Genomic DNA, 72,089 nt, shown 5'->3' on the forward strand with positions numbered 1-72,089 from the left:
TATACTAGAGGGGGTAAGGACCTATACAGAACCAGAAGAACTAAATGTTTTTAAGAGCTTCTACCAATATCTGTACACGGAAGAAAAGCTGCCAGATACAGGTAGCTGTGAACTTTTAGATTTGGGTCCACATCTTGGTAGCCAGGATATAGAGATATTGGAGAAAGATTTTGAAAAGGGGGAGGTCGCTGAAGCATTACAAGATTAACTTTTTGGGAAGGCTGCTGGACCCGATAGCATCCCGTTAGAAGTGTACAAATGTATTCAGAATGAGATTATCACGATACTTCTGGACTTATTTAAAGATATAATGAGCTCTGGGGTAATTCCAGATTCATGGAAGGAAACCAATATTATAGTTTTTCATAAAAAAGGGAAGCCCCCAGAAAGTCCTGCATCATATCGTCCAATATCCCTTATTAATACTGACACCAAGATCTATGCTAAGGTTGTAGCCAAAAGGCTGGGAAGGATCATAGGCGGTCAGGTCTCCCCGTGGCAGCATGGGTTTATCCCAGGTCGAGGGACTACTGAGCATATCAGGCGGGCTATTACACTATTTTATGTGCAGGCTGCCACTGGGGGACGGATGGCCATGATCCTTCTCGATGCAGAAAAGGCCTTTGACCGTGTCACATGGAAGTACCTATGGGGGATATTGGAATATAGAGGCTTTGGACCTAAAATAATAAGATCTATTAAGGCCATGTACTCTGAGCCGACAACCAGAATCCAATTAATGGGCGCTAGTTCGGAAAAAATATCTATCTCTAGGGGGACATGTCAGGGCTGCCCTTGTTCACCAATTCTTTTTGCTCTATATATAGACCCACTAATTCAAAGACTGCTAGGTTGTGAAAATATTAGACCAATAGTTAGTAATGGATTTGAGACCAAGCTTCTGGCCTATGCCGATGATCTGGCAATAATAACCCCCGAACCAGGCAGGGCTATGAGTAGTATTTGGGAGATCGCTAGCGAATTTGGACGTTGCTCTGGCTATATGCTAAATGAAAGCAAGACCCAGATAGTCTGCACTAGTAATATCATAATGAATGATGAAAGGTGCACGGAATCAGCAGTATATCTGGGGGTTAGATTGAGCCCTGTACCCGAAGCAATTATAAAAGACAACTTTGCCCCATTATTAACAACTATTACGGCGGATCTAAAAAGAATAGATGCTTTACACCTGACTATAATAGGGAGAGCCAACGTATTGAAGATGACTATGCTCCCCAAAATTTTATATCTCTTTCGCTCCATTCCCTATATGATGGATGAAGGTTTAATGAAATTAATAGAGGCAACATTTATGAATTTTATATGGCAGTATGGTAAAATAAGACGATCCATGAAATATCTTTCCCAGCCTCAGGCGAAGGGCGGGCTGGTTATGCCTAGTATTAGATTTTATCAATGGGCTTGTTTGATTAGTCAAATGGCAATATTATTTGAGCCTGCCAAAAATCAGATAGATAACTCATATGATAATCAGGTTCTTCCATCTATATTTGAACTAATGTTGGGTAGGGAAGCCAAAGGGCTTCTGTTGCGGAGAACGGATAGAAGATGTTTAAAAAAAATGAGATATAAATTAATGGATAGCGCCTGGAAGGTCTGGAAGCTGCTCCAAAGAACAATTGGAGTCCCTAAAATAAACTATTATACCCCCCTCTGGAACTCAAGCCTATTTCCTCAATTTAGTTATGATAGAATGGGGAGAATGTGGGAACAGCAAGGAGTTATAAGAATAGGAGATATCTGGGAAGGGGGGCAAATGCTAGGCTTTGGCACTATCCAACCGAAATTTGGTATACAAGATAATCAAAGCTTTAAATATATACAAATACGTAATACTTTAATGGGTATCAGACCTCGGATCTCTCCAGGTGGTATAATTAATATGCTTGACTATCTATTAGGCGGGGGGATAAAAATAAAATCGGTATATAATACCCTTTTATTAAGTCTACAAGATGATATAGAAAAAATTGAAGCTTCCTGGATGTTGAAACTAGGCGACCCAGATGTCGATGTGGATAAAGCATTGCAAATCAGAGGAAAATTTTTCGATCCACAAATTTAAAGTCACAACATTATAAAACCTTATTTAATTTATATTATACATCGGCCAAATTATACGAGTGGAATAAGAGGGATGACGATAAATGCCCAAGGTGTCTGGAGGGGCCTGCTAATCTGATACATATGTTTTATCAATGCAATAAACCAAGTACAATTTGCGAAGCGATTGAAAAGTTTTGGGAAGGGCTGCTAGGCAGAAAGGTCAACCTATCCCCTACCCTAATGATAATAGGTATTGACAGCAACTTAGGTATGAAGATGGAGGAGGAAGCCTTTGTGTTTCCATGTCTGGCTGTTCTGCGTATAATGCTAGCAGGAAGCTGGAAAGATGCCCTGGCCCCCACGTTTCAGCTTTGGTTGTCTAGACTCCTGGGGATACATAAAATAGAATCTGCTTTATATATGCGGAGAGGAAGGAAGATGAGGGAGCTGGGGCTGGAAGTATGGGCTCTCCTTAAGGCATGGAGGAATTCCCAGCGGTAAGGCAGAGTTGTATTTAGATTTTAAATATTTCAAATATTTATTAATGAAATGTTTCCTAAATCTGTGTATTCTCGTATTATGTATAGAACTGGATTAGGGAAAACCTGATTTTTGTACTGTGTATTATCTATGATTAATATTGTAAGAACCTATTTATGTTAGACTTTCTATTATATAATGTATTTATTGCTATCGTACCAGGTATTTAATAAAAAACTCAAAATATAAAAAAAAAAAGAAGCTCCCATTCCCCAAGATTAGAGCACAAGTTGCAATTTAAAATGTAAAATTCCCATATCATTAAATGTTTAGAGTAAATGGAAAACACACGTGCACACTGAAGTTTCTGCTGTATTTTTGAAATGTACTCATTGCTGAATGTTTTTGATGAGGAAAAAGCTGCGGATTCTCCTGTCTCCTCGATGCGAGAATGGATTAGTGTTGAAAGCAACCAATTTGTAAAGCAGAACACAGTAAACTCCTGCCTCACAAACCATCTGTCTTGGGCTACCACTCTGTTATTACCACTCACAGTGTAAGACTGGTCTTTCGAACGAGCAGTCTGATGTTGTTAGGTGGGCAAGCTAGAAAGGCCCAGTGTGTGGGCTATCTTCATTTTTAGCCCTTTTACGGTTCATAGAACCCAAAAAAGTGGCCCACACACTGCCCATTTTAAGCTGGGCAATCTTACAGTGTTAAACTGGATGAAAGGCCAGTTCAACACCGCAGTCTGGTGGGTTTTTGTGACATCCCACTCTGGTGTTTCCACTTGTACTATTGGACTGGCATTTCAAGCAGTCTGGCAATGAAAGGGCCAATGTGTGTGTTTTTCTAAGCCCTGTAAAGGCCCACTGGACAAAAACAAATGGCATGGGGGCTTGGCCGGGCAATAGGGCCAAACGGACGCGATTCTTCTCGGCTCCCAGCCCACGCTTGACTCTCGAGAACACAGGCACCTACAGGCATCGCCAAATCGGTGGCCAGGCCCATCAAAATGTGGCGGAATCTTCAGAGACTTACTGGGAGATAAGATTCTCAGGGAGGCGTCAGCTACTGATCCGTCTTGCAGCCGGGAGGCGTGGGAAGCGCAGCTCCACAACATGGCGCCACTGAGGCTCTAAGAAGCGGAACCTGGTGATCTCAGGTCAGCCAGTTGGGGCGTATAGTTCAACCATGGACCACCCTCATCCCCGCCGGAGACCCCGCGGCAGAGGCACACGGTCGGAAGCGGTCTCCTCCAAAAGCGCACCGGGCGTACCTCCGGCACCACACAACACACTGGAGGGGATCCCGTCTATATCGGGTGAGTGGAAGCAATACTACAGCCCTCAGATACGGTCACTGAGCACCAAGATTTAGCCCGGCTCTGCCTAGCGAGCTCTGAATACGGTGTCACCGGCAAGCGGCCCACAGACACCACCCGTGATTCTGCCTGACTTTAAGATGGCGGCCCTTGAGATACAGAGGCCCGTACTGGGTAAATAGAGACCTACCTTGTGCTACGTTAGCAAGCCCCTTCACCCCGAACCGGGTAGGCGGGAAGGCACAAAGGACCTGCTGCATCCATGCAGAGTTGTGGGAGGCGGTGATCAAGCACCAAAGTAGTCCTTCTTCAACAGGAATGAGAGCTTGAGAGGCAGGTTACAGAGCCTCCCAGGACTAAGGCACCACCAGCTCTGAGAGTCAGTGCCAGCCCTGAGAGTCAGTACCAGCCCTGTCTCATTCCGATGCCCGTCTAAGGGGAGGTGAGGAGGTACCTACCAGCATAGGCTGCTTTGCTTACCACATACCCAGAGAGGGCCACGGTGCCTGCACCTATGCCGCCGAAAAAGACGCCAAATAAAGTTTCCAACTTCTTCCCACCCGCAGAGAAAAGGCAGACGTCAGAGCATACCAATCACACAGAAACCATGGCTCTCACGAACGAGGAACTGCTAGCATCCCTAAAGGACTTTAAAACAAAGCTGCGTGCAGAACTCAGTCAGGCTACTAAGACCTCCATCGACCACCTTAAAACAGACCTGAACGGCCGACTGGCCATGATCCAGCAAGATGTCGATTCAGTGGGTGTAAGGGTGGTAGATATGGAAACGCAAACCCAGGAACTGGAGAAGAGAGTCGCGGACACCCAGGACAAGCTACGTGAGCTGTAAGATCAACTATATCAAGCCCAAAAGAAATCCGAAGATTTGGAAAACAGGGCTCGAAGAGACAACATACGAATTCGAGATCTGGAAGAGGGTGCAGAAGGAACGGATCTCGAAGCTTTCCTTGAGGGCCTCTTCGCAGAGATCGCAAGCCCACAGAAGGTTAGAATCAAGCTACGACTGGGCACACCGGGTTAGGGGACCACTGACTGGAGAGCAGAGACGGACGAGAGAAGTTTCACACCTTCAAGGTGAAAGAGCAGATTTTGCAAGCAGCCAGAGGGAAGAATGACATCTCCTTCCAAGAATACATATGCAGCATTGTAGGAAAGAGGGTTTCTGTTGCAGTAACCCCCCCACTTTTTGCCAGACTACTGATGCACTTTTTCTTGGTATGCCCTGGGTCTCTGCCAATCAGGTTCCCAGGGTATGTGTTCTTTCCCCAAAACTAACCCAAATGTCATCTCTGGCCACAGGTCAGACCCTGGTAAATTGTACCACAAGTACCCAGGGCACTGTGACCAGGGAAGACACCGAAGGGCTGCAGCACTTATTGTTTCACCCTTAGAGGCCCTGTACCTTTACACACACACACACACACTGCCTTTGCAGCCTTTGCAGGCTGTGTGTTTTGGTGCAGAACAAAGTAAAGAGTCGACATGGCACACATCCCTGTGTGCCATGCCTACAACCCACCGCCCTGGCATAGATCAGTCACCCCTCTAGCTGGGTGCCAGATGCCAGTGGTGAGGGTACAGATGCATGAGCTCTCTACCCCTACAGTGTCTAAGTCCATTCTTAGCAAAAGACACACAATTGATGGACGGAATGCAGAACAAATCAAACCATTCACCCCCAGTCAAGAGATCTGGGTTAAATTCATCATTCTTTTGCTCACCATGCCACCCCAGTTTAGACCTGGCCATATGCAAATCAGTCTTGACCCTGTGCCTCATGGGAACAGTCCAGCCCGAACTGCCAAGCCAGGTCCTCCCTGGACCAGAAACAAGCATCCTAGGACCGGTTTCGAGGTTTCACCCCTCTTCAGCTAGGATAGCTTGATTCCAGTGGCACAGTGAGCCCAGGACCCACGTCTGGGCATACCTGGCGCACTTAGGGCGAGAAAGCAAAAGACACACAATTGATGGACGGAATGCAGAACAAATCAAACTATTCACCCCCAGTCAAGAGATCTGGGTTAAAAGGGTACTCAACACCTGAAAGGACCATATTGAAAGAGCACTCAAGACTTGAAGGAATGGAAGGGAGCGAACAAAAACCCCCGTCACCAGAAACAGCCCCGGCCAGGCAAAGGGCCACACCCCTCTGAAGAGGCGACTGCATTGCAAATGAAAGGCATGACAAACGAAGAGCGGTACACAACCACAGAATGGATGCGCATGAAAGACATTCTGTAACCACAGGGCGTAACTGGGAAGCACAACAAGACTAGAACAATATGTGTCATGGTGAGTGACCAAAAGTGAGTAACAACAGAGCGCGTGCGCCACACTCCCCCCAATGACCCACGAAGAGGAACATAGGCAAATAGGACCTCAACCCAAGTGACTGCAGCATAAACAAGGGGGCCCAAGGCAATGGAGGGGAAAGAAGAGGGCGAAGGGAGGGTGGAAGGAACACGGGATCTCCACACCAGAAAACCTGGGTGGAAGAGCAGTGAAAACATAAAACCAATCCACCCAAAACAAGAAAGGGTGGATAGCCAATGCGCTAGAACAGGTATCCAGGCTAAAGAGAGGTTGAAACCCCGAAACCGGTCCTAGGATGCTTGTTTCCAGTCCAGGGAGGACCTGGCTTGGCAGTTCGGGCTGGACTGTTCCCATGAGGCGCAGGGTCAAGACTGATTTGCATATGGCTGGGTTCAAACTGGTATGGCATGGTGAGCAAAAAAACAATGGATTCAGGCCTAGATCTCTGTACTGGGGTGAATGTATGACATTGTTCTGCATTCTGTCCGTCAACTGTTGTTTTTGCATTTGTCACCCCGAGTGGGACGGGTATGCCCAGATGTGAGTCCCGTGCTCTCCATGCCACTGGAATCAAGCTATCCTGGCTGAAGAGGGGTGAAACCCCGAAACCGGTCCTAGGATGCTTGTTTCCAGGCCAGGGAGGACCTAGCTTGGCATTTTTATAAACAACCGCAATGGACCGCACTCCGCTAGCTCCTCCTCCGGGTCGCCCCAAGGGAAGCTGGTACATGAAGTTCTTGAGTGGTTCATCCCAGTGGGTGCAAGTAAGTACTTGTTGAACTGATGATCTTTGATGGAGTTCTTGAGTGGTTCACCCCAGTGGGTGCAAGTAAGTACTTGTTGAACTGATGATCTCTAGACCCGATACATGTCCCGGGTTTTAAAATATCGCCCGAGACATGGCTCGGGTTTCGGGATAACTTCCCTCCTCAGTAGAGAAAATAGTTAGGGGTGGAAGAGAGGGCCGCCAAGCAACCGTCAAGGGCCTCAGTGCCCGCACAGGCACGCAGGTGCGTCGTCCAGGAGCTCGTCAGCTCAAAGCTCGAGGGAGCCATTTTTATAAACAACCGCAATGGACCGCACTCCGCTAGCTCCTCCTCCGGGTCGCACCAAGGGAAGCTGGTACATGAAGTTCTTGAGTGGTTCACCCCAGTGGGTGCAAGTAAGTACTTGTTGAACTGATGATCTCTGATGGAGTTCTTGAGTGGTTCACCCCAGTGGGTGCAAGTAAGTACTTGTTGAACTGATGATCTCTAGACCCGATGCATGTCCCGGGTTTTAAAATATCGCCCGAGACATGGCTCGGGTTTCGGGATAACTTCCCTCCTCAGTAGAGAAAATAGTTAGGGGTGGAAGAGAGGGCCGCCAAGCAACCGTAAAGGGCCTCAGTGCCCGCACAGGCACGCAGGTGCGTCGTCCAGGAGCTCGTCAGCTCAAAGCTCGAGGGAGCCATTTTTATAAACAACCGCAATGGACCGCACTCCACTAGCTCCTCCTCCGGGTCGCCCCAAGGGAAGCTGGTACATGAAGTTCTTGAGTGGTTCATCCCAGTGGGTGCAAGTAAGTACTTGTTGAACTGATGATCTTTGATGGAGTTCTTGAGTGGTTCACCCCAGTGGGTGCAAGTAAGTACTTGTTGAACTGATGATCTCTAGACCCGATACATGTCCCGGGTTTTAAAATATCGCCCGAGACATGGCTCGGGTTTCGGGATAACTTCCCTCCTCAGTAGAGAAAATAGTTAGGGGTGGAAGAGAGGGCCGCCAAGCAACCGTCAAGGGCCTCAGTGCCCGCACAGGCACGCAGGTGCGTCGTCCAGGAGCTCGTCAGCTCAAAGCTCGAGGGAGCCATTTTTATAAACAACCGCAATGGACCGCACTCCGCTAGCTCCTCCTCCGGGTCGCACCAAGGGAAGCTGGTACATGAAGTTCTTGAGTGGTTCACCCCAGTGGGTGCAAGTAAGTACTTTTTGAACTGATGATCTCTGATGGAGTTCTTGAGTGGTTCACCCCAGTGGGTGCAAGTAAGTACTTGTTGAACTGATGATCTCTAGACCCGATGCATGTCCCGGGTTTTAAAATATCGCCCGAGACATGGCTCGGGTTTCGGGATAACTTCCCTCCTCAGTAGAGAAAATAGTTAGGGGTGGAAGAGAGGGCCGCCAAGCAACCGTAAAGGGCCTCAGTGCCCGCACAGGCACGCAGGTGCGTCGTCCAGGAGCTCGTCAGCTCAAAGCTCGAGGGAGCCATTTTTATAAACAACCGCAATGGACCGCACTCCACTAGCTCCTCCTCCGGGTCGCCCCAAGGGAAGCTGGTACATGAAGTTCTTGAGTGGTTCACCCCAGTAGGTGCAAGTAAGTACTTGTTGAACTGATGATCTCTGATGGAGTTCTTGAGTGGTTCACCCCAGTGGGTGCAAGTAAGTACTTGTTGAACTGATGATCTCTAGACCCGATACATGTCCCGGGTTTTAAAATATCGCCCGAGACATGGCTCGGGTTTCGGGATAACTTCCCTCCTCGGTAGAGAAAATAGTTAGGGGTGGAAGAGAGGGCCGCCAAGCAACCGTCAAGGGCCTCAGTGCCCGCACAGGCACGCAGGTGCGTCGTCCAGGAGCTTGTCCGCTCAAAGCTCGAGGGAGCCATTTTTATAAACAACCGCAATGGACCGCACTCCACTAGCTCCTCCTCCGGGTCGCCCCAAGGGAAGCTGGTACATGAAGTTCTTGAGTGGGTCACCCCAGTAGGTGCAAGTAAGTACTTGTTGAACTGATGATCTCTGATGGAGTTCTTGAGTGGTTCACCCCAGTGGGTGCAAGTAAGTACTTGTTGAACTGATGATCTCTAGACCCGATACATGTCCCGGGTTTTAAAATATCGCCCGAGACATGGCTCGGGTTTCGGGATAACTTCCCTCCTCAGTAGAGAAAATAGTTAGGGGTGGAAGAGAGGGCCGCCAAGCAACCTTCAAGGGCCTCAGTGCCCGCACAGGCACGCAGGTGCGTCGTCCAGGAGCTCGTCAGCTCAAAGCTCGAGGGAGCCATTTTATAAACAACCGCAATGGACCGCACTCCGCTAGCTCCTCCTCCGGGTCGCCCCAAGGGAAGCTGGTACATGAAGTTCTTGAGTGGTTCACCCCAGTGGGTGCAAGTAAGTACTTGTTGAACTGATGATCTCTGATGGAGTTCTTGAGTGATCCAGGGATGGCTAACGCGACACTTACTTTCACCTAAAACTTTGGCACAGGCGTATTCGCCGACGCTACTTCATGGACCACAATGCCTTGGGGTAACACGCTGGTAGGACGAGCAGGGTGCGGCCAATCGGACTTTAGGACCTGGCTTGGCAGTTCGGGCTGGACTGTTCCCATGAGGCACAGGGTCAAGACTGATTTGCATATGGCTGGGTTCAAACTGGTATGGCGAGCAAAAAACGATGGATTTAGGCCCAGATCTCTGTACTGGGGTGAATGTATGACATTGTTCTGCATTCTGTCCATCAACTGTTGTTTTTGCATAAGTCCATTCTTAGGCATTGTAAGTGTAGTGCTGCCATTAAGAGTATATGGTGCTCGGAGCTTGTCATTACGAACTCCACAGCACCATAATGGCTACACTAAAAACTGAAAAGTTTGGTATCAAACTTGTCATCCCATTAAACCCACACTGATACCAGTGTGGGATTTAATGAAAAATGCACACAGAGGGCATCTCAGAGATGCCCCCTGAAAAACGACTAGCCTCTGGTGGGTTCCCTGACTGGTACACACCAGCCTGCCACCACGAGACATGTTTCTGGACCCCTAGGGTGGGAGCCTAAGCGCCCAGAAACAAAGCCTTTCCTGAGCGGGGGTGTTCACACCTCCCCCAGGCCAGGAAGAGCCATTTGTGGCAGGGGAGCTTCAAAGGCCTGGCAGCCTTTGTAATGCGACCCCCAGCCTCTACTGCTATCAGGAGCAGGCCTCCTTCCTGTCTCCCCTCCCTTTCGGCGGCAAGACAGGCGGGGCAAACTAGCCAGCCCAGGAGCTTTGCCCACCTCTGCCAACTCCACCCCTCATGTGGGGGAAGCGAGGTGAAGCCCACTCTCCAGTGCTCGTCATCTTGCAGATAGCAGGCACTCCCAAATCGGGACTAGGGATTGTGATCACTCTCCCACGTGGGGTGAGCACACCAAGGGTGTAGTCACCCTAAGGTCAGTAGACCATTGGCTACTGACCTCAAGACCCCTAAAACACCCTCTAAATACAGTATTTAGGAGGCTGCCCTGAACCAAGAAGGCAGATCCAGCCTACCTACAAGAAGAAAAGAAGAAGGACGAAGAGCTGTGCAGAGCTAACAAGAGGATGACGCCCACTGACTTTGCCCCAGCCCTACAGGCCTGTCTCCCCTCGAACCTGCTCCTGCGAAATCCCAGGCGTGTCCAGCAGCCAGCAACCTCACAAACCCCGGAGGACCTACCTGCCTTCACTTCCCAGATTGTTTCTCCCGTGAACACCGGACGTGTTTAAACTGTAGCTTCTGGTGCCATTGAGAGACCGCGAATCAAGCCCACTCTGCACCCGCCAAACCCGCCCCGAGTTCAAGTGGAAAAACACCACGAGGAGGTCCCCCCGTTGATCCTGACCCGAGATACAGCAACCCCTGGCCTGCCTCAAGCCTCCACACGACGATTGCAGCCTCAATCCAGAGGACACCCCTACCGCGACCAGAGCGGGTAAGAAAATCCGACGTCACAAGGCACCCCTGCCCCCGATGCCCCACAGCCTTGTGTGCCCAAACCAATGGTGCCTAATCAACCCCCAACATCCCAACTTACCCCTCGAAGTGGTGGTCGCACCCAGAAGATCCTCATTCCCGAGCCTGCAGTGTTTCTTTGTCCCAGAGGTTCTCCTTTGGAAACATCAGGGCGCTGACCTCAAAACAGCACCCGGCCACCCTGATGCTGCTGAGGGTGCACCTTTGGTGCTACTTTGGTCCCCAACTTGCCCTGAGCTTAACCCTAGGAGCTTTGCTCCCACAACCCAGTGGCCTGGTTTTCTTGGTGTGCCCTGAGTCCCTCCTAATCAGGTTCCCAGGGTCTGTATTCTTTCACCAAAACTAACCCAATTGGCATCTCTGGCTACAGGTCAGCCCCTGGTAAATGGTACCACAGGTACCCAGGGTACTGTGACCAGTGAAGACCCCTAAGGCTGCAGCACTTATTGTGCCACCCTTAGAGGCCCTGTACATTTACACACGCACACACTACCCTTTGCAGGCTGCGTGTTTTGGTGCAGAACAAAGTAAAGAGTCGACATGGCACACGTACCTGTGTGCCATGCCTACAACCCACTGCCCTGGCATAGATCACCCCTCTAGCTGGGTGCCCTATGCCAGTAGTGAGGGTACAGGTGCATGAGCTCTGTACCCCTACAGTGTCTAAGTCCATTCTTAGGCATTGCAAGTGCAGTGCTGCCATTAAATGTATATGATGCTGGGAGCTTGTCATTTCGAACTCCACAGCAACATAATGGCTACACTGAAAACTGAGAAGTTTGGTATCAAACTTCTCAGCCCATTAAACCCACACTGATGCCAGTGTGGGATTTAATGAAAAATGCACATAGAGGGCATCTCAGAGATGCCCCCTGAAAAACAACCAGCCTCTGGTGGGTTCCCTGACTGGCACACACCAGCCTGCCACCACGAGACATGTTTCTGGACCCCTAGGGTGGGAGCCTACGCTCCCTGAGCCCAGAAATAAAGCCTTTCTTCAGCGGAGGTGTTCACACCTCCTCAGGCCAGGAAGAGCCATCTGTGGCAGGGGAGCTTCAAAGGCCTGGCAGCCTTTGTAATGCGACCCCCAGCCTCTCCTGCTATCAGGAGAAGTCCTCCTTCCCTTCTCCCCTCCCTTTCGGCGGCATGACGGGCGGAAAAAACTAGCCAGCCCAGGAGGTGTGCCCACCTCTGCCAACTCCACCCCTCAGGTGGGGGAGGCGAGGTGAAACCCACTCTCCAGTGCTTGCCATTTTGCAGATGGCAGGCACTCCCCAATCAGGACTAGGGATTGTGCTCACTCCCCCACGTGGGGTGAGCACACCAAGGGTGTAGTCACCCTAAGGTCAGTAGCCCATTGGCTGCTGATCTCAAGACCCCTAAAACGCCCCCTAAATACAGTATTTAGGGGGCAGCCCTGAACCAAGAAGGCAGATCCAGCCTACCTACAAGAAGAAAAGAAGAAGGACGAAGAGCTGTGCAGAGCTAACAAGAGGACGACACCCACTGACTTTGTCCCAGCCCTACAGGCCTGTCTCCCCTCGAACCTGCTCCTGCGATATCCCGGCGTGTCCAGCAGCCAGCAACCTCACAAACCCCGGAGGACCTGCCTGCCTTCACTTCCCAGACTGTTTCTCCCATGAACACCGGACGTGTTTAAACTGCAGCTTCTATTGACAGTGAGAGACCACGAATCAAGCCCACTCTGCACCCACCGAACCCAGCCCGAACTCCAGTGGAAAAACACCACGAGGAGGTCCCCCCGGTGATCCTGACCAGAGATCCGGCAACCCCTGACCTGCCTCAAGCCTCCAGACGAAGCTTGCAGCCTCAATCCAGAGGACCCCCTCTACCGCGGCCAGAGCGGGTAAGAAAATCCGACGTTACATGGCACCCCTGCACCCGACGCCCCATGGCCAAACTAATGGTGCCTAATCAACCCCGACATCTCAACTTACCCCTAGAAGTGGTACTCGCACCCAGAAGATCCTCATCCCCAAGCATGCAGTGTTTCTTTTTCCCGGAGGTTCTCTATTGGAAACAACAGGGCTCCTGACCTCGAAACAACAGGGCTCCTGACCTCAAAACAGCACCCTGCACCCAGCTGCCCTGGTGCCGCTGAGGGTGCACCTTTGGTGCTACTTTAGTCCCCAACTTGCCCTGACCTTAACCCTAGGAGCTTTGCTCCCACAGCCCAATGGCCTGCTTGCCAGCAGCCACCAACTGGAGGCCCCCTATCCCCCGCTGGATAACATTGGGCCTCAACACTCTGCACCTGGCCGCCCTAGTGCTGCTGAGGGTGCAACAACAGTGCATCCCTGACCCTGGGGCCCCCTGAGTCTAACCCCAGAACCTTAACTCCCACAGTTGTTTACTTACATGCAAACCGATAAGCTGTTTTTCCTCCAGAGGATAACATTGACAATTTTCCCTCCTAAAAAAACTGCCAATTGTGGAGTTTTGAAAACTAAAGATATTCTTTAAAAAACGTATAAATAACCAAAACATGTTTTCTCACCTGTTTGCAAGACATGTCCCAGTGCTGAACCTAAGTATCCAGCACTGAGGTACAAAAAAGTAACATAAAAGTAACTGACCGGCAATTAGTTGAAAAAGCCTATTCATTTCAATGTGCTGTATTTGCTAAGTGTTGCATACTACTGCTCCCCTGTAAATCAAACAAAGTACAATTTCTATTGCATTTTGAAACTGTCCTATATCCAGTAACTTATTACTGAAAAATATGAAATGCTTACCTGTACCAGGCCTGCTTGGTTTTAAAAATAAACATCAGTATATTTTTATACAAACACAATTGGCCTAGAGTTCAGTTCTTGAGTGTGTGAATTAATTTCCTGTCTGAGGGTGTACATCAAATGCTTAACACTGTACTCTGATAATGCCTTACTGCTCGACCAAGCTACCACTTTAGAGAGTAAGGTTCTATCTAACTTTAACCTCTGCCTACCTTTGGGGACTCTTGGACTCTATACACACTGTACCTCACTTTGGTGCAGTATATATAGAGCCAGTTTCTTAAAATGGTGGATCAGCGGTGGGAAACACAACTTGCATTTGTTGGACTACTTGGTTATCACCTGATCACACAGCAGAATTCTTAAATTGCCTTTAGAATTCTGATTTTTTTCTGCCATTTTTCCAAACTCCTAAAAGTCTTGTTAGGGCCTTGCTTAAGACCCTTAATAATTTTAGAAAATAAACAGTCACTTTAGCTAAGGGTAGAGGGGTTAGAAATTTTTGTTAGAATGTCTCAAAAGAACCCAGCTACTGGTGAAAATAACCCTGACAGGCAGGACATGGCTGAGGAGCTCGACCTCACCCCTTATCTTCACTTGTCTTTTAAGGAGATAAGGTTCTTATGTAAACTTAAAAATATACCCATGGGCAGCATGCAACCAAACAAGGGCTCCAGGATCTCCTGGCTGAGTATGCAAAGGACCACCCATCTGAGAATGGTGATGACCAATCAGATGAGGAAAGGGATGAGGATGATAGGGCTGGCAACCCACCTCCAAGAATCCCTAGGGAGGAAAGGGTCCCCATACCCTTAACTCCAAGAATCAACCCCTGGGGACCTGGAGGCCACACGGGTGGGTCAGGTTCCAGTGAGGGCATTGAGGACAGCCTCAATGAGGAGGACAGCCTTTTAGCAAGGCTGGCCAAAAGATTGGATCTAGAGTCCAGACTCCTGGCTCTAGAAAAAGAAAGAAAGGAGATGGGTTTAGCACCCATCAATGGTGGCAGCAATCTAAATAATAAGGATAGAGAGGAATCTTATGATTCTAAAATCCCCAAAAAGGGATTGTCCCTAAAGATGAGGAGGGTGATGATATCACCAAGTGGTTCAAAGCTTTTGAGAGGGCTTGTGAAGCCAGAAGGGTGAAAAAGACTTTCTGGGGGACACTCCTTTGGGAAATGTTCTCTGTTAACTGCAGAGACAGACTCCTGACCCTTTCCGGGGAAGATGCTGGGTCCTATGACCTCATGAAGAGCACTCTGATTGATGGATTTGGACTCACAACTGAGGAGTACAGAATTATATTCAGGGGGGCTCACAAAACACAAAAACAATCCTGGATTGATTTTGTGGACTACTCAGTAAAAATACTAGGTGGCTGGTTAACTGGAAACAATGTGCATGACTTTAATGGAATTTACAACCTGCTTATGAAGGAACACATATTGAGTAACTGCATTGATGAAAAGTTGCATCAGTACCTGGTAGACCTAGGTCCACTTTCTCCCCAAGAATTGGGAAGGAAGGCAGACCTCTGGGTCAAAACAAGGGTAACTAGGACGTCCACTGAGGGTGACCAAATGAAAGGAGTTACAAAGCCTCCCCAGAGGAAAGACAGTGAACCCCTTAAAGATAAAATGAAGGAGTCCCAGGTAGCCCCCCAAAAACCTGTCCAGGAGGGTGGGCCCAAAGACACCTCACAAACTAAAACAGGGTACAAAGGTAAGAATTGGGATCCCAACAGAGTATGGTGTCACAACTGTCAAAAGGCAGGACACCACACCAAGGACCCTAGCTGTCCTAAAAAAATCCCCTAGTACAGCTCCAGGGGTGACTAGTGTAGCTTCAGGGGTTGCCAGTGTAGCTTTGGAGGAGGAGTCCTCAGATGAGGAAGTCCTCCTTGCCTTCAACTGGAAAATGGGCCCAATAGATGAGCTGGAAATTCCAGAGGGGAGTAGACACTTCCACCACCTGCATGCCAGGCTGGACACCCAGAAAATTGAGCCTGCAGAAACAACCTTTGATTTGTGGGCCCTCCGGAGGGAGTTGAAGTACTTGACATGGTGCAATTTCTGGATGTGGCTCCACTCCGTCCTCCCCTGAGACAAGTTTTCCTCTAGCTTTGTCATCAAGAGGGCCCATCCTGCGCTGGGCACCTCAAAGAACTGTGATAGCACGATTCATGAACTTTCGAGATAGGGACATGATTCTCACAGAGGCCCGCAAGCTGGGCTTAGTGCACCACAAACTAGATAAGTACAAAGATGCACCTTTGATAAAGTTAAGGCACGACTACTTGGTCTCCAGCTGAAGTAAATGCTCATGTTCCCAGCTAAATTAAAAGTCCTGTATCAAGGAAAATCCTTCTTCCTTACCCCAGAGGAGGCATGGTCCTGGTTGGAGTAGCACCCCAGTTCCAGTGGAAGTCGCACAGAGCAACAGGGTCTTCGTCAGTACACAATGGAAGGCGCCAGACCCAAAATCAAGAATTCATGGGAAAAGGGGAATGGGTCGATCAAAAATGGCCCTCGGAACTCCATGGAGAGGACAGGGCTCCCAGGGAAACAGCAGTCCTTGTCAGACTCCGAGGATGACCATTGAGGTCACAGTCCTCAGGCCAACAGTACAGACCCTCACTTAGATCTCTCAAGAGAGGACAGGAAACAGAGCAGAAGACCCTCACCCACTGGTAGCAGCCATCAATGTCCAGGAAGGGGACCCCCTTAGCAGCTGTCATGACCACACACCTTCAGACACTTTCATGAACTGCACCTTGGCATCTTCTTCTGGGCCAGTTTGTAGCTAAGTAGCGGCGATTGGGTTTTCTTTTTCAATCCTTTCAATAGCTTCTCTTTCTTCCTTTTTCTAGGTTACTGTTGTCAGGGGCAGTTGTGCCAAGTGTTGTGTGGTTGGGGTGGGGGGAGAGTGTTCTGTGGGAGGGAGGGTGGGCTACAGGCCTCTCAATATCCCCTGTTGAGTAGTTTTCATGTACAGTGTTGAGGGGTGTCACTCACAGAGGTTCTTGTGAGGTAGGGTGAGGAAAAACTGTGTGCTGTTGGGTGTGTCACTTGTTTGTTATGGTGCAGGGAAGTTGTAACTTTCTTACTAACAAGAGTCTCCAGGTGCCCCACAGGACACCCTGGATGGAGCACTGCACAACTATAGATATAGACTACCCCCTCTGTCCTAGCTGGAACCCAGATATTGTCCCATCTGTCCATTCTAGGGTAGCTTGTCCAATTCCTTTTTCTTTCGATACAATGAGCACCTCAACAGTAGATGAAGAGTAGCTAACCTGCACAGGTTATATGAGGCCAGTGACACGGCGGGTAGACTGCTTGCCTGACTGGGAAGAAAGGAGCTGGACGCCTGATGGTTATATCGTGTTGTAAACTCCAGCGGGAAGATTGTGGAGTCTGGGGGCCGAATTGTGAATGCCTTCACCTGTTAATATATAGATTTGTATAGGGCCAGGCAGTTTCAATCGCCTCCTCAGATAACGGTGCATCTCACCTCAATTATAACCCCTTTCTTAGATAATGAGGCACGAGAAGCGTTATACGCTGAGTTCTCCTTAGAGGAGGTCCAAAAGGCTGTCACTACATTTCAATCTAATAATACCCTGCACCATTATGGAATTCCCCAGGCGTTCTATAAGAAATATCTTGATCTCCGGGGCCCCATCTGTTGACCATATTTCAGGAAGCAAACCAGTTAGAGGCTCCCCCTCCCGACATTATGCGGGCAACCATTGTGGTAATACCTAAAGACGGAAAACCCAGAGAACTCTGTGGCTCCCTGTTCCCGATTTCCCTATTGAATATTGAAATCAAAATCTCGGCCATGATCCTAGCCACACGTCTTGTGCAATATCCATAGAGACCAATCCGGTTTCATGGCAGGGAGATCCACCAGATATAACCTAAGGCGCACGCACAACTGGCTAAATGCCCTAAAAGACCACCCGGATCCACGCGTGTCAGTATTGTTAGACACGGAGAAGGCTTTTGACGCTGTGCAATGGGCTTGCTAGAGTGCAAATTAGAGGGGTTGAGGATTTGACCCCCATTATAGGAAGTAGATCTGACCGCTGTATCGAGACCCGGTGGCCTCTGTTACAGTGAATGGTGTGACGTCCACCCCCTTTTCAATAAAGAGGGGAACGAGGCAGGGATGTCCCCTCTCCCCCCTCCTATTTGCTCTCACCATAAAATTGCTTACATGTAAAATTTGAGATCCCCACCGAAGCACTCTGCCGTATATGGTGTCTTAATGCCTGGTTCCTCCAGAACAAAGGCTGCAAAAAGTCCCTTGGTGAAGAACTTAAGCAATACTTCCAATATAACGAAGGTACAGTGGGATCACCGGGCACATTGTGGGCAGCTGGTAAAACCACCATCAGAGGCTTTGCTAAATGTTGCATCAAAGCGATGCACCAATCCAATGAAGAGTGTCTTTCTCACCTAGAAGCTCAGGCACTCCATCTGGAACGCACAGTAGGTGGACAATGGTGACGTGGAGTCTCACCAGCTCGAGCTCAATTGCGAAGAAATTTGCCATGTCTCCTTAGAATCGGTCAAGCAAATGTGAAGGTCTTCCATGGCCCATGTCTATGGGTGGGGGGGACAAAAATGGTAAGCTTCTGTATTGGCTGGCATCCCGCCTTCTAGCTAATCGGACAATTCCCAAGATCGTTGATACTAACAGACACCGGAGGCAATAGCCCAAACTTTCGTGGAGTATTGCAAGGGCCTCTACTCCAACGTCCAAGCTCCAAAGGCAGGAGACATCACTGCCTTCTTGTGAGACAGCCCCCACCGGCGACTGTCGGAGGCTGACACCCAGGCCCTTGATCAACCTATCACAAGAGAGGAAATAGACTAAGCCATACTAGCAATAGCTCCTGGTAAAACACCGGGACCAGACGGTCACCCAGCAGAATGTTACAAGGAAATTCGAGAGACCCTGGCACCGCACCTGCAAACCCTATACGAGGAGGCAGTAGAACGAAGAGGTTTCCCGTGAGACAGCAATATGGCTGCGATCGTAGTCATACCCAAGCTAATCCACTGTCTACCTCGTGCTCAGATTACAGACCGAGCTCCCTTATTAACACCGAAGTTAAAATCTACACCACGATTATCGCCACCTGTCTCAAACTGTATTGGCTGCCCTGATACACCCCGACCAATGTGGATTCATGTCCCGGTGTAGCACGAGGCATTGCCTTAGGAGGCTACATGTGGCACTAGCCCACCAGCATCTCCTGTCGCCGTACCTAGCACTCCTTTTGATAGACTTCGATAAAGACTTTGATACAGTGGACTGGTGTTACCTGGATGGGGTGCTGTTCCAGGCAGGTATCGGCCAATATTTCAGAGGGTTGATACGAGAGCTATACTCAAATTCATCAGCCTGGGTATTGATCAATGGGACCCTCTCGCAAGTTTTCCTGATCCTGCAGGGGGATGAGCCAGGGATGTCCCTTGTCCCCCCTGCTTTTTGCTTTAGCAATTGAACCCTTGGGCTGCCTTATCAGGTGTGATGCTCAGATCCGGGGCTGGCACTGGAGTGCTTCTCACGATGAGCACATCGCACTGTATGCGTACGACATCCTCATGTTTATGGAGAATCCGGCTCGTACCGGCCCCGGTGTCTCAGGCTCCTACAACTGTTTGGAGAGGCATCAGGTTTAAGACTTAACCCGGCCAAAACGATCTTAGTTCCCCTTCACAGCTCCAGGTATTGTATTGATTGGCAATCCAGCATCCCCATCAGACACCTAAGCTTCCGTTATCTGGGTAGCGATCCACCCAGAGTTGACCTAGTCCCTCAATTTGACCCCTTTAGTAAAGAAGACCGAGATTATCTACGAAAGTGGCAGAAGCTGCCACTAAATCCGATGGAGAAAACTGCCCAGTATAAAATGATGATACTCCTGAGCTTCCTGTAAGTACTGCAGAACCTCCCGCTTTACCTCCCGCGCCAGTGGTTTCGATCTGTAGATAAACGAATGACATCATTCCTGTGGGGGCAGTCTAGATCACGGGTAGCACTGACCCGCTGTCAGAGGGTTCCCTATGATGGTGGAATAGGTATGAGAAACCTTTTTCTCTACTATATCACAACGTGGATTCTGATCATCAATGAGTGGTTTACCGGGGGTGGTCGGACCGGGCCTACCAACTAGAACTAGACTAGCTAGGGTTTCCCCGGATTCAACCAATGCTTTACCAGTCACTCGCCTATCAATGGGACACCAAACTTACACTCCAGACACCATTATGGCGAGGTACATGGGTTGGAGATGTGGCGGCCCTGGGGGGTTTCAAAAATGGGAACTCATTGGCATCTCCCAGCTTGGAGATGTGTGGACGGTAGGGAATATCCGTACCTTTCAAGACCTACAGAGTATCTACTCCCTCAACCATACGCAATTTTATAAGTCCTTGCAGCTTCAACATGCCCTTACTCCTCTCATCCCTGAAGGCACCACATTACCAGAATTCAGCACCCTAGAGGCCAAGCTTCTCATGGGAGCCCTGGGGAAGGGAGGAGTCTCTCAGATTTACAGATCCCTAGTGAATAATTCGCCCACAAACTCTAGACCAATTGTGGTCCCAGTGGAAAGGATGTCTGCGTCCCCTGGAGGATGAGGACTGGCAGGATGCTCTTATGGCCCCTCGAACAATTACCATCTTAGCGAGACAGCGATTAATCCAGTTCTACTTCCTTCACTGTTCATATCTCACTCCTAATAGGCGTCACTGGGCAGAGTACCTACAGAGCCCCAGCTACCCATGATGCACAGACACACCCGCAGACTTCTATCATATGAAATTGTCTTGCACGGTCATAGCGAAGTACTGGAAGAGAGTAGTTGAGGAGCTGACTCAGGTACTGGGTTGGGAGGTTCCCCTTACACCCGAACCTTGATCTTGGGGGTGATACAGAGCACGGGAAGCACGAGAGTGAACAAGGTCTTCTTGGGGACGGCTAATATGGTGGTAAAAGAGACATTGTAGCTAAATGGAAAAACTCCCTTCTGCCAACGATCTCTCAGTGGCGCAAAGGACTGGACTGGTGTGCCGCTGAAGAGCAGCCGGTGTATGAAGCCCTGGGATGCCCAATTGGGCCTGTTGGGTTAAGAGGCAAAGGAGATGGGCTTTGATTTGATATAGGGACTGCTTTGAATATGTGTACTGTAAGGGATGAGTTACATGGAAATGATGTCATGATTTCATGTGTCGTCTGATTTGCATCTTGTTAAAGCCCAATAAAATTGAATATAAAAAAAAAAAATTCAAGATTAAGGGATCTGTGGCTTTCGCATTTCAGCTGATACTTACCTTGAGGAAAAAATGTCACTGTATGCAGACCATGTCCTGCTATATGTGACTAACCCTACTCTTTCCCTCCTCGAGATATTTTGTGCACTGGAGGAATAAGGAGGAAACTCGGGATACTGTCTTAATTGGGAACATTCTATAATCATCTCCCTCAAAAGAACACCTCTCTTCCCCCCCTACATCATCGTTTGACACACACGACCCTGGGATTAAAATACTTGGGGATTTTTTTGATGTTACACCTGGAGGAATGTGCTAAGCGTAATCTAAATAGGGTCATAAGCGCCTGTCGCACAGAGATGGAATGATTGCAGTACCTCCCCCTTACATTACTTGGGAGGGCTGCTATGTTTACAATGATATCACTTCCCAAACTGCTCTATGTCCTCCAACAAATGTACTACCCCATTCCTCCAGAGACCTTCTCCATAATAGAGGGCGGCTTAAGAACCTTGCTGTGGGAGGGTAAACATCCCATAATAGCCCTGTCAACCCTCCAGCGCAATCAATATAATGGTGGTATTGCACTGCCCGACATACAACCGTATTATTGGGCATCCTATCTTATTAACATTAATGACTGGATATACTCCCCTCAAGACCATTCTACTTTCCGATTAGTAAGATCTCAATGGGGGACGAAGTCTTGTCTTTGCTACCTATATGGGGGCTGTGGGGCAGTTTGGCTCCTTCCTGTCACTCCGGTAGCCATTGAAGCATGAGTGAAGGCAACAAAAGCTATTGGATGGTATCAGAAACCCACCAGAATGACGCCACTGTGGGAGGGCAGATGGTTGCCTGAATTGAGTAAACTGAATAGCTTTTGGGCTTGGGACCTCCAAGGTGGGTGTTGATATGTATATGGCAGCGAAAAATGCAACATATGTGAATAGGGGGTGTTCCCGAAAATTCAGGAAAATCTGGGGTAAATGGATATCATATTACTTGCTGGACATTCCACTGGAAGACGATACAGGATCATGAGAAGGGGACAGAGGAATGCTACTAGAATGATGTTCAATGGTATGAGACTCTGTGGTGCGATGTGCTCTAACATCCACATATTAATAGTGGGGCTCTGTAAGATGTTAGGAAGGTGGGTGGCGGGTAGAGGGGATGAGAGTTGTACTGAATTTTTCTTTGGCTGGGTCCATAATGAGTATTGTTACGCAACTGTGGTTTATCATGAAAAACTAATAAAAATGTTTTGTTTTTTTTAAACATAGCAGAAGTTTGTCTTGCCACCTTCTCTGTCTTTTTTTCATCTGAGTCTGTAGAGTACAGAGAGGCTGAGGCTACTAAATGGAAGTGTCTGTCTTGGGGTGCCCTTAAGGGATACTGCAAGTGGAGATTGGCTCTGGGTTGCTTGGGAGCTAGAAGGCCAAGCAGGAAAGGACCAGGCTGATGGCCAGGGACAGTGAGCTGCTTCTGAGGAACAGCATCTCCTTGGATACAGACAGGTTCAATCCACACTTTGCTGGTCCTAGTTTACTCTGCAGGTAGCCTCAAATCTAAGCTAATTAAATACTGCTCTTTGAGCACTCCAACAAAACCATTTTTTCTAGCTGAAACAAGGGTTACATATACTTTCCAAATACAGTTTCAAACCTTAAAGCAGATTCCACTGTCTCATAAACACACTCTGCTTAATCTCCGAATGTATAGTTTGCCTTATTAATTTTTAAAGACTCAAAAGGGGAGGCTGAAGGGTTGCCCCTGCACGCCTACACACATTACAATGAAAACTAGGACAGGTTTTCAAACACTCACAAATAGAACAAGCATTGGCATAGAAAATAGGTCTCGCTTTTGGGACCTTATAAGTGTTTAGCCATGCAACAGTTGATGCTGTTGCACCAAGGATATTGTGCTGCATAACTAAATACTTATAAGGTCCCAAAAGCGAGACCTATTGGCTATGCCAATGCTTGTTAGTTTTTAAATTGCAGTCGTTATTAAAACTGTAAGAGCAGCATGTAAACAAACAATAAGTATAGGCACAATGTAACTAACAAAACATGAAGGGGCCTGTGCTTTTAAAATGTTAGTAATCCGACTGATTGCTTGCATTATATGGGTACATAGGAGTCTGCAGCAGCTAAAGGATGGCTCTACTTGACCGGAAGGTTCCCTCCCACAATTCCGTTCAGCATCCGGTTGGTAAGTCAGGGCAGGCCATGTAGAGTGACCCATTAGGGGTGTAGCTATAATTAGTGCAGCATATGCAGTGGGAACTACACACAATTCTCCAATTATGACCGTGTTTTGCTGCCCTGTAAGAGGCCAGCGTGTCTGTTTTCCTTGTTTGCAGTAGGGCTCATGCCACCCTTGCATGCCACAGCGGCACAGCCGTAAGGGCGATGTTACAAGATGTGTGTTGATCGATTGCTCAGTCTGTGTCATGCAGGGGCGCAACTAGGTCTTAATTTCGGGGGGGGCTAACATGGCAAATGAAGGGGCGTGGCTAATGTTAATCAATAGGGGCGGGGCTAAAATGGCAGATAATCAGGATCGGATAATGCTCAGGTCAAGCATCCCAAAACCCATACCCACCCTGAACCCTAAAATTGCCCCCCTGACACCCCAAAACCCACACCTACCCAGAACCCTAAAAAGTTCCCTCTTGCACCATAAATCCTATACCTGCCCTGAACCCTAAAATTATCCCCCTGACTCCTCAAAACTCATACCCACCCTGAACCCTAAAATTACCCCTGGCACCCCAAAACCCATACCCACGCTGAACCTTAATATTACCCCTGGCACCCCAAAACCCATACCCACCCTGAACCCTAAAATTACCCCTGGCACCCCAAAACCCATACCCACCCTGAATCCTAAAATTACCCCTGGCACCCCAATCTGTAACCCACCCTGAACCCTAAAATTACTCCCTGGCACCCTAAAACCCACACCCACCCTGAACCCTAAAGTTACCCACTAGCACTCCAAAAAATGAACACTACAAACTTACACTACATTTGCATATACGGTGGGGACTGTCCTCTTTGACGTTTCCATGTATGTAAGTCAAGAACAACATTCACTTATGCAGGCAGTAAGTAATGCTGTGCTGAAAAATGCATTAAAGTCACTGGAACTTACATAAAAAAAACTGCTGCCTGCTCTTCTGATGCTATTCTGTGGAGTCGGGCTGATCAGCAGCACTGTGCCCTGGCATCCAGCCCCTCCCGAAGGTCTTACAGTGTAGGTAGATGTGGGTCAAATGTCTCCTGGTTTCTCCTTGCCTGGGCCTCCTCTGCTTCTTCCTTGGTGCCCTTGGATGCAAAAAGAGAAAGATCCATGGCCCTGTTCACCATTTATCTGGTGAGCAGCGCTGTGGATGTGAATTCCATACAAGTGCACAGACAGCAGGGGCAAAGGGATGGCAGTGCAGGTGACGCTTTTCCTTTGTAAATTAATAACGGCCGCACTGCGCCCATTCCAGGAACCGTACCATACTTGTGCATCTGCATTACTAAAAACACAGCCAACAATCGTCGTATGTGGTGGTAATTGTTGACCGCAGTTTATTACTTATAACATAGTCACACTTGTACAATTCCCCCGGACATCCCCTTGGAGGCCGGGGTCATAAATCATGTCACACATTATTGCCAATGCGATATCGCGCATTGTCAGCTGGACATCATAAATCATGGGCCATAAATCATTATCCATCATAAATCATTCTGTTGGCCCTTCCTTTGTTGCCATAAATCACTCTGCCTGATCACCATAAATCAGCAGCCATAAATCATGGGTCATAAATCATCGGTATGTCATAAATCATTCTGTCACCTGCCATCAGAATTTCGTGGTCATAAATCATTCTGCGTGTGCATCATAAATCATCAGCCATAACTCATGGGTCATACATCATTGGTATGTCATAAATCATTCTGTCACAATCTGTCCTCATTCCGCTGTCATAAATCATTCTGCATGAGCCTCATAAATCATCAGCCATAAATCATCGGCTGGCCATAAATCACTGGTTTGTCTTGTTTGCTCATTTGCAACTCCTAGGGTCGTAAATCACCCTGACAGCTCGTAGATTGTTCTTTGTTGTTAACCACGCCCCTTTGCGTGTGGGGGGTAGCCTTTTTCCCGGAGTTAGGCCCCAACTCGCTACCTTGTTAGTCTCTTTTGTGCCCCACCTTCTGGTGGGGGCTGTGCTGCGAGCGCCGTCTCCGTTTGCTACCCCGATTTTGTTAGGCGCACTCACCCTGCCGTGCGGCATCCCAAAGTGAGTGGCCCTCCTTCTACACACCGCCCCGTCGGTGTGCTCCCATACAGACCAAAACACTTGTTGTTTCTGCCGTTAAATCTACACTCTCTGTGTGCTTACGTTGTATGGGGGCAGTTTCCACCGGGAGTTAGGCCTCAACTTGCTACCTTTATCCAGACCGTTATGTGCCCTGCCGACTGGCGGGGACTGGGCTGCAAGCGCCGTCTCCGTTACCCGCCCCCGTTTTTTGGCCAACTCACCCTGCCGTGCAGCATCCCAAAGTGAGTGGCCCTGTTCAAACACCCCGTCCGTCGGTGTGTCTCCATATCCAACCCTTGGAGCCGTAGTTCCTCTGGTTTTCGTCAGCACTGCGACGCTGCTGCTCCCTAGGTGTGGGTGGGTGGGATCCGAAAACCGTTGGCGGTGCTCCCCCAGCTCCCATGATATGCAATTGGGCTGCTGCAGGGGGGAGCGACGCCTTATATCTCCCCTTCTCTTCTCCCCATTGTTCTTGGAAGGGGAGGGGGCGGGCGCCTGAGGGCGTTTCGCCCTGCGGCGCTTCCCACCGACGAGAACCGGTTTGTTCCTTGCCGGGCTCTGGCGGCCTTTATGGCGCCGGCCCTTGAGCCCCCTTCGGGGGCGGCCTCTGCTATAACGGCCGCACTGCGCCCATTCCAGGAACCGTACCATACTGGTGCATCTGCATTACTAAAAACACAGCCAACAATCGTCGTATGTGGTGGTAATTGTTGGCCGCAGTTTATTACTTATTACATAGTCACACTTGTACAATTCCCCCGGACATCACCTTGGAGGCCGGGGTCATAAATCATGTCACACATTATTGCCAATGCGATATCGCGCATTGTCAGCTGGACATCATAAATCATGGGCCATAAATCATTATCCATCATAAATCATTCTGTTGGCCCTTCCTTTGTTGCCATAAATCACTCTGCCTGATCACCATAAATCAGCAGCCATAAATCATGGGTCATAAATCATCGGTATGTCATAAATCATTCTGTCACCTGCCATCAGAATTTCGTGGTCATAAATCATTCTGCGTGAGCATCATAAATCATCAGCCATAACTCATGGGTCATACATCATTGGTATGTCATAAATCATTCTGTCACAATCTGTCCTCATTCCGCTGTCATAAATCATTCTGCATGAGCCTCATAAATCATCAGCCATAAATCATCGGCTGGCCATAAATCACTGGTTTGTCTTGTTTGCTCATTTGCAACTCCTAGGGTCGTAAATCACCCTGACAGCTCGTAGATTGTTCTTTGTTGTTAACCACGCCCCTTTGCGTATGGGGTGTAGCCTTTTCCCCGGAGTTAGGCCCCAACTCGCTACCTTGTTAGTCTCTTTTGTGCCCCACCTTCTGGTGGGGGCTGGGCTGCGAGCGCCGTCTCCGTTTGCTACCCCGATTTTGTTAGGCGCACTCACCCTGCCGTGCGGCATCCCAAAGTGAGTGGCCCTCCTTCTACACACCGCCCCGTCGGTGTGCTCCCATACAGACCAAAACACTCGTTGTTTCCGCCACGCCGCCAGGGAGGCTCACGTCTTCCTGCGGCTCCCCCCACATCTGGTCAGCTCCAACGGTGTCCTTCTGCGGTGTCGTACAGTACTGTCTCCTCCCGCCATGGGTATACATGAAATCAAAATTGAGAGACAGTCAGATGCCTCTTTGGAGGCGTAATACAGTATACCTTCATCACACCGCATCCTCTATTGTGCCCCTGTCCGACAGTGTTTAACTACCGCTCTGATTTTTGTTGTTTGACCTCTTTAAAGCTCTGACGTCCCTCACTCTGCTGTACTTTACTGGTAGGCAGTACGGTTGCGCCGATTGCTTGTTCTGGGCCCGCCCAAACTCCGAATCTACAGTGGCGGCACTACATATGTTCCGAACTTATGCTTCGAAATCTGACCTCGTCCTGCCCTCGTGATCCGCATATTATACGGTCTTTGCAGCAGGTATGCTAACACAAGCCCTGTGTCACTGCAGACCAGCCTTCCCTGTCTGGTGCTTGATCCATGCCTACCAGAAAAGCGCTCATTTTACAGGCGCCTAGCGGCTGGGGCGCACGGTGCTGGAAGTCACCCACACATGCTTACTTCTACTCCTGGAACGACCCACAAGTCTTGAGGCGCTTTCGCTGCGCGCATGAGCTCTTACGAAGGGACACATTTATTTATTCTCCTTAATCATTTATATATAACCTTGCCAGCCCTTAGCGTATAATGCGCCCTGGTCCCAGAACCAGAATTCGGTGCGTTTAAGATAAATATATATATATATATATATATATATATATATATATATATATATATATATATATAATGTATTAGGGGGGGCCTCCATAGACCAGTTCATTCTTCCGCGAGGGCAATCGTTTGGAGTCCTCCCTCGCCCCACAGGCTGCCACACTGCGTCGACCGCCAGAGTGTTTTTTTTTTTTTTTTTTTTTTTTTAATACAAAATGATGAAAATGTATTATACATTGATATACGCCCACATGATGCGCGGGTTGGTCGTTGGTGTAAGTACCTGGTGGGCAACGTGGCTCACTTCCGGTCCCGTCCCCGCTAGTTAACAGAAACCAGTCTGGCGTTAACAGAGCCGGTCGCTCCTAAGTATCTACTTTTTTTTTTTTTTTTTGCAGACATTAGTACTGTATTCCAGCACGAACTCGACCCGAAGGTATTGGAGCGCCTTAGGGAAGAGATTAAGTAATTTGCCTAGCATCACAGGATGCTGAGCCGACGCAGAGGCTCGAACTCGGTTCTCCCAGCTCCAAAGTCGGCAGCTCTAGCCGTAAGGCTGCGTGGCATCGTGGTCTCGTAGCGTCTTGTCGGATTCAGGGAAATTGCATTTTTTTTTTTTTTTTTTTTATCTCGACTCGAAGGTAATGGACCACTTTACATGAGCACCAGTTGGGTTTCGCAAGGACACATTCGTTTCTTTCGTAGGCGCGGGTGGTTAAGTAATTTGCCCAGGATCACGGGATGTAGCGTCGACCCCGAGGCTCGAACTTTGGTTTCCAAGCTCAGGAGTCGGCAGCGTAGCCGAGGCACCGTCTCTCCTCCCCCTCACGGTCAAATGCTTTAACCGGCTTGCCTCTTTTTTTTTTTTTTTTTTTAAATAGAGCGCGAACGTGACCCAAGGGTATTGGAGCGCTTTACATAGCCCCGCATTGACATCACACAATCAGGCACGAGGGGATTCGACGTCGCCGTGTCCACAGCTAAGAAGCCCCGGTCTGTAGGGGTTCGCACCTTCCAACTTGTAGCCCGAAGTCGGATGCCTCAACCCATTAGCCCGTGACACCCCTAAAGTATCAGAGCCTTAGTCCCATCACCCATTCTTTGACGATAATGTGTATTTACAAAGTGCTTCTGCCGATTCGAAGCTCTGTACCCCATTTTGCGCATTTTTTACTGTTACTCTCTTCAACAATACTCAGGCTACTGTCCTTGAAAGACTAGAGCGCGGCTGCCAGCAGCACCAAACTTAACCTCAATGTATTAAAAAACGCCCGCCCTCAGTCATGACAACTCCCTTTTTTATTTTTTTTATTATTAGGAGCAAAAGAGTGAAAGCCACAGCTTGCACCGGTACCCGCGACTCCTGCGCCCCCCGCACCTATGGCGCGAAATTTAGCATTCCGCTCGGGGGGGGGGGGGAATCTCCTTTCAGATCAGAGCGCTCGGAATGATGCCGGTGCACTAAAGTACTTGTCCTAACTTTTTCACCCTTCCTCCATTTATTTGTTTCATTATTTATCTGCCCTCTCTCTGTCATTCTGTCCTCGCCCCCAGCTCCCATGATATGCAATTGGGCTGCTGCAGGGGGGAGCGACGCCTTATATCTCCCCTTCTCTTCTCCCCATTGTTCTTGGAAGGGGAGGGGGCGGGCGCCTGAGGGCGTTTCGCCCTGCGGCGCTTCCCGCCGACGAGAACCGGTTTGTTCCTTGCCGGGCTCTGGCGGGCATTATGGCGCCGGCCCTTGAGCCCCCTTCGGGGGCGGCCTCTGCTATTCCTGCAGGAGTCAAGCCCAGGGCTTGGTGTCTGTGCACTTGTATGGAATACACATCCATACAAGTGCACAGACAGCACACCCTGGGCTATGACGCCAGCAGAAATTCCTTGACAAAGGAAAAGCGTCACCTGCACTGGCCATCCCTTTCCCCCTGCTGTGCACATCTTCCCACCCCATCAAGTGCTTAGGTGAAATCCCTGCCTTCAGGCAAGGATTTCACCTCGGTGAAGCCAGTGTAAAGGAAAACAAGAGGTGGGGGCATGGGGCTTCACTGAAACTGTTCAGAGGCTGTTCAGAGGCTGTTCAGAGGGAGGCTGCCGGGCCTCTCAGAAAGGATCCGATGCGCAGCCTTCGTTCATCATTTCAGCGTGTGTAATCTTAGCCCGGGCTGAAGAAGACGACGGGGGGGGGCTGAAGCCCGGTGAGCCCAATGGGTGTTGCGCGCCTGTGTCATGAACAGTAGAACATTCACCTTTGCACTTTATAAAGCCCCAACTAACCTCTGTTGAAGGCCCAAGCAGCATGTGGCTTTTAAAGGAGGGAGTCCAGAGTAAGATGTATGTGTTACAGGACACCATGCCGTGAAGGTCGCCTTCTCCGCATACTCGTCCCCTTAGTAGTAATTAGCACGGCGGAGAGGTCAGTCCTAGCCAGTTCATTTGGCCAAAGGTTAAGTGCACCATATTAGGTGATGAAATTCAGATTTGGCCGTCTGACGGGAGACGTTCTGTATGTTTGCCAATAGAGCGGGTTGTCTGTCAGATTTGAGAATACAGCAGGATTCGAGCAACACACGTCTGCGACAAGCAACATTGTGTATATTCAACTATTACCATTTATGAAATGAATCCCGCAAACCATGCAATCCAGGAAGTTGTCTTATTACCCTACTTCATTCATTTTATCAACCTTGGCAGGATGAAATGCTGAGATGGTCGCACGCAAGTTACAAGCAGCACTCTGTAGTGGGCGCTTATCCCACTGAGCTATCTCAAAGACTCAGCCGTTGTCAGAAGGCCACTACTGTATCGGCGCATCTCCCCGTTAACTATGGCTGCACACCTGTCTCTTATCACATGTGATCCCAAGTAAGCTGGCTAAAGATCAGCTGTAGAGACCAGAGTAGGGTGATATGGAAGGTGGCAAACTGCAGGTACACTTGCTACCTTGCCATCAGCTAGACACCTTGTTTCTACTCCCGGGATTCAGTTGACAACCTGCAGACATGCCAACCCTCCCGATTCAGGCGGGAGACTACCGGTTTCAAGGCTAGTCTCCCGCGTCCCGATTCAAGCGTCCAGAAACCCGATTCCTCGGGGTTCTTCTTGACAATTTCCAGTCCGGCTTCATTCAAAACTGCAGCACTGAAACAACCCTGCTGCTAGTGATTGATGACGCGCTGCGGATACTCGATTCAGGGGAGTCTTGTCTTCTAATTCTTCTTGACCTTTCTGCAGCCTTTGACACTGTCAATCACAACACTCTCCTTAACACTCTTCAACAGAGAATGGGCATGGAGGGCACTGTGCTCAAATGGTTTGCCTCCTTCCTCTCTGATAGATCCCAAATGATCAAAATAGCGAACAGTCTTTCATCTCCTTTAGCGGTCAGTCAAGGTGTCCCTCAAGGCTCTATACTTGCACCCACACTATTCAATCTCTATTTAGAGCCGTTGGGAAATCTCCTGAGTAAATCCGGGATCCAATATCATCTATATGCGGACGACACTCAAATCTACCTTAAGGTGGCCTCCACTCACGATCTCTCCTTCCTAAGCTCTACTCTGGACTCCATTCAAAACTGGATGTTAACTCATCAACTGATCCTGAATCCCTCCAAAACTGAATTCCTCCTCCTCTCCTCCTCACTTTCTCCTCCCCCAGTGCAATCATGGATGGATCAGACTAATCTACTGAACAATAAACCCATCATTGTCGAGAGCGCAAAATCCCTTGGTGTCATACTCGACAAAAAACTCAATCTACTCTCCCACATCGATTCCATTGCAAAGTCTGCTCGATACCAACTGCGCCTTCTTTGGGGGATTCGTCGCTTCTTCCCGGAGCACGACCTTAAAATCCTGGTCCAATCGCTGGTTCTCTCCAGATTGGGCTACTGCAATTCTCTTCTTACTGGCCTCCCCAAAACCCACCTGTCCCCTCTGAAGTCTGTTCACCATTCAGCAGCTCGTTTCATTTATGGGGCCAAAAGAAGCGACCACATCACACCCATTTTATCCACCCTCCGTTGGCTTCCCATAGAGGCAAGATCTATCTACAAGACTGCCTGTATCACTCACAAAGCCTTGCACTCCTCCTCCCCTCACTACCTGGCGAATAAACTGAAACTCTCTGGAGGCTCCAGACCTTCACGTAATGCAGAAAATGTATTGCTTGAACCTCCCACTTTCAAGAAGGAAAGATCGATGGCCCAATCCTTTTCAGGCAACGCGGTGAGAATCTGGAACTCGCTTCCGCCTCATCTCCGGACCACCACCTCTTTCCAGGCCTTCAAAACTGACCTCAAAGCTCTCCTCCTTCAAAGACACTTCCAAATTTAATCTACGTCCTCTATCTTCTGAAGGAAGTCCTTCCGTTTTAGGAAATTCTGTTCTCCATGCCTATAGAAGTGCATTCCCAGTGTGTTTTTGTGTGTTGAGTGTCTGCCATTTAGTGCAGTATTATACCTCTACTTGTACTTTGCACTCTTGTATAACATGCAGACGTCACTTTTCCTTTTGTAACGTATCGTTTGCTACCTCTTGTATTATGGGTTGCTTTTGATACTTGCACAACGGCCACCACTGCCTCATGTAACGTAACTTTTGTTTTAGTGTTTTGAGTGTCTGCCATTTATTGACCTCTGTGTACTTTGTATGCTCTTGTAACCTGCACACGTCACTTTTTTTCTTTTTTCTTTTGTAACGTATCGTTTGCTACCTCTTATATGTTGTTTGCTCCTGATACTTGCACTAATGTCACTATTGCCTCATGGACCGTAACGTTTGATTTTGTAACATGTCACTTGTAATTTTTCTCCTTATGTATCATTTCTGCTCCTATTGTGAAGCGCTCTGACACCTTCGGGTAAAGTCCGCGCTATATAAAAACGCATTAAATAAATAAATAAAATTCTTCCAGCAATAGTTAGAGTGGGGTGCAGGGGCTCTAGAGGGGGTTAAAAACCAACAAAGCCTCATTAACAAGCGAATGGTCTTTAAAAGACCTGTGAAGTACCCAGGGGCGCTGTGTGGTGCCCGGGAAGCTCTTTCAGCCCGGGCTGCCACACACAGGGGGGGGGGGAGGGGGGTGTTGGTGTATGCACTGCCAGGCCAGTGCACAACTCTTGCTTGCATCACCCCCTCTCTGCCTGCCATTGCGCTCCATGAAGAAAAAGACGTGCATTTGCGTTTCAAATGTCCGAATCTGCAGCAGCACACTTCGAGAGCCCATACATGCCAGTAACTGGATTCAAGGCCCCATTCTCCCGATTTTTTTCTAAAAAATCTCCCACTTTGCTCTTCTGAAATGTTGGCATGTATGAACCTGAAGCACACTGGGAGCTGTATTCTCAAAATATACGTATATGCCAACATTTCTGTATAAAACGAAGAAGAAAGCACTCCACATACCGTACAATATTCCTTTATTTGGGGTGACTGCCCGTGTTCCGACCTTTTAGAATTTTTTTCACGGCAACGTTTCTCCCTTTCATGAAGCAAGTCTCAACAAGCATTGGCCGCGCAAAACGCGATGGGGGGCGGGGAGAATGAAGAAGCATTGGACGCGCGAGACGCGATGGTGGGGGATGGGAGAGAGAAGCGGGAGTTCTGATGAAAACTGGTGTGAAATAGCAGCAGGGAAGGGGGCGGAGAGGGGCTACGAGGGAGAGCGACGTGAAGCCATATGGCTGCTCTGCGCGCGTGCACGCCTCGTGCACTGTAGCTCTATGCCAGGGGAAGCACTTTTAAAACCCACTTACAAAATGTCTCAAAGAGACAGCTTTCGCTGTCTCAGCGAGACCTAAAAACTAGCAGTTTTAAACAGTACCAAAATCACAGAATCCAAGATTACAATGCAAACAGTCACGAGCAAAAAATGCTGTTTTTAACAGTACCAATTGCACACAGTACAAGTGATTAAAGTCAATCAGTCACAGATAGAGAAAAACAGCAGTTTTCAAGATTTAAACCACAGCATCAGTCTGTCTTCTTGCCACCTTCACTGTTCACTCAGTATCTGTACCAGCAGCACACACAAATGTGACAGTGTAACACTCAGTATCTGTACCATCAGCATAATGGACTGTGACAGTATAACACTCAGTAACTACAGCATCAGCGCACTGGACACCGAGCAGAGTTATTTCCTCGCTCGCCAACGTCAAGTTGGCAAGCGCGAGCGAGTAAAATCCAACTCTCGGCGAGATTTCTCAAAGCAAGTGGGCAGATTTCTCAACACAGGTGGTTGCGGATGGCCGCGACCGCTCGAGTTGAGAAACCTTTCATTTGTATTAAGAAAGCTGCCACCTGGGTAGAAAATCTACTTGAGCGGCAAGAAAAGAAATAGCACCCTCTTGCGCTGCTCATGGTGCCGTTCGCGCTGGGACAAACACCCGATGCTGAAAATCAACGCGAACGGCATGACCAAACTCACTCTGCAGCTAGAGGAACTCCAAGTAGGGCGGCGGATTATTATTATTATTTAAAAAAAAAAAAAAAGTTATTGTTATTCACATCAAACATAGCTGATTACAATCACTTACATATTGCAGTTCGTACATTATATAGGGCAATGACACAGTGCTAACAGCGTACATATACTTTCGCTTCTTCACCTCACCCATGAGCTGTGCTTTCACCGTACATAAAATGCTCTCCTATAGAGCGTCTTCTGTGTTTGTCAGTCACTCAGTTCCGGGTCAGATACGTCAGGTGGAGGGGGCATATGTTCCCCCGAAATGGGTTCCATTTACCCCACACTCGCATCTATTTTCGGGGACACCCTCTATGAAGATATACTGCCTTTTCCGCTACCATAGCACTGTCTAAGTCATGACACCACTGCTGGTGAGATGGGACCGGCTGTACCCCCCAGTGTTGAGCAATATTTCGTTTAGCCAGTGTGATACCCAGGGTCGCCCAATCCTGCTCCGCGTGAGTAAGGTCTGTCGGCTCCCACACATTGAGTAGGCATCGCCTTGGTTCAGTGGAGACACTGAAGCCACACACTTGAGTGATCATGGCCATGACAGCCCTCCAATATTGTGTAATGTAGGGACAATCCCATAGTGTGTGGTAAAAGGTGCCCCCCTCCCTATTTTATGAAGTGTTGTCCTAGTGTAGTATGTTCTGTGCAATATTTTAAGTTGGATGAGTTTTAGTCTGGAGGGGATTGCCACCTCCCGCCGAGACTCCAGCGCCTCCTGCCAATCCTGTTCGTCCATGTCTCCCACGTCAGTTTGCCATTTTTCTCTAAGGTTGTGTGTGGGATCTTTCTGATGATTAACCAATTTCCGGTATGTTAGAGAAATTGCTTTTTTGGTGAGACAGTTCCTTAGTAATCGATCCTCGAGCGGCGAGGACTCTGAGAGGTCAGTTCCCGAGGGTATGGCTCTCGTCAGTGCGTGTTTAATTTGCATGTATCGATATTGCTCCATCCCTGCCATCTGGTAGGTTGCCTGTAGCTGGGCAAAGGTGACTATCCCCCCCCCCCTTTTTCCACAGATCCCCAACCCTTCATATGCCTATTAGGTCCCATCAGGAAAAACCCTTACTTGCGCGTAGTTTACCCAACCTAGGGGTGTCCCAGAATGGTGTGTGTTGTGTTATCACTCCCTCCCAGCCAAGAGCGCGCTGTGCCGCAAACCAGACGTGCACGGTGTGAGCCGTAGGGCCGATCAGTGCATGTTTCCGAGATTTATTGTATAAAGCGCCCAGGAGTCCGTCTGTGCCCAAAGTGTGCCTGTCCATACGCAAGGCTGGTTCATCCTGTGGAGCATGAAGCCATTGATTAACCACTATGAGCTGAGAGGCCCAATAGTATAAGTGGATGTTGGGCAGGGTGATTCCGCCATTGTACCAACCCCGTATTAACGTACACATTGCTATTCATGGGGGCTTCCCCTCCCACAGGAGGTGGCCCACCTCCGCCTCAATGGACTTGAAGTAGGAGTGGGTGACCGGGGTAGATGTGTTTTGTAGAGCATATAAAAATCTGGGGATGGCCATCATTTTGAACAGCGTCGCCCTCCCCAGGAGCGTCAGTGGTAGGGAGTGCCAACATTTCACATCACTACGAAGTCGTTTCAAGGGAGGCAGTAGACTACGCTCAAAGAATTGTATGGGGTGTGGCATGATGTGTATACCAAGGTAGTTAAACCCATCTCCTGCGATCTGTATCTCAACACCCCGGGGAAAGCGTAGGGGAGGGCCCTTAAGCATATATACCACAGATTTTGCCCAGTTAATGGTATAACCAGAAACCCTCCTGTTGGATTCGCAGATATAAAGCAGGCATGAAAGGGACTGCCTGGGATCCGCCATGTACAGCAAGATGTCATCTGCATAGAGGGAGATGCGGTCCTCCCATCCCTCTGCCCACCTCAGTCTGCGTATTACTGGATCCCTCCTTATCCATGCCGCCAGCGGCTCGAGTACCAAAGCAAACAGGAGAGAGGAAAGGGGGCATCCCTGCCTGGTCCCATGCCCCAGGGTAAAGTCCTCCGAGAGCCGCCCGTTGACCACCACCTGTGCCAGTGGTTTTCAGTACAATAGTTGAATCCAGGCACAAAATTTGGGCCAGAAACCATTCTACTCTGTCGAAGGCCATACTAGCAACCAATCAGAGGATGACCGCCTCCTCCTGGATAGTGGGCATTCTAGCCAGCACTCCATGAAGTCTCCGAAGGTTCATCGCCGTGTTCCTACCTGACATAAAGCCGGATTGATCAGGGTGCACCAGGGTAGTGAGATAGGGTGTAGCCTGGCCGCCAGCGCCGTTGCAAGTATTTTCGCTTCCGCATTAAGGAGCGAAATTTGCGGGTAGGAGGTGCACTCCTGTGGGGGGTTTACCTGGTTTGGGATCGCTATAAGTGTTGCCACTCGTTGGTCCCTAGGGAGTGTTCCCACCTTCAGGCTGGCCTCATACATTCCCAGCAGATGCGGCACCAGCGTGTGTGCCTCTCTCTTGTATAGTTCCACGGGGATACCATTGGGACCCAGTGCCTTCCCCGGTTTGAGGCCTCTAATGGCTGCAGTGATTTCATCTATCTTGAGATTTGCCTCCAACGCCTGTACGTCCTGTGGTGTCAGCCGTGGCAGACGTATGTCTCTAAGAAAGGCCAAATTTTCCTCAATGGATGTCGTTGCGATGGGGGTGTATATTTTTTCGTAGTGATGTGCAAATGCCGTGACCATGTCGCGTGGATCTGTCACTGTCTCCCCCGTAGGCAGTCGGAGTTGTGCTACCCAGCGATTGGCCCGTTCTTTTTTATCTAACCAGGCCAGGAGTTTGCCGGCCTTGTCCCCAACTTCATAGATGGTGTGCTGTGTTTTCAGGACTCGTGCCTTAGCTTCCTCCCATACGTGGTCTCTGTATGCTTGTTTTGCAAGGCTAAGTGTGTGGGCTGTGTTTTCATTAGGGTCTGTTGCGTGCGCACTTTCTTCCCGGCTGACTACCTGTTCCAACTCCCACACCTGCTGCACTTTGTCCCGTTTGAGGGCCGTGATCAGGGAGATAGCCTGTCCATGGAGGACCGTTTTACATACTTCCCATAGGATGATGGGAGAGGCCACTGATTGTATATTTTCTTATAAATAGTGCCTTGAGGTCTTGTGTAGGTCCTTCCATATGTTCGGGTCTTTGAGGTACCCAGGATGTATAGGATATGTGCGTCTCTGCCCCATGAGGTGTGATGTATATGTTACTAACACAAGAGAGTGATCGGATATACTTCTGGGGAGGTGTTTGATCTCTAGTATTCTTTCTAAACCTGTTGAGGAGGTAAGTATGTTGTCTATTCGCGATAAACTATTGTGTGCTCCGGAGTGGTAGGTCTACTGACGTTTTTCTGGGTGACAGGTGCGCCAAATGTCCACTAGCTCAAGTGCATCCAGGAATTCCCGGAGGTGGGGCGAAACGCTCCCCAGGCCCCTCGGTGAGTGTCTGTCCCATGTGGCATCCATTGTGGCTTTAAAGTCGCCCCCCATGATTAATTACCCGGGAGGTCAGTGTCAAATTGACCTAGGGCCGGGAGGGCAAGATTGTGGAGCACCAGAGGAATATAGATGGAAACAAGGTTGTATGCACGCCCCTCTCATTGACAAGAAAGTGCTGCGAAGCGTCCCTGATCGCTTGTCCATGACCCGGTTGTTACCAAAGGGCAACTCTTTCAGATCAAGATCCCCACCCCCCTGGATCCGGATGTAAATTCGGAGTGCACTGCCATTTTCAAGCCCCATCTATCCAATGCTTTAGTGGCAGTACCCACAAGGTGCGATTCTTGTATGAGGGCGACTGACGGAGCATGTCTCTTGAGATAGTGTAATACCAGACCCCTCTTTATTTTGTTGCATAGGCCATTCACGTTCCAGGATATTACGGTTAGGGGGGAGCTCATCGTGCATGCGTTCTCTGGTTGCGAGTGTCGGGAGTTACATCCTCCTGGGTGTGTGAGCGATTGTTCGACATCAGAGCCTATTTAGTGGTGTACAAACTCTGTCAAGCGCTACCCCTGTGACATACTGTATCAGCTGTTGATGTTTCCGTATGAATAACTTACAATTAACAAACTTGAACACAAACTGAACCTCTCCCTCCACCCCCCTCCCTGCTCCCCTGCTAGAGGGATTCCCAACTACCCGCCACCCCAACAGTGCAGAGTGCTTCAATCCCATAAACAGTACTTGCGTGTAGGGGGGAGCGAAGTCCGAGAAGCACCTTGGAAGATCCCCCTGCCCAAAGACATTACAAGTAGATGCAGTTCGTATTAGTTCGTGTTTCAACGGACTTCCGTTGTAGTGTCCCACCTGCTCAGGTACCCAGTTCTGTCCATGTTCAGACGCCGCGCCTCGCTGTGATCTTCAAGCAGATCCCTCTATCATTATGAGACCCCCAACTGCTAGGTATTGCCTATCTTCATTTTCCAGCCTCCGCTTGTGGTGGGTCATTTTCATCACTTTCGTCTCCTGGATTCGGAGAGGACTCCTTCATCGGATGTCGTTGCGGTTGTCTACCAGTGCGTTGCTATCCTCTTGCCTGCCACCATCCCTCCAGCCAGTCGTGGGCCTCCTCGGGCGTATCAAAGAATGAAGTTTTTCCATCAGCCACCACCCGTAGCTTTGCTGGGAACAGCATTGAGTAGGTGAATTCTCTGCGTCTGACTTCCCTTTTAACTTCAAGGAAGCTTCTTCTCTTCTTGGTGACTGCCGCTGTGTAGTCTGGAAAAAAGAAACCACTGAGTTCCCTATGCGCAGTGGCGGGGCCACCTGTGCAGTTTGCAATATGGCGTAGCGGTCGCAGAAATTGAATATACGAGCCAAGATGGGTCTGGGGGAGCCCTGACCAGGGCCTGCCCCCTGGCACTCTGTGAGCCCTCTCTACTGATAAAAAACTGGAGAGACCTCTGGGCTGGAGCCGTGTCTTGATGAGCTCTTCTATGTACAGGTCCATCGCCGGTCCACCTTTGCTCTCCGGCACGCCCGTGATTCTGACATTATTGCGCAGAGAGCGCCCCTCTTGGTCGTCAAGCTTTGCCGCCATTAGCTTGTTTTCCGCTTCTAACTGGGTGACTTTACGTTGCAGGGTAGTGGTATCTTTGGTGAGGGTCGCCGTCACCTTTTCAACCTCCGTTACTCTTGTGGCCATTTTCTGAAATTCGGCGCGGAGTTAGGAGACGTTCGCTGAGATTGATCCCACTATCGTCTGGATGCTGGTGAGGGTGAACATGATATCCTTTAGCGTGACTTCGGACTGACCTTCGGGTGTGTTGGTTGGTTCTTTGGAGGCATTTCTTTCGGTCCCGTCTGCGCAGTTTTTTGAGTATGCATACTTGTCCAGCTTGATCCGTGGAGCCGTGCGCTGGCCTCTGCCCCCATCAGTATCTGACCGCTGGGACAATGCCGTGCGGGGCAGTCCTCGCCGCAGCCTGCCTTGTGACTGTGCGTCACGCGCGGCCTTTCGTTTTTTCTGCCAAGCAGTAGTAGTGGGGAGCAACAACGCAGGTCACCAGCCCGGTCTGGGCTAAGCCTCAGTGATCGTTGCGCCCGGTAGCGGTCCGCTTCTCCTCAAACCTACTCGGTGCCCCGGATTAGGCGTCGCGGTGTGAGGACCGTCTAGGAGAGTTAATAATCTTGCACGCTGTAGGGGCTGCCGTTGTCAGTCCGCTTGAGGTCTCAAGGCCTGCCTATGCCGGTGTCGGGGGTGTTCTGCCCGAGTCTGCGTGCGTCGCTGTTTGTGAAGCTGAAGAGCTGGACTCGCTGTGCAGGATTGGTACCCCCCCCTCCACGCCCCTGGTACCTCTGCTGCTGGAGGATGACAGCCGACAAGTCTTTGGGGCACTCCGGCACTGGTCCGTTGATTCCGGTGCTCGCACTTCGTTTCTTGCCGCCCGAGCCTTCGCTTGTGCCTCACACCGCTACTCAAGCTGACGGTGGGGCAGTCTGGGGCAGGACTGTCATTTCCTTGCTGGTACATTTGAAAGCAGTTGTGGCACTCGCCTTCTCTGATGGGGCTGCGCCGTCCCAGGCGCTTCCCCGCTGGGTCGCAACGCTACGCAAGGCCCCTGCTTCAACCTTGTGTGTAGGCCTCTTCACGCTTGCTCGCCGTGGGTCACGCTGGAGTCAGGTTTCAGCCTCTGATTGCTGTCGGAGGATGCCCCACACGTTCAGGCGCTGGAATTGCGTCTTTGGGGTCAACTTGCTGTGCGGATTATATGTCGGATTACATAGGGATTTCTCAGCGGTCCTGGAGCTCCTCTAGACTGCGGCCATCACGCTTGGCTGCTAGCCACGCCCCCTCGGTGGCGGTATTTTTTGATCACTTGGCAGAACTCCGCGAACTCCACCCAGGCCTACCCCTGATGAGGTGTTGAAGAGCTTTTCAGCAGGTGGCCCGCTACTCCGGAACTCAAACAAGACAAGTGGTGAATTAGTATAGGGAAATATAAAATTAATTTGAGCGGTGGACGTGTTAGTCTGTTATTTGGATTGAAAAGGATAGTGGAGGGATAGAACAGGGAAGGGTCTAGAAATAGATTTTTTTTAGCTCGTAGGAGGAGGTTTGGGATGAGTAATGGGGAGGTGGAGAGGGGACGAGTCAGAGGGAAGGGTTTAGAAAGGCTTGTTTTAGAGATCTGAATTGTAAAAGAGGTATGAGAACACACAAGAAGGGCTGTGTGAGAAGTTGACCTGGTATATACTCTCCACTAATTAAAGTGGGCACCTTGTACCAGTCCAAACAACCCTTATTGATGATTAGGTTTAAGACAACCTTCATAGAAAGCTATCCTAATGGTAGCTGTGGAGAGTAGCCTTCAGGCTAAGGCTAGAAGGAATGTAAAGCAGCTTGTTTTACCAGATCAGAACCTCCTGAATGACCAAATGAAAGAAGAACCACACAAGAGATATAGAAAATATATGTATTTATTACTAAACACTCTCTAGGAATCTCTTTATGAGATTAGAGAACAAGATGCACAATACTGAATCAATAGAACAAAAGTAAATAGCACAATACACAGCGGGCTCCAGGGGAGACCGAACCATATACTAAAACAAGCATTGAAAATGCAACAGGCCTCGACTTTTATTAAGTTAAAGCCATTTGCTTTGCTAATGGTATTATATAGCATTTTCAATGCTTGTTGTACCTCTTGTCAGCCATCCCTATTCATTTAACCTTTCATTAGTGCCTGTACAGCTTCACTGTCTGTGGAGGGGAGCGAAAAAGCAGAGGGCCCACTGGCACCGTTATTAGATTTCTCTGTCACATCCCGGCAACCGGGGAGGAGCATGAGCCAGCGGCATTGTGGTGCGCGCGGCTGCCCCGGAGCGCGGCTCTTCAGTGCACGTCAAGGGCATGGGCCACATATTGATAATGCCCATCATGGGATAGATGCAAGACATCAGGGGAGAGCCCCGGGATGGATATAACCAGCGTCTTTTGAGTTCTTGCAAAGGCAAATATGTAGTTAAGGATTTCGCTGCGGAGATGGCCCGCTTGAGATATGACTGCCATTTGCCAGGGAAACACGTTATCGTTTGCTAGGCCAGAGGTAGATGTCTGTGGCGACTCTAGGAAAAAATGGCCGACGCTTGCTCTTCCATTTGACGCGGGGGGAGGGGGGGATGTCCCGAGCCTCGGCCGCCGCATGCTCGACAATGCAGGGGGGCGGGGAAGGGTCAGAAAACTCCAAAGTGTAAGGGAACACTGTTGACACCTAAAATATTTAGGGCCCCCTGTTAAAAATGCTCCGTGCTAGGGGAGGGTGCAGCAGAGGGGGATGTCCCTGCCGAAACCCGGGCAACCCCGTTAAGTCCTGGGTAGCGACTGACGTGTAGGCCTTTTAAACCTATTGGCTTTGTCAGTGCACCTTGTCACTGTTGGACAGCATCTGCAAAATAAAAGGTGCAATAATGCAATTTCTGTTGCCAGTCACATCATTCCGTAGGCACGTGAATGCGTATATGTGTAAACCAGACATCTGTTCTGTCTGGTAGGCTTCGGCTTAAAAAACAATTGGCTATAATGTCACATATTTCTCTCTTGTTGTCCCAGATCCTCGTCACCATACGAAGCCCTCTTCTGTCCATCGCACACTTCTCCGTACCAAATATCTGGCAGTTAACTAGTAAAAATGGGCCTAAAGGATAAGATCCACTCATACTATAGTTAGTGGTATACTAAGGACCCACGTGTCCCCAGGTATAAGTATCTACATTTGGCAAGAATACTAAGAGCAGATTGCAGATAAGGCCCGGTGGTGACATAAGCCGGTGATGCTTGCACGCCCTTACCCGATTCACAGGCTCCCTTCTGCGCCTGGACGATGGTGGGCAGCCCTTGCTGCAGCGCCTTGCGGGTCTCCACCTTCAGCTGGCACACATTGTCATAGGTCCTTCCATCGCTGCCACACACCTTGGACGTCAGCTTGCACTGGCACACGCACTTGGCCACGCGCTTCCCTGCCGGGTGCTTGCACTCCAGACTGTCCCCACACAGCGGGTCCTCTTTGCGGCCACATGCCTCCCCTTCGCCTCCTGCGCAGATGAGACAGCAGTTGCAGCGGTCGGGCACTTAGCCGCTGGGGCAGCTGGGACTTGGGCATCTGGAGACATCACATCGTGAGGAGCACTTGCTGAGGCCTATCGGGTTCGCGGCACACTGCCCTGTGATTGCGGCCAAAAGTAGCCACACAAACACTTTGGCATGTGCTGATTTCTGCATCGCCATGTTTTAGCAGTAAATAAATAAATAGAATAAATACGAAAATGATAAAAGTTGTGCAGTTCAGTCCAACCAATGACCCTCAATTGCGCGGTTTAGCCAAAATAGTAATCCAAGATATTGAAAGGGCAACTTTTCAAACGAAAACCAGAAGCGGAGTTTTCCTTCCTTCATGCAAGCGGCAAGTTCTCAGATTTGCAATTAATGTGCACGACTCTTCAAGGACTTTTCTGCACTAGTTAGCTGATGTGTTTATTGAGAGCAATCCAAACTAATAGGCGATTTGGAGCGCGGCTAAAAATGATGCATGCTTGTTTTGGAAAACATAGACTGCTTTCGCTTCCCTGTTCTCATTGGCTGCCTCCGATTGTCATCGTAAACCGTTAGCTGGGTAGCAACCCTAGAAGCATGAAAATCAGTTTAAATCGTGCAGACCCGGTGCAGTTTCAAGGCAAAGCGTGAGTACACATTGAATCGGTCTTGGCCAGAGAGTTATAGAAGGGAAGCAACCTTACTTCAACTCTCCAGCGGGCCGGTTGCGGGTCGCAGAGGTGTCCAGACGTCAGCTGCACCTGCAGGACGGACAGCAGTCAGCAGATGAGGGCATTGCGCGCTCGCCGGCCCAGTTATACTGTGTGCGCTCTGTCTGCCTGCACCGCTGGGCTCGTCAGGCTGCAGTTTGGGGCCAGAGCTCCAAGCACAACTGGCCCCTGTCCAATCCCAGCCCATCGAGGGCTGGAATGTGCTCGCATCCCCCTCCCCGGAGCTGCGCAGTTATCTGGAGGCCAGGCTGCAGTGGCGTGAACAGGTGTAGAAGCCTGACTGGCTGGGGTAGTCAAGTGTGAAAATACTGAGCGCTGTTCCCAAAAAAATGTCATTTTCCCTCGGCATAAAATGTTCGGGGAGGAAAGGACGAGATTAAACCACAAATAAATGTAGGGTGGCATCAAAACACAATCCATGTGTTTTTGGTGCTTAACTTGGAAAACCTTGGGGCCTTTCTATGACGTCATTAATTCTGAGTCAGTTGATGAACGTGCATTCTTCCCAACCAAACCGACTCCATTTTATTTGACCAAACTGTGTTTGTTTTCCTCAGTCAAGCACGTCATTTGTTTTGCTTTGCCCTCCACTGAAAATAAAGCCATGGAATAAAAAAAAGTAGCTATTTTGGCGTATCCATGCGTAAACCCAAACCCGACGGTATTTCGGTGTGTAGAATGTCTCTGGAACGCTTTAAAATATTCTATAACAAGCAACGCCAACAACGCCTCCCACTTTTTTTCTCTTCTAGAGCCGTCCCAGTTGGACTGGCTCGCCTGACTGGTTTCTTATCTTTATGGGGCCATGTGTTTGGCTCCATAAAGATAAAAAAAACTTTTACGCCAGCAGTAAGTCGGGGCAGCCAGTCCAACTGGGACGGCTCTAAAAGAGAAAAGTGTACGTCAATAGACGCTCTTTCCCAATGGCTGGCCACCGTTTAGCATAAACGGTGACGCTAGCCAATGGAAAAGAGGGGCGGGGCTTAAAGCCCACTAGAGAGATCTCCTCAAATCATTAAATCTCGCCAGCGAGACTGCGCATGTCTGCGCAGTCTTACGCCAGGCGAGACGTAAAAATGTTATAACAACAACGACTTCACTAGACACAGTGCCTAGAGCACCTAGAATGGCTTGGACCCCAAGGAACCACCCAAAATAGTGACACAGGGGACCCACGGAGGGCGGGGCAGTGTGAGTACACAGATGCGAGCTCCGTACAACTCTATGGTAAAGTTGCGGTAGGAAAATTACAGTTTAAGGACACTTCAGAGAGGACTTCAAGCAAACCCTTTGGAACATAGAAGGTACTAAGGCCAGCACCCTCGTGAGTACCAAGGTACCCATGTCACCTATCCCAGAGGAGCCGGAGGCATAAGAGTCAAGTTGTGTCACAAACCCTCGTTGTTTTCAATGGCGTGATGCGAAGAAGTGCTGCTGCAGGAAAGATGAAAAGTGTGCGGTGTAATCCAAGCCTGGATCCGAGGTGAGAAGAACCAGAAAGCAGAGGGGATAGAGTCTGGGTTACTTAAGGGTGACCAAGGGCTCGGTAAACGAATGCCCACCGATGTTGGGTGCTTCAGGTGAGAAGATTGGATGCTTGACTCTGCAGCCACGGGAACCAGGAGACATCGACGATGACTAAAGTCCGGAGGTGAGCTGTCCCACGAAGGATGCAGAGTGCTGGGGGGTCTGTAGCCGGATCGAACACCAACAAGCCTTGGCAACTGCAACCCACGCGGGCAGAGGAAACAATCTACGGTGAGGACCAGCAAGGTCCTGGGGACTCTCCAAGCAATGGAGAGTCAGGGCACATCTGGAGCAACCAGGGAAGCCAAAAGAAAAGTCAAAGGTACCTTCACAGGGACCCACAGGCCAACGGATCAGGGACCGTGAAGGGACCTCGAGCTGAATCACGAAATACCAGCCCACGGAAATCTTTGGTAGAAATACTGCTCGGGGTCAGGACTACACATAGCCCAAAGCACAGCCTCAGGGATTGCCAAAAAGCATATGCTGCTGCAAAAGTACACGGTAAACAGGGGTTCGAGTTGCACGGTCCCCACGAGGGATACTGATCTCAGAATAGCTGAGAGAGCAGATCGACCTCAGAGACGCACGGGAACCCACCTTCTGTGTTGCAGAAATCTTCGGAGTCCTCAGGAGCTCGGGAGATGCAAACCGGTCAGATGCGTTAAGGTGCCTGCTTCAGCAGGGGAGTAACTCCTTTACTCCAAGGGAGATTCTTCTGTTGTCCAGCGAAGTGTAGATCGTCAAACTACTTGATTTCTGCTTCCAGAGTTTAGTCCAGGTAAAATCTAAAGTCCTTTAGTCAGGGTTCCTACTTTATACCCAAGGAAGGGGTTGGACAAACTCTGGGGACCCACCTATGGGAGGGTCAGGACAGAGGGGTGGCCACACCCATGTCCTTTGTTCAGTTTCGCGCCAGAGCAGAAGCAAATGGCTCCTGCAACCGGTCTGAGCTGGACTATGCACAGGGACACCAAATGTGCCCCCAGTGCAGACTTTCAAACACTCTCAGAGTGCACCCACCCAGCCCCAATACACTAAATCCTGTCTGGGAGGTGGTCACACCTCCCTGTGAAAGGAAACCTATTGTTAAGCCTTCCCCTGCTCGAGCTCAGCAGCAGGAGAGCAAACTCGTGTCTGTGGCTGGCAGAATCCATTTTGTGATGCCCAGGTCGAGAAAGCTGGTACCAGGTGTACCGGTGTTTCACATGAGTCCCTCTAGAAGGGTGGAATCATACCTCCCCGCCAGTGACTTGTGGGAGGTATGATTCCAAGGTGTTTGACACCAATCACAACATGTTTCTAAGCAGTCGTTTTAAAGTTAGCCTTTACCGTGAGTTTATAATGCACTTAAATATATATGGTTGGCTGCATCACAAACAACCCCGGAAAATAGGTCCCAAAGGATGCAGAGGGGCTCTGCTCATGCAGGAGCACCCTCTCACATAAAACCCAGCACCCTGCCTTCAGGATTTATTTTTATTCATTTATTTATTTTATGTGTTTTTATATAGCGCGGACTTTACCCGAAGGTGTCGGAGCGCTTCACAATAGAAACAGTAATGATACATGAGGCGAAAATTACAAGGCCTGCCATAGGGGTGACTATGTGTAGTGATTTAGAATAGATATAGTGAACCTATATCTAAGTAAGGGGTGCATGCACCACCTTACACAGGCTGCAGTAGCAGACAGTTTGTGCCATTTTGAATGTTCTCTCAGGGGTGGCACAATACATGCTGCAGCCCCTGGGATACCTATGCCCTGAGTACATAGTGTACCACATACTAGGCACTGATAAGGGTACCCCAGTATACAATCTGGAGTGTACCTAAAGTACATGCAATCAATTTAGAGGAGAAAGCAGATAGACTGGGGTCCTGAATAGCAGGATCCCCGTCAGTGTAAGTTGCAAACAGTGATATATCAGTAAAAAGTGGGGGTAACTATAAGAAGCAGATCCTACTCTCCTACAGGATTGAAGAGGGGAGAGTCTAGAAAGGTTTATTTTGGGTATCATAGTAGTAGAATGGGGTTTGGGGTGAGTGAGAGAGTGGGTGGAGAGGATATATTCAGAGGTATAGGGTATTGCATTGGAAATAGTAGAATGAGGTTTGAGATGAGTCAGCGTGGGGGCAGAGGATATATTGCAGGAGGTATAGGGTGAGATGTAAGGTAGTGCACTGGAGATGCTGAATAAGAAGCAAAGTAATAAATATAAAGATACATAAGTGCATGTAAGGTATATATGTGCAGGGAAGGTAATATATATAGATTTAAGTTGTATTTAATATACTCAGACTTTCACGTATTGCTGTGTTTTAGGTAATTTATTTGCTTTTATGGGAATTTTTTTGTAATTCAATTGTGAAGCAACTGTAGATAAATAGTTATGATAAAAGATTTATTTATTTATGCAGTCACCTATGTACATGTTAAACATAGAATAATATAACCATATGTACATTTGTTAAGCTGAACTAATGAATATCTATATATTTAAAAACATATTTATTATACATGTTTATACAAAGCAATACATATATGTAGGTACACATCTATAGTGCAAATAAATGCTTATATAAAAAGGGATATGCTCTGTATTTATGTTTGAGTATGGTGGTTAAGTGGCAAGAGCCAACTCTTGAGTAGTCTTCCAAAGATAAGGTAGTTATCTGAAGATCTTATGTTTGGGGGTAAAGTGTTCCATAGTTTGGCTACTTGAAAAGAGAAGGATGTGCCACCTATGTTTTTTTTCTTGTATGGTGGAATTTTGAGGCTTGGTGCTAATCTAGAGTGGAGATTCATTTGCTGAATGCATTAGTTGATATATTCCTGATGAAGTGTGGTCCTGTTCCGGGAACATGGCGACCGCTTGACGCTAGCGGCCGTAGACGGAAGTCCGGAGGGCAGCGCAGACGTTGGAGTGCTGGCGCGCGAGTGAAGCGGCAGGAGACGCGCTACACAACACGAACCCATTATGGAGAGAGGGTACATAGCAGAAATAGCGGGAATATAGTTTGTTTAGCCCGCGGTGGAGGAAAGTAGGCACTTACCAGGTAAATGCCTGCGGAGCTTGTTTGGGACCAGGGGAGACGCCCGGAAGCACAGCTGACGCGCTGGGAGGAGGCAGCAGGAAGCCTGCGGCGGATCTGGTGGGCCGGCTTTGGGGATAGAGGCAGAGGCAGAACAAGCAGGATTTCCCTGATACAGTTGGGAGCCGAGAGGGAAGTCTCGAGCAAAGAGTTGGCTGTACAGACGAGCAGGTTAAGAGAAGGGGGAGATACCTCTCTGCTTATGGGGAGAGAGATTCCTAAGGAAGGTGAGGCGCTTTCCAGGTATATGCCGAGGACCAGGAACGTTTGCGGTAAGAGTTTTCTTTCTACTTTACCTGACACTTTGGCTGATGTACCACTAGGGGAAAGGACTGTTGCTAAAGTAAAAAGAGGGCGACGGGGGGGCTCTTTCCAAGCAAAAGAGCCCAGGGAGACCACTAGGAAATCCAGCGAGGGAAAGAATATAAGGAAATCCTCCCTTCTAACTACAAGAGTAAAAGTGACTCCTTCTCTTAAATCCTTTTTTCGTGTTCTCCCTCATATGCAGAAGGATAAAACAGTAAACGCAAGCTCCTATCCTGAAGAGTGTTTACCTAAAGATACAAGGACGTGCGAAGCTAATTCACTAAAGATTAATGATATGGAAACCATTGCAGGAAAAAGTCCTCCTAGTGTTTTAGGAGTGGAGAATAGGGTCTCACAACAAGATATAATAACAATTCCAACTAGTAATAAATACTCAGTTTTAACAGCAGTTGAAGAGTTGGAATCTTCACCATCACCATCAACGCTTGCGCAAATTCCAGAATAAATCTCGGTACCAAACAGAGATAATCTAGATTGTGTAAACCCTCCAGAAGGAAGAGCAGAGGAGGAGACGGAGTCCTCACTGGCTAGTATCCTACTGGAATTAAAGAAGGCTATTAAAGAGCGCTTTGAAGTGTCAGAGGCTAATCAAACAAATATACACGCATCCTGCTCATTATTGGCCCAGAAACTTGATGAGGTCACGACCCGCACAAAAAAATTAGAGGAAGAAGTCAGCACCATTAGACAAGATGTTGTGAAAAATAAAACTGAGATCTCTAACCTGGGGAAACAAAACCAGATGTTAAAAGATAACAGAGAGAATTGAGAATCATTCCCGAAGGAATAATATAAGATTTCTGAATATTCCTGAGAATGAAGAAGGCGCAGATACGAAGGCCTTTATTATTGGATTGTTTCGGGAAACGATTCTGAAGGATATGGCGGAGATTAATCTTGAGAGCGAAATACAGAGAGCACACAGAGAGCCGTTTCATCGGAACCCGCAGAAAACTAAACCCAGAAAGATTTTGGTGAACTTTCTTTCTTATAGCATCAAGGAAGAGATACTAAATAGAGCCTTAAAAAATGGTCCATATCTGGTTAATGGTTTCTCTCTCCTGGTGAGGTCTGACGTATGCAGGGCTACAGAACAAAAACAGTGGGAGTTAGGTGGGAAGATTGAAGAGCTCAGAAGGTTGGGAGCAAAAGTCCAGTTAAAATTTCCAGCTATGCTCTGTATAATGTGGAACAATAAAATGTATAACTACCGCTCAGTGGAAGATGTTGATGAATTAATCAGCAGAATGTCCCATGAGAATGGATTTAAGTAAGAAATAGTAAGCTAGCTCACCTGCATTCTTCTTAAAGATATAAATAAGTTGGATTGATTCCCTCCGGACTGCCCGTCAATAGGCATCTCTTATGCCTAATAATCTAGGGAGGGTTCCTCGGGGGGGCACAGCAGTGGAGCAGGGCGGGGGTTGGGGAGCACGGCAGGGGAGCAGGGGGAAAAAAAGAAAAAAAGTTCTCAACACCATGTATGCAGGGTTATTTTGTCAGAATCAGGCTGAGATCAGGAAAAGAAACTATTAAGGAAAGATGAGTTCAACTAATGTTTCGAGGATTAAAATTATTACTTGGAACGTGAATGGTATGAGATCTAAACCTAGACAGAGACGAATAGTCGAGTATTTAAAAAATAGCCAGGCACAGATAATGATGCTGCAGGAGACACATCTCCTGGCAAGTGAGAGCAAGGAATTGTTTGGAAAATATGGATGGCTGCAAAATGTTGTTTCAGATCAACCATTTTGTTGTAAGGGTGCGGCTATTCTGTTTAAGAGCGGTTGTGGGATAGTATTACGAGAGTCAAATACAGATAGTTCAGGTAGGTGGGCATTAACCCAAGTTAGGTGGGCAGATATGGATCTTTTATGTATTGGCTACTACGGCCCAAATGAGGATAACTCTCAATACATTGTCGATTTAGAACTCAGGATGGTAGGAACCTCAGTTCCTATAATCTTAGGTGGCGATTTTAATGTATTATTAGACCCAGTGTTAGATAGGTCTACCAAAAGAGAGAACATATCTGTCCCTAGAATGAGAGGTGCTCTGAGGAATATGATATCTGATTTTAATTTAGTAGATGTATGGAGGCATATGAAGGGTAAAACAAGACGGTATACATACCATAGCAAAAAATACCATCACTTTTCAAGGCTTGATTATTTTCTAGTCGAAAGTTCATTTTCAGCAAATATTAAAAAGATTGAGCATCTTCCCGTCCATATCTCAGACCACTCACTAGTAATGATAACTGTACAAGCCCAGAGTCCACAACCCCTCAGAAGATGGACTTTAAGGCGGGCATTACTATTAGGAGAAGGGGTGGAGAAAGCTTTAAAGGAAGCAGCGAGGGAATATTTTATTAATCAAGACACTGCTTGCTTGGATATTGTCTGGGATGCCTTTAAGGCGTATATAAGGGGAAACCTAAAAAGCCTAAACATATCGGAAAATCGGAAAGAGCAAATAGAATTAAAGGACAGTGAAAAGAAGATCTGAGTTTTAGAAGAGGCCTTATATTCTATGAGTTCAGAGGAAGAAAAAGTGAGGATAGAGGAAAAGCTGTATGTGGCTCGATTGGAATTTAAAATGAAAATAGATCAGAAGTATAAAGCTAGATGGCAAGCGGCAAATATAAAAGAGTTTGAATATGGGGAGAAAGCCGGAGCGTTACTTGCATGGAAAGCTAAAGTGGAAAGGTCTAGAAACGATATTAAGGAGTTAAAAAGTGAAACGGGAGAAAAGATGAATAATTGCGACTCTATGCAGGAGCATATAGTATCAGTGTTTTCAAAGTTATATACAGAAAATATTGTTGCTGACCCTGTAAAATCTAGATGGTTGCTTGGTACACTCGACCTCCCGTTACTGAGTGAAGAAGGTAAAGACATGCTTGAAGCCCCAATTACGAAAAAAGAGATTGAAGGAGCAATAAAAAAATCTAAGAAAGGGAAGGCAGCAGGATTAGATGCTCTCCCGGCAGAAGTGTATAAACTTTTAATTGACGAAATATTACCTGTCTGGAAAAAGCTGTTTAATCAGATATATGGAGGGGATGTTCAGGCTCCTGATTCATGGCGTGAGGCTTCTGTGGTCTTAATTTTGAAGCCTACTAAGGATCCTACAAAGGCAGAGTCTTATAGGCCAATCTCCCTGCTAAATGCGGACTATAAGATCTTTGTCAGCATTTTGGCAGGGAGACTGTCCAGAATAATCCCCCAATTAATACATGAGGACCAGAAGGGGTTTATCCCCGGAAGGCAATTGTGTGAATTAACCCAACAACTAATAGCATGTATTGATATAGCGACGGAAAGATCTGTCCCCTTGGCGGTGGTTGTATTGGACGCCGCTAAGGCGTTTGACCGAGTCTGTTGGGAATATCTATGGGTAGTATTAGAGCATTTAGGGATGGGACCTCACTTTATAGCCACACTAAAAACTTTATACAGTAACTCTACAGTTAGAATTCTTTTAAATGGAGCTCTTACTAAAAGTTTCGAAATAACTAGAGGGACAAGACAGGGCTGCCCAATTTCGCCCCTGTTATTCGATTTATATATTGAGCCTTTTGCCCAGGCACTCCGTCAAGATAGTCAGGTAAAGGCTTTTCGTGTAGGAATGTTTGAGAAAAAAATCTCATTATATGCAGATGATTTACTCATATTCACATCAGATCCGGTTATAACGATTCCAAGAGTCCAACAATTGGCGGCTGAGTTTGGGATTTTATCAGGGTATTTGGTAAATAAAGATAAAACCGGGGTTATGTGCTGGAACACCCCTGACTGGAAAGGGAGCGTACAGAAAGAGATCAGATATCTAGGAATCAATATTCTCAATGAAGTACAGAACGTCCCACAAAATAATTTGGAAAGAATTACACAGGAAATTGTAAAAATATTGGGAAGGTGGAAGAATATGACAGTATATGGGAGGGTTAATTTGATCAAAATGGTCATTCTCCCGAAACTTACATTTCTTTTTAATTGCATACCTTTATCCGAGTGGACAAATGGACAAAATACAGGGTAAATTGAGTAGTTTTGTTTGGGCAGATAGGGGAAAGCGTATGTCTTGGAAAAGTTAAGATTAGGAAGATGTTAGGAATCGGGTATTATTCAGGGGGGCCCCCAATATGGGACTCTCTAGGCACGCCTGAATTCCTGCAGGATCAATTGAGTGTCCCATTGAGAAGGGCAGGAATAGAGGTTTGGGGGGACCTGATAGTGACGAATGAAGTAGTCCCATGGGAAGTTTTATCTAGTACAACAGGGGGATCACTATCCCGGTTTAAATTTCTTCAGCTGAAGTCTTGGGCGGAAGCGAATAGAGCGGAAACAAAACGTTTTTGGGAGTTTGAAATGAAACTAAAGAATCAAAATATAATAAAGAAAGAAATTGCTGGATGGTATCATGTGTTACTAACCTCCGAGGAAGAAAAAATCAAGGCCCCCTATAAAATCTGGGACGATGCGATGCAGATTCCAGATCCAAAAAGAGTTTGGCACCTATCCTTTAGGTTGCTTTACAAAACTGTTAAACCAGCAAATTTGAAGAGAAATCCCTTTTTCACGGTAAATAGACTATGCTGTACTCCAAAAAAATTAGCAAGGTTCGTAACTGATATTCCTCCCCAGTGTCGTAGGTGTGGATTGTTTAGTGCTGATGATAAACATATGTTTGTTGAATGTCCCTTTTTAGAAGCATACTGGACTGAGGTTGGCAGGATGATCAACGAAATTCTTAAGATTAACATCGAAGTCAACCTCTTATTAGTAATGTTTGGGGTAACAGATTCACCATGTAAGGATATTATTTTGGACAAACAAGCAGTTATTTTACTTAGTCCTCCTTACTAGGCGGGAAATCTGCAAGAAATGGACGGAATCCTCTCCTCCACAAGGGATAGACTGGTTGCGAGCAGTAAGAAGAACGGCGAAAACAGATATTAATTTAGAGCCCAGTACACAATTTTATTCTAAAATTTGGATGGCCTTCCAGATATGCGATGGAGACATAAGTGAGTAACCCCTACTGTCCAATGATTACACCTATGTGGTCTGTGCAGCCAGGATACTGGAGAGGCACGAGCGCAGGAATTATGAAAGTAATGCAATAGCCTGGAGAGGTGTGAATTGGTAAACAGGCTACTAATTTGCATACAAGGTGGTATGAGGACAAACATTTTTTTTATTTTTTTTAAATAAAAAGAAGAGTGGTCCTGTTCCATGTATTGCTTTGTGGGTGATACAAAGCAGCTTAAACGAGGATCTTCTTGCAGATGATAACCAATTTGGGGCATTCAAGGCATGGGAGACGTTGACTTGTGGCTTTATATGTAAGAGTAGTCTGGCAGCAGCAGAGTTCTGAATCTGTTGTAGTCTTTTCATAGTTGTTAAAGATGATCCGTGGTAGAGGCTATTGGAGTAATCGAGTTTAGAGACAACAAGAGAGATAGTAGCCTGGACCTTGTGTGAAAATCCCAAGTGGGGGAAGATGCAGCACAAAGTTTTTTTTTTTTTTTTAAACACATTTTATTGCATTTAATAGGCACACGTTGCTTACATTGTCCATGTATCACTTTCTGCATTGTCAATTAGCAAATAACATTTACATTGTGGCAGTCAACATGGATTAATGGCATCTGTTCTGAACTTCCACATCCTACCCCCCCCTCCTGTGAGTCACAACCGTATCTTAAATTTACATCTGAACTAATCGCGCCACCACCCTGGGCTCGGTATCAGACTTGGCCCGCCTCTCCCCAGGTCTTACGGGCTATCTGCTCTTTGGTCAGCTGGAGCATTTCCCAATGGCATCCCCACAGGATCATTGAGTGATGGACTCTCAGGTGGAGACAGTATCCTCTGTGTAGAGTCTCCCGATTCCGGCCCAAGGTCTTTAATACTATCAACCAGCGCCTCCCAGGCTCTGGCTCTCTCAATCGAGCTGGTCCCCCTACAAGCATTCCTGAGTAGGACTCTCCCCTCGCACCCAACCATCTGTCTAGTTATTTTTTCCATATTTCTATCCTGGACCCTCCTGGTGCTTTCCAATGTCTCGTTATTTCCCGTTTAGCTGGGATAAAGGCCAGGACCTGGAGCTTAAACGTGACCATTGTTTTGGAGGTTTGGGGGGGGGAAACTTAGGAGGAAGTGGGCCGGCGAGCAGGAAACAGTCCTCTCAGTGATATCCATCACTGTTTTAGTAACGTTGTGCCAATAACTTTGCAGTGTTGGACATGCCAAGATCATATGCATCATTTCCGCTCAAAGGTCCCCACATCGCAGGTACACTGCATCCTCCCTGTATAAGTATTTATTAATGCACGCAGGTTTGAGATATTCCCTTTGCAGGATGTAGAAATGAATTAACCTGAAGCAGGCATTTCTTGACACATTGGGATTCCTGGCTAGAGTGCTCTCCCAGTCCTTGTCATCTATGAGGGTACCTAAGTCCGTTGTCCAGGGGTCTTTCAATGTGGTCAGCGGTAGTAGAGTATTGCCTCCAATCACCCTGTAGAGCACGTAACCGATTTGATTCTGCCTTCTGCTGTGCCAGTATACCTGCAAGTGCTGTGATCTTTGGATTCTGATGGGCCTGTTCTCTAGTGGTTCTGGAGGACCGCCGTCACTGACCTATGAATTAAAAAGTGGCTTTGGGGAAGGTCCTATCCCTCCCGAAAATCTTCAAATGGGAGAAGCTCCCCCTATCAGTATAGGTCCCCCTATCCTAGTCGCCCCTGCTTGGATCCAGTCACCAATGCCCCTCCACTGTCCCCCCCATGCGATAGGATATGTATCATTGCCATAGGGAGGTCCAGTGAGATAAGGGACAGAGCTATGTGTTTTTTTGGAGACATCTTCTCCCGGAGCGCTGCACAACTTGAAACTCACCGGAACACTCAGTCATGATCCTACCCACTTTCAGTCGTACCCGAAAAAGTATGTCCAGGTTGGGCACGGTCTCATTATCCTGTGTCTGTCGCCCCACTAACCATTGTGTGAACCACTCTTAGCTGTCCTGCTAAATAATATGTCTCCAAGTAGGGGACCGCGAGACCCCCCATCACATGTTGGGCGCTTCAGCATTTCCAAGGCCACTCGCTTGGGGCTGCTTCTCCAAATAAAGGACACAATGAGAGAGTTCAGTTTATTAAACCGTGGCCTCTGTACCCATATAGGTAGCGTCGTGAAGAAATACAGCAGCCTAGGGAGTGCCACCATCTTTAGAAGCGCCACCCTACCGGTCACTGCCAGTGTCAGGGTCCTCCAGAAGTCCACACTAGCTTTAAGGGATTGGATGGCAGCCCCCACGTTCCCCTCTTGTAAGAAAGGTTGGCAGTGATATATCTGTACTCCTAAGTATCCCAGACATCGAGGCTCCCATTGGAGAGTGCCCAATCCTTCAGGTAGGGCTCTACCCTCTGTCATTGGAAAGAGCCTGGACTTTTGCCAGTTGACTCTGAGCCCTGACAGCGCCCCAAATTTGGCCAATCAGCCCCCTAGCTCCCTGCGGAGTTGCACTATGTAGAATTCCACAAAGTTGCATAGAAACTCTGTGGAATTTCGCAGAGTTCTGCGAGCGGGCAGAGTTGCTCCACTCGCCCACCCCTAGCTATGAATACAATTCAGTCGTTCGATTAGCAGTCGGTGTGGCTTATATTACCAACCAATAATGATCCTAATGGCAGATCATGTATCACAAGTGCATACCGCATGTGGTACCAGACTTGAGAGAAAAAGGAAAACATGGGGATTAAAGCGCATCCTGTTTAATCTCTTCCATTAAAATAAAAGCCAATGAGCTCCCTGCACCCCCATCAATGAGAAATAGGCTTAAGGCTACCCCAAGATTACTGTAAACGATATCTGCATCAATAAGACAGAGGGCTACAAAGTAGCTAGAGAGGCAAAAGACAAAACCATTCAGGACTAATAACCGCAGATTCAGCTTGCAACATTCAGGCCACAAGGCGATTCCATTGATAGAGTACAGAGATATACAGTAACTCCTGGGTACTAAACAGTACAAGCTATGTTGCGCAAATACTCTAGATGCAAGCTGGGAGTACAAGGGGGGTCCCTCAAAAAAGTAAAGTGCAGAATAATTTATAAAGCGCGCTTGTACTCTAGGGTGTCTTGGCGCTGGAAACTATGAAGTTGAAGTTGAAAGGGATTTGTATGGCGCTCTACTACCAAACGGTTTCTTGACGCTGCGGAAGGAAGCTGAAACTAAGGAAGGAAGAGGGAAATAATTTAAGACGAATAAGCGGAGGAGAAAAGATGAGTTTTCAGAGCTACTCGAAAGTCCAAATAGGAGGGAGTAGATCTAATTGCCAGGGGAAGAGTGTTCCAGAAGAGGGGGGCAAGTGTCGAAAACCTGGAGCCACCCGATTTCTTCTTGCGAAATCGGGGGACAAGGAGAAAGAGTTGAGTGGAGGAGCGAAGGTTTCTGGCAGGAACTTACACATTGATCTTAGATCTAATGAATGCAGGGGCAGTGCCAGCTAGAGACATGAAGATCAAGCACCCCATCTTGAAAAGCGAGCGCTCCCTAATGGAGAGCCAGTGAAGAGCCTTAAGCAAGGGGGTGGTATGACTAGATTTGGGGAGTCTATAAATGAGGCGAGCCGCTTGATTTTGGATAAGCTGCAGGCGACGACTCTCGTAGGCAGGGATGCCCACATACAGGACGTTGCCATAATCTAGGCGAGATAGGATCATAGCCAAGACAATGAGTTTAAGTGCTTCGACCGTGCAGAAGCGCAAGACTTTCCGGATGGTTCTTAAAGCCAAAAAGCAGGAGGAGACTGTCGAGCTTATCTGGGGACGCAGAGAGAGGTCCAGGCTAGCTTTGAAGCCCAGAGTTTTAACAGAGGCAGAGGGAGACGGGGGGGAGCCAAGGATGGAAGGCCAGAAAGCAGGGGACCAGGGATTGGAGGGACGACCAATGAGAACCAGCTCCGTCTTATCGGGATTCAATTTTAATTGATTGAGGTTCATCCAGTTATAAATAAAAGTAAGTGTGGAGTGGACCCTGGAGACTGAATCAGGAGAGGAGGAGAGATTGAAAATGAGCTGGAGGTCATCAGCGTAGTTGAACGCCGTGACCTCAATATCCTGAAGAGCAGCAATGAGGGGGTGTATGTAGAGATTGAATAAGAGGGGAGAGAGGGAGGAGCCTTGGGGTACCCCGCAAGAAACAGAGCGGGAGGGTGCAAGAAAGCCTCCCAGATGAACCGCCTGAGTACGGCCTGCTAAAAAGGAGGTCAGCCAGGTCAAGGCCGACCCCCGTAGGCCAGCGCCCCTGACACGGTCGAGGAGGATGGATTGGTCGACCGTGTCAAAGGCGGCGGAGAGATCGAGAAGGACTAAGGCCTGGGGGGAGTTGGTGTCAGCACTGCGTCTGAGCTCATCAACCACTGAGGGGATGCCCACATACAGGGCGTTGCCATAATCTAGGCGAGATAGGATCATAGCCAAGACAATGAGTTTAAGTGCTTCGACCGTGAAGAAGCGCAAGACTTTCCGGATGGTTCTTAAAGCCAAAAAGCAGGAGGAGACTGTCGAGCTTATCTGGGGACGCAGAGAGAGGTCCTGGCTGACTTTGAAGCCCAGAGTTTTAACAGAGGCAGAGGGATACGGGGGGAGCCAAGGATGGAAGGCCAGAAAGCAGGGGACCAGGGATTGGAGGGACCACCAATGAGAACCAGCTCCGTCTTATCGGGATTCAATTTTAATTGATTGAGGTTCATCCAGTTATAAATAAAAGTAAGTGTGGAGTGGACCCTGGAGACTGAATCAGGAGAGGAGGAGAGATTGAAAATGAGCTGGAGGTCATCAGCGTAGTTGAACGCCGTGACCTCAATATCCTGAAGAGCAGCAATGAGGGGGTGTATGTAGAGATTGAATAAGAGGGGAGAGAGGGAGGAGCCTTGGGGTACCCCGCAAGAAACAGAGCGGGAGGGTGCAAGAAAGCCTCCCAGATGAACCGCCTGAGTACGGCCTGCTAAAAAGGAGGTCAGCCAGGTCAAGGCCGACCCCCGTAGGCCAGCGCCCCTGACACGGTCGAGGAGGATGGATTGGTCGACCGTGTCAAAGGCGGCGGAGAGATCGAGAAGGACTAAGGCCTGGGGGGAGTTGGTGTCAGCACTGCATCTGAGCTCATCAACCACTGAGGGGATGCCCACATACAGGGCGTTGCCATAATCTAGGCGAGATAGGATCATAGCCAAGACAATGAGTTTAAGTGCTTCGACCGTGAAGAAGCGCAAGACTTTCCGGATGGTTCTTAAAGCCAAAAAGCAGGAGGAGACTGTCGAGCTTATCTGGGGACGCAGAGAGAGGTCCTGGCTGACTTTGAAGCCCAGAGTTTTAACAGAGGCAGAGGGATACGGGGGGAGCCAAGGATGGAAGGCCAGAAAGCAGGGGACCAGGGATTGGAGGGACCACCAATGAGAACCAGCTCCGTCTTATCGGGATTCAATTTTAATTGATTGAGGTTCATCCAGTTATAAATAAAAGTAAGTGTGGAGTGGACCCTGGAGACTGAATCCGGAGAGGAGGAGAGATTGAAAATGAGCTGGAGGTCATCAGCGTAGTTGAACGCCGTGACCTCAATATCCTGAAGAGCAGCAATGAGGGGGTGTATGTAGAGATTGAATAAGAGGGGAGAGAGGGAGGAGCCTTGGGGTACCCCGCAAGAAACAGAGCGGGAGGGTGCAAGAAAGCCTCCCAGATGAACCGCCTGAGTACGGCCTGCTAAAAAGGAGGTCAGCCAGGTCAAGGCCGACCCCCGTAGGCCAGCGCCCGACACGATCGAGGAGGATGGATTGGTCGACCGTGTCAAAGGCGGCGGAGAGATCGAGAAGGACTAAGGCCTGGGGGGAGTTGGTGTCAGCACTGCGTCTGAGCTCATCAACCACTGAGAGGACGACAGATTCCGTAGAATGTGCAGGCTGAAAGCCGGCCTGGTAGTCCGCCAGGAGATGATGGGCCTCAATGTAGGTGGAGAGTGAGGAGGTGATATGGCTCTCCAGGATCTTGCCCAGGAGTGGGAGGAGCGAAATAGGTCTAAAGTTGGAGGGGGCAGTGGGATCGGCACTGTTTTTTTTAATAATAGGAATTACCGCGGCTGCTTTGAAAACATCAGGTACAATTCCTGAGGTAATAGATGTGTTAAGCAGGGTAATGGGGGGACTGGACAATGGGAGAAGATCTCCCTTAAGATATGTGCCGGGCAAACATCAGCGGGGGAGCCAGTTATGACTTTTCCCAGGAGAGTACAGAAGGCCTCTTCTGAAATCAGGGGAAATTGATCGAGAGAGGAGGGGGGCGGGGGTAAAGGAGGGCAAGAGAACAGGGGAGGTGCCCTGGGAATGTTCTTCTTGATGGTGGCAATCTTCTCAATAAAAAAGTCATTGAGGGAGTTACAGAGGGATTGGGAAGGAATGGGTCTAGATGCGACTCTGTCGGAGGCAGCAAGCTCGCGGACGATCGCAAATATCTCCTTGGATTTGTTGGCTGCCTGATGAATTTTCCGGGAAAAGTATTCAAGCTTGGCGGTGAGTATGGCTTTTTTATAGGCCCTAAGTAGAGTCAAGTAGAGTATTTTAAGGTCAGGGCAGTATCTGCGGCGCCACTGGCGTTCAGCCTGACGGAGTGCCAACTTCTGGTCTTTTAAAGCATTAGAAAACCATCTGTTGGCATCGTGAGAGCGTCGCGTTCTGACCAGTCTAAGAGGCGCAACATGGTTGCAGGCCTCTGAGAGCCAGTTATCGATAATGGCTACCTGCCGTTTGGGAGACAAATCTGTCAAGGTAGGGGCAGAGGAGGCTAAGGAAAGGCCTAAGGCGGTCAGATCCACCCTATTCCAGTTGCGAGCGTAGATATTTTTAGGAAGAGGGGGGCGTTGATCTCCCCCAATGGTATGGAAAAGGTAATCAGGAAGTGATCGGACCAAACACAGGGGGGATAAAGTAGGCAGAGAGATTGACAGATTGGCGGACCAAACTTGATCAAGGGTGTGCCCCTGAGCATCGGTAGGGGAAAAAATGTGAGGGGTAAAGTTGAGACAATGGAGGGTGTCGGAAAAATCTTTGGACATGGTGTCTTCACGTGGGTCATCCGGCCAGAAATTGAAGTCACCCAGCAGAAGGACCGCGGAGTTGTGTGGATTAATTTTGCAGGTCATTGGATGGCTGGGTGAATGAAAGTAATGTGACAGATTTTCAGCGACTGTACAATTTGATTGCATGGGAGCACTTGTCTAGTCTATGTTTTGCAGAGCTGAGCCAGCACTTGGTTGATAGTAAGCTGACTGACCACAGGAAGCTTGCTATGGAGGTGGACCACTGGGTGAGTACCAGGGTCCACCAGGAAGCATTTGGGGGAAACTCAGCCATAGGTGGGTAGGGTTGCCAGAAGAAGAGTGGAGGGACAAGGGTAAAGCACAGAAGTTCTCTAAAGAGCCCTAAACTAATACCTAGGGTAAAGGTTCCCATCTCCAAGGAGACAAGAAAGCAGTGGTCTCTTCAGGAAAGCCTGCAGATACCGGCCCCCGCAAGTGCTACGGCTCTGCGCAGGTGGAAAACTTGAAGGGGGACCCCAAGTGTCCCAAGAGGGCACAGTCACCCACCGGTGGGCAGACCAAGGTGTTGGCTAGTGTAGCGCTTGGGTATGGAGGGGTGCCCACAGGAGGGTGGGGATCCCACAGAAATGACCCTCGTCTCACCAGGGGACAGTGAGATGATCTCAGGAAACCAGGTGGCTACTAACAGTTACAGCGTCTGGGTGACCATCAATGGGAAAAGGGTAGAGGGTCTCCGAGATACTGGAGCCAGTGTGACCTCAGTCCGGTGTCACCTGGTCTCTGAGGAGCAAGTAGTCCCCTGGGCATTCCACCAAGTAGTTTCTGTGGACAACTCAGAGCGTCAGTGTACGGTGGTGCAGGTTCCTTTTGAATGGGGGGCGGGGGGTCTCAGGTCCCTTCAGGGTGGTTGTGAGCCCTACCATGCCTGTAGATTGTCTGCTAGGTAATGACCTGGAGCAGTCCTTGTGGAAGGATGTTGAGCTCAGAGCTCACTTGGAGATGCCTGGGTTGCCAGAGTAGGCATGTATGACCACTCAGTCAATGGCGGCCGGAAAGGGTAATCAGAAGGACCTGGAGGCTGAAACAGTGGCCCAGGTTCCTGCCAAGAGAAAGGGCAGGAGGCACGGGAAACCCACCCCTGAGGTTCCCACGGTTCGGGAGGAGGCTGACCTTGAGGGGGATGCCCCGGTACCTACAGGAGAGCAGGTAGCTGAACTGGGGGACTCATCTTAGCTGACCCATTGGCAGCAAGAAGGTGGTGCCCACCAGAGAGGAATTCTGAAGGGAGCAGAAAGAATGCCCTTCTCTGGAGGATTTGTGGCAGCAGGCTGCAGACCAGGCAGCTGGTGATCAGTCAGGATCACATTGGATCTACTGGGTGAATGGTCTCCTGTACAGCGAGCCTAAGGTCGCTGAGCCTGGGTCAACCCGTGTGCTGGTGGTACCCAGCACTTCGGGAACTTCCTCCTGGGTCTGGCTCACGACGTGCTGGTGGGACATTTGACAGGCTTGTCACCCGTTTCTTTTGGTCCAAAATGCAAAGGCAGTCAGATGGACATTGTAGGCCTTGCCAAACTTGCCAGGCAGGTGTTAAGAGTGGGAGGAAGTGAAAGGCTCCTCTCCAACCTTTTCCAGTTGTTGGAACCCCTTTTGAAAGGTTTGGGATGGACATTGTGGGGCACTGGATCCCAAGACAGCCATGGGCAACAGGTACATCCTGGTTTGGTGGACCATGCCACCCGGTACCCGGAGGCAATCCCTCTCAGGACAACGACAGCGGCACTGGTGAGCCAGGGATTAATGAGGATCTTTTCCTGCGTGGGTTTCCCCAGAGAGGTGGTTTGTGACCATGGGACCAATTTCATATCTAAGTTTATGACATCCATGTGGAAGGAGTTTGGTGTGACCTACAAATTCACCACTCCTTACCACCCACAGGATAACGGTTTGGTAGAGAGATTCAACCAAACTTGAAGGGCATGATCAAGAGTCTAACAGAACCCATGATGCATAAGTAGGACGACATCTTGCCATGCCTTCTCTTTGCATACAGGGAGGTACCACAGAAATCTCGAGGGTTCAGCCCCTTTGAGCTTCTATATGGGCACCCTGTGAGAGGACCTTTTAGTTTGGTCAAGGAAGGCTGGGAGGCTGCTTCCAGGAAAATTCCCCAGGATGCATTTAGCTACATGCTGGCCTTCAGGAACCAAACTTTCCACTTCAGGAAACTCGCTCAGGCGACCCTGGAAGGAAGCCAGGAGGAGGTAAAACCCAGGTATGACCAGAATGCCACTCTGGTAGAGTTTCAGCCTGGCCAGAAAGTGTGGGTCATGGCCCCAGTGGAACCTTGTGCCTTGCAGGACAAGTGGACTGGGCCTTTTGAGGTGGTGGAGCGCAAAAGTGATGTCACCTAAATGGTGAATTTGCAGACTCCCATGAACCCTTTGAGGGTCCTCACATCAACCGCCTCAAGACTCACTTTGAGAGGTCCGAAGTGAGCATGCACTTGGTGACAGATGATGGGGTGGAAGAGGAGAGTGAAACTCTCCCTGACCTCGTGTCTACCAAGGATCCTCTCCCCTACACTGACCCATAAGCAGCAGGGTGACTGTCACCAGTTGTTGGGACAGTTCGCCACACTGTTCGCTCCGACCCCAGGTGTTACTCACTGGTGTACCCATGATGTAGATACTGGTGACAGCATTCCTATAATACACAAGATTTACAGGTTGACTGACCAGGTCAGGGCCAGCATCAAAGAGGAAGTCTCTAAGATGTTGGTATTAGGGGTGAAAGAGCCCTCCAACAGTCCTTTGCCCAGCCCAGTGGTCTTCGTCCCAAAGGCTGCTGAATCCGGTACCACTCCAGAACTGCGGTTTTGTGTGGACTACCGTGGGCTCAGTGCCATCACCAGGAGAGATGCACATCCCATCCCCAGAGCAGATGAGCTCATTGATCGGTTGGGAGCTGCCAAGTTCCTCAGCATGTTTGATTTGACGTCTGGGTACTGGCAGATTGCCGTAACCGATGGGGCCAAGGAGAAGTCAGCATTCTCAACCCCAGAGGGGCATTACTAATTCTGGGTGATGCCCTTTGGATTGAATAATGCCCCTGCCACCTTTCAGAGGATGGTCAACAAGGTTTTGGCTGGACTGGAGGATTTCAGTGCCGCCTATCTGGATGAGATTGCGGTGTTGAGTCCAAGCTGGGAAGAACACTTGCAGCACACCTCTGGGAAGTGTTGGAAGGTTCTGCAGAGGGCTGGCCTCACGGTCAACGTACATAAGTGCCAGATCAGGCAGGTCTCTGTGGTGTACTTGGGACATCAGGTAGGAAGCGGCCAGGTGGCATCCCTACAGCCCAAGATGGATACCATTCTGACTTGGGAGCCTCCCAAGACCCAAACTGAGGTGAGAGCCTTTTTAGGTCTCACCGGCTACTACAGGCTACGGCATTATTGTTGCCCCGTAACAGAGTTAACGTCCAGGAAGCAGCCCAAGAAGGAGATCCGGACTGAGTCCTGCCAGAAAGCTTTGATGCCCTGAAGGAAACAATGTGCATGGCGCCCATGCTCAAGGCACCTGACCTCTCCAAGGAATTTCTTGTGCAGACCAATGCTTCAGAGCATGGTGTGGGAGCGGTGCTTTCACAACTGAACAAAGAGGGCCTGGATCAGCCTGTAGCCTTCCTTAAGAGGAAACTACTTCCCAGGGAAGTGGCATAGAAAGAGAACCTTTTGCTGTGGTCTGGGCACTGAAGAGGCTAAGGCCCTACCTGTTTGGGACTCACTTCCGAGTTCAGACAGACCACAGGCCCCCAAGATGGTTGATGCAGATGAGGGGTGAGAACCCAAAACTGTTGAGGTGGTCCATCTCCATACAGGGAATGGACTTTACGGTAGAACACCGCCCTGGCACAGAACACGCCAATGCAGATGGTCTGTCCAGGTTCTTCTGCCTTAGCGGAGAGAACTCCTAGGAAATTGGGTAGTTCTCCATACTTTCAGCTGGAGAGCACATGTGTTAGACTAGGCATCTTTTGGCGTGTTTCCCCTGTATTTTTTCTTTCTGATCTCCCGGTTTTTGTTGCTTAAGTGTCTCTGCACACTTTCTCTCTGCTGTTCAGTGTTAAAGTGCAAGTGCTCCTGTTGTGAATTGTTATTAAGGATTGGTGTTTCCATGATTGGCATATTTGATTTACTGGTACGCCCCTAGTAGAGCGCACTGAGTGTGCCAGGGTCTGTAAATCAAATGCTACTAGTGGGCCTGCAGCACTGGTTGTGCTACCCACATGGGTAGCCCTGAAAAAGTATCACAGACCTGCCACTGCAGGGTCTGCGTGCAGTTTGTAACTGCCATGTCGACCTGGCAAGTGCACCCACTTGCCAGGCCCTAACCTTCCCTTTTCTTACATAGAAGTCACACCTAAGGTATGCCCAAGGTACCCCTGTGGGCAGGGTGCTGTGTATGTTAAAGGTAGGACATGTACTGATGTGTGTGACATGTCCTGGTGGTGAATTACAGTGTGTTTCGTTTTTCACCACTGTAAGGCTATCTGTCTCATAGGGAAGAACAGGAGTTTTACTTATAACATCTTATAAGCATAACTTCCCATTGGGACAAGATAGAGGAATGGAGTTTAGTGTGCCTGGACTCAGAATGTAAAGATGCATCTTCTAGTAAGGATGATTTTTATATTCTGGGTTTGAAAATACCACTTTTAGAAAGTAGGTATTTTCTTGCTTTGCCATCCTGTGTGCCTCCGCTGGGTTTGTGGATTGAAATCTGGGATAGGTAACTCAGGTACTACGGTGTTCACGGGTGGGTTGGCTCTCCAACCTCCTAAGTTCCAAAGGGTTTCCTCGAAGTCCACCGAGAAGGGTCCTTAAACTTTAAAATTGTAACTGCAACTTCCTGATAGAATTGTACGGAGCTCGCGGTCGTGTTAACACACTGCACCCGATCTCCGTAGGGTCCCTTTCTACTCACCATGGGTGGTTCCTTGGGGTTCCAGCGATTCTACGTGATCTAGACACTGTCTCGACTCGAGTCGTGGTTCTTATACCACTATTTTAGTATATGGTTTTGTCTCCCCCTGGAGCTCACAGTGCAGTGTGCTACTAACAACTGTTTCTTTCCTAAAGTATTGTGTGCTTTGTGTTGTATCCTCGTGCAGAGGATACTTGAGAGTGCTATATAAACAAATACATATTTTTATAACTGTGTGGTTCTCTTTTCATTTAGTTGATACTAAAGGTGATATTCTGGTAAAACAAGCTGCTTTACATTCCTTCAAGATTAAGCCTGAAGGCTGCTCTCCACAGCTACCACTAGGATAGCTTTCTAAAGGGTCGTTTGGACTGGTGCAAGGTGCCCATTTTAATTAGTAGACAGCATATACCAGGCCAACTTCTCACATTGAGTATCTCCAAGGACTTGAAGTAGAGCTTGACTCCTGTTATGATTTTTCAGGGACTGCAAAGTCTTCATCAACCCATGGGTACCGCTTCTGGAACCGCTGTTTCAGTTGCCGAAGGGAAAGGCAACCGACTCCGTCACTGGCTCTGTGTCCTGATGGCACCGCAGAAGGCACCGTCTGCACCTCGCACTGCAACCCTGGTCTCACCGATGAGGACTGACCGCTGCCGCCACCGAGTACCTCCTTGCACCGTGACCTGTGGCCACCGCACTCGCCCACCTGGTCTCACCATTGCTGTCGCTGCTGCTGACTCAGAAACCCGTTACCGCATCGTGGCTGGGGGCACCACTCCTAAGTTTCACAGTGGACTGCCTCGTCCCACACAGCAGTCAGGGTCGGCTGATGCCAGCTCCCGCTAACCACTTGCAACGCAACCTGCCAGCACCGCATTGAGTACTGCCTCGCCCTGCACCGTAAGCCTCGGTCTCACCGACGCCGTGTGGACGATCGTCACCGAGCCGCTGCCTGCACCGCATCAAGAGGGCACCGCACCCTGCACCGCTTCCATTTTGCAACACAACCGAGACGGTTGCCATGACCGGCTCACATCAACGTGCCAGCCGAAAAGAGAAAGGTACTGTTACCAAGTTTGTCCATGCTTTTGCTGGCCCGTACCGACAGGTTCGGTTGAACTGTTTGACTGTTGTTTTCAGCATCGAGGTAGCCCCGGATGGAGCTACCAACTCGTTCGAAATGTGTTTTGAGGTATTCCTGCAATTTTAAGGATATCTTGCAAAGTATATATTTTTAAGTGCTGCATGTTGGATTTTTTTCGTTTCCGTCTTGTTTTGGATATATAAAAATATTGGATATTTTTCCAAACTGGTGCGGTGTCCCTTTGTAGTGGTTTAACTATATTACTGTTGATTATGTGCAAATGCTTTACACACTGCCTCCGAGATAAGCCTGACTGCTCATACCAAGCTACCAAGGGGGTGAGTAGGGGTTATTTTAGGAGTATAACTCCCTTACCCTGACTAGGAAGCAGGGTCCCTATTTGGACAAAGGTACTTACCTCTGCCAACTAGAGACCCTCATTTCTAACAGCGCATTAAACCTATTTATATATTCATGGTAGTTTAAGCAATTTGTGTGAGCATCCGCAGGAGGAAATGTGAGTGGAATACCTCTGTTCTGAATGCTTTGTGAGCCTCAACCACGAAGGTAATGTCACCACCCATTGCCAGGAGGCCGTATTGTAGTAATGAACAAGATACTTACCTTCGATAATGCTTTTTCTAGTGTTTACAGTAATTGCCTGTGGATTCCTCACCTTTTGAATTATCCCATGCGCAGCATTCCCCGGAAACCTTTCTCCATAGCTCTCCAACGTTGACGAGGACGTCACAATAGAACAGCATCACACGTGACTCTGTGTTACTTCATTGGAGACATGGGAAGACCTCGTCAGCGTGCTGATGTCCGTTCTACCCATTTTTTCCGTGCCTTCGAGGCGAACAGGGGAATCAACAACATTTCCGCAAGTATACAAAACCAATTAAAGCTGGAAATTCTAAACTAAAGACATTTCCTAGTGAAAATGATCACATTATTCCAATAATTCCAACAATAAAATACATAAATTACATGTCAATCATTTTTCAGAATAAACAGGCAGGCAACGGGTAGGTGGGTGGGTCAGTGAGGAATCCACAGGGAAATACTGTATCCACCAGAAAAATGGTTACCGAAGGTAAATAACTTGTTCTTCTGATTGATACATCTGTCTGTGGATTCCTCATGTTTTGAATTGAATCCCCAAGCAGTCCTACTCCTGGCGGTGGGTGCCTGCCTACCTATACAGGAAAATCTTGTAGCACAGAAAGTGTAAAGTGGCCGTCCCGCCTCACCTCTGAGTCCAAACAATAATGTTTTGCGAACGTGTGGAGGGAGGCCCAAGTTGCTTCCTTGCAGATGTCTACAACAGGGACACCTCTAGCTAAAGCCGAAAAAGAACACTTAGCTCTGGTGGAATGAACTCGAATACCTTCAGGAGGCTCCTTCTTGGCCAAGGCATAGCAGATCTTGATACAGAGGATGATCCACCTGGACAGCGTTCTTTTGGGGACAGCCTTGCCCTTCATCTTGCCGACATATCCGAGGAAGAGTTGGTCGTCCAACCTGAAGTCCTTAGTTCTGTCCAGGTAGAAGCTGCTGCCCTCTTAGGGTCCATGCTGTGAAGTCTCTTCTCCTCCTTAGAAGGATGAGGAAAGGATAGAATGTGGGTAAAGTGATAGATTGCCCTAGGTGGAAGGGAGTGACCACCTTAGGCAAGAAAGCAGCTCTGGTCCTAAGAACCATCTTATCCGCATGAAATTAGGTAAATGGAAGCTTGGAGCTAAGAGCCTGCAGCTCACTCACTCTCCTAGCGGAAATTATTACAATCAGAAATATGGTCTTAAACGCTAAAAATCTCAAAGGACGACTATGCAAGGGTTCAAAGGGAGGACCCAGATACGGTCTCGCAAGGGATCAACCAATCTCTCTCCACACCATTTAACAAACTTGGCCCACCTACCAGAATAGACAGATTTGGTGGTGTCTATTGGTCGATAAAATAACATCCACCACTTCCGGCGGGAAAGAGAAACAGTTCAGGTTGCCCCATTCAATCTCCAGGCATGAAGATGCAGGCTCTGCAGGTGGAGGGTGGAGGACCTGCCCCTGCGACTGTGAGAGGAGGTCTGCCCTGAGAGGGAGACGGAGCAAAGGGTGCAATGAGAGGTAAATGATGCCTGTGTACCACACTTTTCTTGGCCAATCCGGGGCGATCAATATGACTTGGGTCCGGTCTATGAAAATCTTCCTCAGAACTCGAGAAATCAAGGGTATGGAAAGAAACGTGTAAAGAAGCTGGGAGCCCCAATCGAACTGAAACACATCCCCCAACGTTCCCCACATCGGAAACAGCTCAGGTTGCCCCATTCAATCTCCAGGCATGAAGATGCAGGCTCTGCAGGTGGAGGGTGTAGAACCTGCCCCAGCGACTGTGAGAGGATGTCTGCCCTGAGAGGGAGACGGAGCAGAGGGTGCAATGAGAGGTAAATGATGCCTGTGTACCACACTTCTCTTGGCCAATCCGGGGTGATCAATATGACTTGGGTCCGGTCTATGAAAATCTTCCTCAGAACTCGAGAAATCAAGGGTATGGAAGGAAACGTGTAAAGAAGCTGTGAGCCCTAATCTAATTGAAACACATCCCCCAACGCTCCCCACATCGAATACTGGAGACTGCAGAATGACGGGCAGTGCACCTTCTCTTGAGTGGCAAATGGGTCCAACCGAGGAAATTCCCACATCCTGAAAATGTGCCGGACCACCTCCAGATGGAGACCACTCGTGATCTGCCGAGTACTGCAGACTGAGACTGTCCACACGCACATTCAGCACTCCCGCCAGATGACTCGCAGTCACGCACATCTGATGGTCCTGAGCCCAGCACCAAAGTCACAGAGCCTCTCTGAAGAGACTTTATGACCCCACTCCTCCCTGTTTGTTGATGTACCACATTGTGGTAGTGTTGTCTGTCAGGACCTGAATCGATGGACCGCAAAAGGAGGGAAGAAAGGCCTTGAGAACCAAACGTATTGCCCGCAATTCCAGAAAACTGATATGAAACAATCGGCCTTTGTCATCCAGAACCCATAGATGAGCTCCCCACCCGAAAGTGGAGGCATCTGTTATTACTGTGGCCAATGTGGAGGAGGTTGAAACGGATTCCCTCGAGACAGGTCGTACAAGATACTCCACCATAAAAGCTCCGCTGCAGTGTCTCTGGAGATTTTAACCACCTCCATGTGTTGAAACCGCTGCCTGCGGAGGCACCACTGGAGGGCCCTCATATGCCAGCGTGCATGGTTGACCAACAATATGCAGGAAGCGAACAGACTGAGCAGGTGCAAGACTTTCATGACTTTGAACAACTGCTCCATTGTGAAAAAGAGGAATCATACCCTGTATGCCTTGAATCCTCTGTGGAGGTGGGAAGGGACGACTCACAGTAGTGTCCAGTACTGTCCCTAAGAACAGGATATGGTGAGAGGGCACCGGGTGAGATTCGGAAATGTTTATTTAAAAACCCAAGTCACACAACAGATGCGCTGTCTAATGCAAATGAAGCAGCACCCTCTTGGTCGACTTTGCTTTGAGCATATGGTTGTCCAGATAGGGGAAAACAGGAATCCCCGACCCTTTGAGATGTGCTGCTAAAACCGCCATCACCTATGTGAAGACCTGAGGTGATGAAGTAAGACCGAACAGATAGTGTTTGGACCCCACCCTAAAACGGAGAAACTTCCGATGTGACTTCAGGATGGGAATGTATAAATACGCATCCTGAACATCGATCGATACCATCCAGTCTTCCTGCTGCAGCGCCAGAAGAACCTGAGCCTAGGGTCAACATCTTGAACTTTTTCTTCTTGAGGTAAGAATTCAAGATCCTAAGGTCTAGGATTGGCATAAACCGGTCATCCTTTTGGGAATCAGGAAGTGCCGGGAGTAGCATCCCTGACTCCTTTCCTGCTCCGGAACCACCTCTATCGCACCTTTCTGCAGTAAAGATAGACCCTCCTGTTGCAGTAGCAACAAGTGCTCCCCTGAGCACCAACCCTGGCGAGGAGGAAAAGGAGAGGGAAACTCCCGGAAGGGAAGGGCATACCCATTTTCCTCAAGATCCAACATCCTGATCTGAAGTAACAGGCCTCCAATTTCGTAGAAAATGGGACACCCGACCTCCCACAGGACCAACATACTCTAGGATGAAGGAGCTAGAGCTGCTTCCCTGCAGTGCCAGTTGGAGGGGCAGGAGAAGAGGAGGAGGAGAAGAGGAGGAGGAGACTTGCTGCCGAACTGTGCTTCGCAGAGAAACTCAACCATTTCCTCTGTATGAGGAATGTAATGTAGACATTGGCAAATCCCGCAAATCCGCTGCCTTCCTTATTACAGAGTGATATGAGCAAACCTCTTGTGATGGAAGGCTTTTTGGTGAGGAGCGCTCCCATTCAAAAGATGTGTCCAGCCCACTAGCCTCCTGTAGGCCCTAAAACTCTTGTACGGGGTCAACAATCTCACCCTCTTCAGCCTCCTACTGCTGCTCTTGATATTCCTCCTCTTCTAGCAGCCTTTGTGCTTCCCTTCTGGATCTCATCTTTGGGACCGTGTTAGTAGTGCCAGATGCGGCACCGGCATCGATGGAGGCTTCACCGGAATAGTAGGAGATGCCGGACGAGGCAGAGACGGCGCCAGACAGCGCCGGAGAAGAACCGTCCAACAGCACTCTTCCCTATAGGGATTGCACCGGCGTCAAGCACCTTAACGGTGGGAGAGGCCAACTCCCTGGAGACATTGGCATAAAAGGAGACTGAGAGACGTGGGGTGGCAAACCTCCAAGGGAGTAGGTAAGCGGACCCATGGGGCCAACCGGCACACCAGCAGGGTTAGCCGCTCTGGCAAAAATGCCAAACATTGCATTTAGGAAATGCGACGGATCCGTACCTGGTGCCGGAAAGGCTGGCTATCATGGATCTGGTACTGCTGGTATTGAGACCGCTCGAGGAGGCAGTCTGATTGGTTCTGGTTGCGGCGCCGGAAACCCTGGAGCCGGGAGTGGAATAGCCGGAGGCGATGGCGTAATTTCTCTGTTCACCAGTGCTCTCGGAGCCGGAGACTGAGCTGGAGTCACCTGAGGAGAAGGGGAAAGAGACTTCATCCTTATGTTGACGTCAGAGAACCGGAGACCCCCACTTCGGTGTTTCATCCTTCGATGTCTGATGTCTAGATCCATAGCACCACTTCTTTTTATGCTTCCTCGACGACTTCAAGGTATGAGGAGTCGGCAACTTGGACTTTGATCTAAACCTCCTTCAGCCCCTTTTCAGCTTTTCCGCCTTGGCCATAAACAGTTTGGCCTCCCTCTCCTTTAAGGCCTTCGGGTTCATGCACCTGCAAAACGAACACCCCTGGACGTCGTGGTCCGATGAGAGGCACCATAAACAATCCTCATGGGGGTCAGTAATCAGCATTTGACCCCCCCATTCCCTGCATGGCTTAAAACCGGACTTCTTCTGGGTAGCCATTATCACTGCTACAATTATACATAGAGTCTGCAACAAAGAAACTCACAGAAATGGAGAGCCCTGGAAAAAACCATTACGCATCCACAGCATGGAAAAAACAGAACTGACAGCACGCCAACGAGGTCTTCTTATGGC

The sequence above is a fragment of the Triturus cristatus genome, chromosome 7 (assembly GCF_964204655.1).
Source record: "Triturus cristatus chromosome 7, aTriCri1.1, whole genome shotgun sequence".
NCBI classification, from domain to species: Eukaryota; Metazoa; Chordata; class Amphibia; order Caudata; family Salamandridae; genus Triturus; species Triturus cristatus.